General features: G+C 36.2%; 5 protein-coding genes across 5 annotated transcripts; 4 read left to right on the top strand and 1 right to left on the bottom strand.

Annotated features, from left to right (window-relative positions):
- The first annotated feature begins 11,688 nt into the window (after positions 1 to 11,688).
- On the top strand, positions 11,689 to 13,605 carry LOC115918301 (plasminogen-like). Its single transcript, XM_030972778.1, has 4 exons — positions 11,689 to 11,755; positions 12,223 to 12,321; positions 12,648 to 12,902; positions 13,284 to 13,605. Exons 2-4 carry the CDS (start codon positions 12,255 to 12,257, stop codon positions 13,544 to 13,546), a joined length of 585 nt encoding a protein of 194 aa, XP_030828638.1. The 5' UTR covers positions 11,689 to 11,755; positions 12,223 to 12,254; the 3' UTR covers positions 13,547 to 13,605.
- A 10,629-nt stretch (positions 13,606 to 24,234) lies between these two features.
- LOC115919304 (plasminogen-like) lies at positions 24,235 to 26,881 on the top strand. Its single transcript, XM_030972760.1, has 4 exons — positions 24,235 to 24,326; positions 24,795 to 24,893; positions 25,231 to 25,485; positions 25,868 to 26,881. Exons 2-4 carry the CDS (start codon positions 24,827 to 24,829, stop codon positions 26,128 to 26,130), a joined length of 585 nt encoding a protein of 194 aa, XP_030828620.1. The 5' UTR covers positions 24,235 to 24,326; positions 24,795 to 24,826; the 3' UTR covers positions 26,131 to 26,881.
- Positions 26,882 to 36,852: 9,971 nt separating this feature from the next.
- Positions 36,853 to 40,077, top strand: LOC105443550 (plasminogen-like). The gene is made up of 4 exons (XM_030972766.1): positions 36,853 to 36,950; positions 37,745 to 37,843; positions 38,535 to 38,789; positions 39,185 to 40,077. Exons 2-4 carry the CDS (start codon positions 37,777 to 37,779, stop codon positions 39,445 to 39,447), a joined length of 585 nt encoding a protein of 194 aa, XP_030828626.1. The 5' UTR covers positions 36,853 to 36,950; positions 37,745 to 37,776; the 3' UTR covers positions 39,448 to 40,077.
- Positions 40,078 to 41,496: 1,419 nt separating this feature from the next.
- Positions 41,497 to 50,675, bottom strand: LOC590278 (organic cation transporter protein-like). The gene is made up of 11 exons (XM_030972546.1): positions 50,523 to 50,675; positions 49,700 to 49,966; positions 49,146 to 49,249; positions 47,970 to 48,124; positions 47,285 to 47,453; positions 45,873 to 46,011; positions 45,160 to 45,251; positions 44,677 to 44,885; positions 43,298 to 43,406; positions 42,552 to 42,761; positions 41,497 to 41,631 (listed from the first exon to the last, which is right to left on the bottom strand). The coding sequence occupies exons 1-11, from the start codon at positions 50,673 to 50,675 to the stop codon at positions 41,538 to 41,540; spliced, it is 1,701 nt and encodes a 566-aa protein (XP_030828406.1). The 3' UTR covers positions 41,497 to 41,537.
- A 4,992-nt stretch (positions 50,676 to 55,667) lies between these two features.
- Positions 55,668 to 70,272, top strand: LOC590315 (organic cation transporter protein). Its single transcript, XM_789924.5, has 11 exons — positions 55,668 to 56,065; positions 58,729 to 58,986; positions 62,316 to 62,419; positions 63,293 to 63,447; positions 65,385 to 65,550; positions 66,077 to 66,215; positions 66,618 to 66,709; positions 67,612 to 67,820; positions 68,336 to 68,444; positions 69,031 to 69,240; positions 69,816 to 70,272. Exons 1-11 carry the CDS (start codon positions 55,916 to 55,918, stop codon positions 70,270 to 70,272), a joined length of 2,049 nt encoding a protein of 682 aa, XP_795017.3. The 5' UTR covers positions 55,668 to 55,915.
- The last annotated feature ends 1,817 nt before the right edge of the window (positions 70,273 to 72,089 follow it).

Raw genomic sequence — 72,089 nt, 5'->3', positions numbered from 1 at the left:
GGGGGGGGCATGTCCTCCCCCCCCCCCCCCCCCCACCAGGGGCGGATCCAGCCGGGGGGATAAGGAGCACAATTTTTTGTTGTTTTTGCTCTCGATAATTTGAAAATCGCGCCGGCCAATAATACGGCACGGGCCCCCGCCCTCCCCCCCCCCTCCCCACTGGATCCGCCACTGACCCCCACCCCCCCCCCCCCCCGTCCCCCGGAATCGCCGCCCCTGCTTCGACTCTACTTTTCGAAGGTAACACGTTCATGCAAACATAGTACGCACGTGCAACCCGGAAGTCTATACTTATCCAGGTTAGCTAACTTGGTTGTGATCTATATCGCTTTGGCCAGGTATGTACGTGCATCCACAGTAAATGTATAAAGGCCTTTACTATACAGACCATGGACCTACCTAAATCGAAAACACTTAAAATCAGGATCCTCCACTCTACCTTCGTTTTTTTTTATTACGTTTTCATAGAATGCAATACGATGCAATATTTTTCTACATTTTCCCGTTATATTTATCGAGTTCCTACTCTTTTTTTTGGGGGGGGGGGGGGGTTTATGTGGCTAAGTTAATATCACAGTCTTTTAGCTAGGCTTGATGTACGTGACTGGGCCGAACCGGCAAGTTACAGTTAATATATCAAGACAAAGCATGCACATCTCGACTCTATTATAATTTTTTATGTGCCCAATATACCTATTTCAAGTCTTTAAATATTGATGAATTGCCTAACAATTAGTGATAGTTTGCAACATTGAAACATTGAAACTGGAAAGTTGACATGTGTGTATCTGCCAAATCTGCCCTTATGCCAACCCCTCTCTCTCTCTCTCGCTCTCTTTCCCTGTCTCTCTCTGTCTCTCTCTGTCTTTCACTCCCTCTCTCTCTGTCTTTCGCTCCCTCTGTCTCTGTCTCTCCCTCTGTCTCTCTCGTCCCCTCTGTCTCTCTCTCTCTGTCACTCCCTCTCTCTGTCTCTTTCGCTCCCTCTCTCTCTATCAGATAGAGAGAGAGAGGGAGCGAAAGAGAATCTATCTGTCTATATATCTCTCTATGTCTCTCTCCTCCCCCTCTCTCTCTGTCTCTCTTCCCCTCTCTCTTTCCCCTCCTATATTTCAGGCGTGTTTCTCTTGTTTCATTGTTTTGGTATGGGGTCATGAATTTGGTTCAAATGAACATATTGGATGCATATGCGATCCTACAATATTCAGTTATCGTTGTCGAGGTCTAAATGGACTCTAAATTTATGAAATTGTAAATAATAAACACATCATGTTGTATAGCTCCCTCTCGAGGTCAAGATATTAATTAAGCTATAAAACAATGTTTCTTGACTAAAATCGACCGATTATATATTCCCGTTCGGAAATTATAAAGCACAACTACATATTCTGAGATTTTCATGGTCGCAGCTACCATTGTACGGCCGTAGGAGCTATTTGAAATTTATCAAAATTTACCGGGAGCACCTGTAAATCTTTATATTCAATATTTCTCGAAAGCAGAAGTGTTTTAGGGGCTCACATTTCTAGTGCTTTTAATACATCCACAGGGGCATCCAAATATATCAAAATTGTAAAGATTCACTATCCACCCGTTTTTCGAAATTTACCAAAACTTTGTAATACCTTTAAGATTAACTAGAAACTTCTAAGCTCACCACTATCAGCCTGTTAGAAGACGTGTGTATCAGCACCAGATCTCACTGAATAAACTATAATAACAATATTATTAATAATATTAATTATATTGAAATAGTGATACAAATAATAATAGTAATAATAATGATAACAATAACGAGAATAGGCTTATTATAATAATGAAGATTCTGATAATACTAACAATCATAATGATAGTAACGATAATAGTTATAATAGTGATATTAATAATGATGATTAAACAAAAAAATGATGATGCTGATAGTAATAAAAAACCCAGAAATCTCGAAATTTCTCTGGAAAATCATTAGAAAACGTTACTTTGTGTTGATTTCAGTATCATCAATCCTATCCTTGAAAACAAGTTCTTTACCAGCAAATACTAAAAAAATAGAAAGTACAATGTCCTCCAACGTGTCAATTAATGAGCAAAGAAGATCTCGAGGTTATTTTACCAGCCTTCAAAATATAAGAGGGATTCGCATTTCTCTTGAGAGAGGGAACCACTAATATCTCGAATCTACTCCTACGGTATAAAGTACTATTACGGTCATGGCCAAGTTCATTTGCCAAAACGCAAAAGAAGAATGGAAACGAAATGGCGAAAAATTTGAAATAATTCGAATTGAGTTGTGAATGTTTGAAATAAGAGATAACTAAATCTATGCGAATCTCAAATTATCAGTTTGGTCAGTCGACTGTGACGTAGTCATGATCACCCGTTTGTATAGACAAACAAATATTTAATTTATGTTTTTCTCTTTATTGCCTTCTCATTAGGGGCACTAGTGTAGGCATATTATGGATAAGCCTACCTTATTTCAATATGTCCTCTAAAAGGAAAAGACCATCCTGAGGCAAAAATGTTAAGATAATTTTACATTTTAATAATTTTGTGTAATGAAACATATGGGAAAGTTGCCCGGCAATACGTCACAGTGACATTAATGATTCAGCCAATTTGAAGTGCCTAAACGTACAGGGATTACATCTGTCAAAAATTCATTACTTTCTTATTCTTTGTCCGTTATCATTCAAAATTGAACCAGTCTGCTTCTCTGATTTTGTATTGGTTCGATTTTGACAAATATTCAGGCAACTGTCAACCCGTGTCCTAGCATTGACGTCGATATTTATACAATGTTGTTGTTCTTGCTCAGTGTTTTGTTTTGTTTTTGCTTTTTGATTCATAAAACGTCTTATCAAAATGTTTAATATTTCATCGAATTATGGAATTAAGTGGTCATATTCTCTATCATGATTTAAGTCGCTTGATCTCAATTACACAGGCACGCCAGTTTTACACTGTAAAGGTGTCAAAGTCGAATGGTTATAATCCTGGACTGGAGATGAGAAGGTCGAGGGTTCGAGCCCATGTTCAGCATAAGTGTCCTTTGCCATAATATTAATCAACAGTTGCCACTCTTCACCCATGTATTAAATAAACACCGGTAGGTGAATGCTGCGAGCACCGATATCGGTAGCCTAACAGAGCCGGAGCAGTTTGAGCACCTTTCATGGTGAATATGCGCTCTGTAAAATTATCCATTATTATCAATATTATCATCATTATTATTATTATCATCATCATTATTATTATTGTTATAATTACCATTAACATTATTGATAGTAATGTAAATGTCATCTACACTTTTAGCCTTCATTCATATTAGGGCAGACGAGCTGAAAATAAGCTTGTTACCTCTTCAAATTGTTTTTATAGAGGGCCGATTGCGAAACTCTTTTGACGCAGCCTTTGAGATGAATCATGCTAATTTTATGACGAAATAAATGAAGAAAAAAAAATCCTATTTATCATATCAATCAAAAAATATAAAAAATTAAATAAATAGTTTCAAGTCGGCATCCTAAAGGGCGAGTCACCCTTATTCACAAAATACATTTGCAAAGGTTAGCTGACCTGGATATGAACTACAAAATAATAATCTTCATGATCTTCACTAGTTTAAAACTGCATGCGTGTCACTTATAGAACTTCACCCTGAAAAGGAAGTCAAGAGATATGAGTGAAGAGGAGTTTAAAACAGTTTTTGATGTGTGTAACCTTGTCAGATCATCTCGAGACCATCTTAGTACGATATGCTGGCAGACAAAATTAATTCTAGAAGGGGGGGGGGGGGGAGTGTTAACTTAGAAATCAGATCACAAAAATTGTTCGCTATCCTAATCCATGATTTTCAGAGAGATGTGAGAAATATGATTTGCACTTGGACATTGATGATAACTACACCGTGGAAATCATTATTCTTTTTTAAAATAAATTACCTGAAGATAGATAAGTCGTTTACTTGACGTCGTGTGCAAAATATATAGCTTTTTCTTTTTTCTCCTAAGCGCCTTCACCCTTCTGGCAATTCTTTAAAAAACATTATGAATAACATATTCTTATCGTACTTATAGGTATTATAAAAAGAAAAGATCCCCCTGAGTCCTACGTTTTGAAAAAAAATTACACTTTAGTTATATTTGTGTTACGACAAAAAAAGGGGAACGCTGTCCGGCACTACATGATGATTATTTTACCGATTTTGTAAATTTAAAGTGCCATAGTGATGACCACTTTTAACTATTTAACTTTCTGATTTTAGTCCAATTTCGTTTAAGCTTTCACCAGTCTGTTTATCTGATTTTCTTGTTTTCTTTTAGTCTACTCTAAGAGTAGTTGTCTATCAAAGACCCTATCCGATGAAAAAAACAATTTTATATCAATGGAGACCTGATTGAAAGTAGAATACAAATATAAACGAATAACTATGACTGCCTCCCCATATTGCCAACAAACCTCATTTTCCGCACCCCTCCAAAAGAAGGATCAACAGGGGTCGGAATTGCCGTCATAACATGTGGACCCAATCGACAAGTCTATATAGCTAAGGTGATGAGCCGTGGTTAATTAGTGCACAGTCATTGTGAATATGCATACTCCAGGTGAGATGGTGTCATGAAGTCGATAGTTGTTTTTTTAGGTCGACAACTTCCGTTTTTCAAAAAAAATTATTTTGAGTTTTTGGAGGGCTGTTTCTCCCCTGACAGATGTCAACATAGTATGTAATTGACATTATTGTAATATATGGCTTATACGCTTTTAGTTGATATATAATTCATCTATTTCAACTTTTAATCCCGACATGGTCTTTAATGTTGGATTTTCCTCTAAGCGCGACTGATTGCCCTTTTTTCCGCCCCAAGAATTAAAAAAGTGCATGTTTCTGACCCTGTATAATGTCTGGTTGTTTGCACGAAACACTCCTTTACTTTTAAATTGACTTCGACCTTTGTCATCAAACTTGTCATATTAATGACTGCTTCAACAAATATGGTGGTTGATTTGTCACGAAAATCCTCTGTAACTGAAATCCAAATAAAACTTCAAACGTTGCCATCGGATCTCAGATTACAGATCTCCCCAAGACATGAAGAAATGAGAGAGTGAGAGAAAGTGAAGTGAGAGTGTGTGCGTGTGTATGTGTGTGTGTTTGTGTGAGAGAGAGAGGAAGCGAGAGAGATAGAGAGAGACACAGAGAGAGCGGGTGAGAGAGAGAGAGCGGGAGAGAGAGAGATAGAGTAGAATGTGTATGTGTGTGTGTGGGGTGTGTGTGTGTGTGTGGGGGGGGGGGGGGTGGGAGCATGGGACGACAAAACAAATTTACCAAAAAATAGATAATGCCATTTTTGCGCGACGGGACCAGAATACGAAAGGTTTACTAATATTATTTAGATTTTTGTTTTCCTTAATTTTTGATAATGATCCAGAACTTTATATTTTCGTGAAAATTATCTCGGGTAATACATTCGATTAAAATTCAATGCAAGAATAACATGATGTCAACGCTATATGTAATTGGATAAAGGAATTAGCTAAATTCTTGTGGACAATATTGTAATACCTTATCCACTACAGTATGTATACATTCTGGTACTTAATTTTGTTAAAGATATAGACCGGTAGTGGTAAAATTGCGGGCCACGGGTTTTGGGTGCAAAGTATACACTCAATATTATTTAGATATTACCTTCAGAGGTTTAGATGGCAGTACTTCAACCTAAATTCGCAAAAGAGCAGAAATATATGCCCAAATGTTTAATGTTGCATTGCATTCGCGATATCTATCCAGGCCGGATCGATATGATAATTTACCAAATATATCAATTAGTAGGCGGTTTCCCGGCAAAATTCGTATCATCACGTATTAGTCAAAACATATTCTTTCACATGATTGGTAATAAGAGCTTAAATTTCATTGTTTGAGAGGGGCGTTTCCAAAACTGGTCTATACTTTCAAATATATCAACTTTAAATATCTTTCAAAAATTTATTTTGAGTAGATTTTAATGACGGTCATGGAAAATTGATAAATAAGAATTGTTAAAATGTAATCCTTGAATAAGAGTTGATATCGGATAGGTGAAAAATCGTGGGATTTACCCAGCATAATACAATAACGTACAGGTGCCGTGGCCTAGTGGGTATGTCGCAGGACCATGGATGATGATGATGATGATGTCATGAAGTCGATAGCTGGTTTTTAGGTCGACAACATTCGATTTTAAAAGCTTTTGATTTCGATTTTCAGACAGCTGTGACTCCTCTAACAGATACTAAAATAGTATATAATTGATTTAATGTAATCAATGACTCATAAACTTTCAGTTGACATATGCACACCGTACTTCATTTATGCCTATTTCAATTTTTACTCCCGACAAGGTCTTTACTGTTGGATTTTTCTTTAATCGCAAGACAGCGCCCTTTTGCCGGCCAATAGAATTACAAAAGTGCATGTAAGTGACCTTGCACTGCTCATGTTGTTTGCACGAAATTCCCATTCACTTTTAAATTGACTTCGACCTTCTTCATCAAACTTGTCATTATAAGTGACTCCTTTAAAAAATATGATGGTTGATTTGTCACGAAAATCCTCTCTTACCGAAATCCAGACAAAATCAAACTTCAGACGTCGCCATTGGATCTCAGATTTCAGATGTCTCCAAGACATGAAGAGATACGAGAGTGAGAGAAGGAAGTGAAGTGAGTGTGTGCGTGTGTGCGTTTGCGTGAGAGAGAGAGAGAGAGAGAGAGAGTAGAATGTGTATGTGTGTAGGGAGGGGGGGGGGGGGAGGTGGGAGCATGGGAAGATGAATTTACAAAAAAAAGATAACGTCACATTGGCGCCACGGGACCACAATACGAAGGGTTTACTAATATAATTTATAATTTATGTTTTTTCTTCTTAATTTTTAATAATAATCCAGAATTGATTATATTTTCATGAAAATTTACTCGGGTAAGGCATTCGATTAAAATTCAATACCGGAATAAGATGATATCAGCGCTATACGTTTCAGTCCAGTTTCAGTTTCAGTTTCAGTTTATTTTCATATTTCTCACATGTTGTATAGTACATCATTACATATAGCATGTTACATTTTGAACTCATTTTAGGATGCGTTTATACAAAAAAAAAAAAAAGAATGATACATAAGACTAAGTTGAATAAGGGAAGAAATATGATGGAGCCTAAAGAGAAAGCAATGCTTGTAGGTCATAGGCTCCGGAAGTTACAACAATGACATAGTCTTGTGTATATTAAAAAAACGTAATTTAATTAAATTGAAACTTATTATGAAAAAAAAATAAACAATATTCATACACTTAGCAATATTTGTATAACATTTTCACTACCCGTACGCAATGGCAATTCTCATAGGAGCATACCAAGATGTCTGCATCAATTGACAGGGAGTGTCGCTGGCTATGTGCCGGTAAAGTACGATGTTGTAGAAAATTTAAGTGTAGCCGCGCTGGCGAACGGACTGGTTGTCAATGACGCCAGCATCTTGGTATGATGGAACAAAAATGAATAGAACATTTTTTTATATGTTTTTTTTTTTTTTTTAATACACATATACGTAATTGGAAAAAGGAACTACAGGAAAGCTAAATTCTTGTGGACAATATTTTTTAATATCTTATCCACTGTGTATGCATTGTGATACTTAATTTTGTTAAAGATATAGACCGGTAGTGGTAAAATGGCGGTTGAAAGGTTTTGGGTTGCAGAATATCCATTCAATATTGTTAAGATATTGCCTTCAGATGTTTAGATGACAGTACTACAACATAAATTTTTGGGTTAGATGAAATTAAAGATTTAGAATGGATACATTTCTTGGATTGGCAGGAAGTTCATAAAGAATAAAAATGTGTAATACTATCATTTTCATGGTGGAGTATGTTACATTTATGTCAAGATCGGGGGGGGGGGGGGCGAGTACCAACTTTAGAAAAGATGATTTTTAATTTTTTTTTTTAAAGTATAGGGATTAGGAGAAAGAAAATAGCAATTAGAATGGGAAAGCTGGGATCACATTTCTTAAAGTGGGAGCAGCTTAAGATTAATTAAGATTTGTTTTCTTCCCCACCGTGAGCCTGTTAAAAGTGTAACTCTATTTTGCGGCCCGTATAACTGACTTATTTACTATATTTTTCTTGAGTTGAGAATGTTAGCAGACATTCACTGAGTGAGTAGTGTGTGTGTGTGTGGGGGGGGGGGTTGGGGTGTGGGTGGGTGAGTATGTGTGTTGGTGGGTGGGGGTGTTTGTGTGAGGGAGGGGGGGCAGGGAGGAGCAGGCATTGTTCCAGTTAAAATTACCTCCAGATTTGTTTAAGTTTTGTTTTTATATACACTGTTGGTCATAATGGTAGAATAATTATTTTTACCCTAATTTATTGAATGATTTATTCCTAATAGATCTACATAACAGTATGAATTCTCAGATTTTATTGAATGACAATTGGGAAGTGTTTGTTTTGCGTGACTGCTAAAGCATATGTGTGCTAATATGCCAATCAACTAGGGGACCTACGTCCTTAATTCATAACTGACAGTAATGGGGATTAATGCCTCATAGAAGGGCACTTATATAGCACATCGACACGGTTTTGATCCTGGGGGCTCACATTAACGAGGCCATTGCTTAGCCAATAAACCATGACTCTACGCAGCGGGCGCTAGGGTACGTCGACGCCCCCACAAAAAAACAACAAAAAAACAAAGAAAATGCAATAAATTTCCAATAATTCATTTCATTTCCCCCAGTCCCCAACAGGAAAATTGCTCTGTAGGGCCATGCATTATGGTTCAAGGCATGCCTACAAAGAAGATTTCTTTAATGTTGGGGGTCGGGTCAAAATGCAATGAATTATTGAAAAATTATTGCATTTTCTTTGTTTTTTTTTTGGTTTTTGCGGGGGCGTCGACGTACCCTAGCGCCCGCTGCGTACAGTCATGATTCGTTGGCTAAGCAATAGCCTCGTTACTGTGAGCCCCCAGGATCAAAACCGTGTCGATGTACTATAATAGTGCCCTTTTATGAGGTATTAATCCCCATCACTTTCAGTTATGACTTAAGGACGTAGGTACCCTAGTTGATAAGCATTGTAGCACACACATGCTTTAGCAGTCCTGCAAAATAAACACTCCCCAATTGTCATTCAATAAAATCTGAGAATGTACACTGTTATTTAGAACTATTAATAATAATAATAATAATATTTGATTCTTATATAGCGCACGTATCGACCTTGCAAGGTCCTCAAGGCGCTCCAACATTACCCGGCTATGCTAGGCTGCCGATTTCGACGCTCACAGCATTTTAAGGAATTCCTTCCTACCGGTACCCATTTAACACCTGGGTGGAGAGTGGCAAATGTAGATCAATGTCTTGCCAAGGACATTAGTGCCGCGGCGGGACTCGAACCGCGGACCTTGTGATCGACAGTCCGGCGACGTATCCACTCATCCACGACACCTATTAGGAATGAATCATTGTCAAAATCATTCAATAAATTGGGGTAAAAATAATTATTCCACCATTATGACCAACAGTGTAGGTGAATAACATTTACAATTGGCATATATATTATGTTTAGGTACTTATACGTTTACTTTGTTGCTAAGTTATATATGCTGCAAATAAGTTTTTGTTTAATTATGTTTATTTAAAAGCAATCAATATTAAACACGTTTATTTTATTCAATTGTATGTTATGGTTTCTATTATACATCTGGAGAAATAAAACAAATTTGCTTTAAAAAAAAGGTTAAACTATATTCGCCACTCATCACCCAGGAGTTAAATGAGTACCCGATAGGATGTGAAAGTAAATGTGAATGGATTGGCATGTGTGCGCTTGTTAAATAAAGCCTGGCCGGAATGCTCCCCAGGGAGTGGAGCGTGTGCACGCTCATAGGCAGATTGGCAATTGAATCCAATGACCGAAGTTATAATAATTACAATGTAAAGCGTATAGAAACAAAGTATTAAGCGCTTTACAAATGTGACTGTTATTATTATCATTATTATTATTATTCTTATCATTCATATTATCACTATTATCATTATTATTAGTAGTAGTAGTATAGAAATATGAATTGTACATGTATATAAAAGGAGCCGAGGTCAACTTAAGGATTTGAGAATAAATTAGATTACAAACAATAGACCTATATTCATCCATTGACACCTTGCCAAATGTTGAGGATTAATTCAATTCATTTTTGTTTATAAATAAATGTAATGCTTCCTGGGAGCATTAAATTAAATGATTCAATTCAATAGTCCATTTTTCGAAATGTAATAACATTTAATGCACAAATCTGTGTTACGTGCCTCGTTGAATGTTAAATTATATTTATATTGTCATTATGTTATAGATGAGTAATGACTTCTAACTGTATATGATTCTGTTAAGTCTCTGTGGTAGTTAGTAACATAACGTATATATATGCTTTATGCATTTGTAATAGTTTGATAACGAGATGTTATTGTGAAAAGGTGCGATTTGTTATCATATTTAAAGGGATAGTTGAGTTCTGTTTTCAGACCGCAAATGCCTTCAAAGTGCATAGCTATTGTTCTTATTCTTATCTATGACATTTCTAGTGCTCTTTTAGAACCTAAAATTGCTATGAAGGTATTTTTAGACCCCAAAATGTGTGAAATGTAGCCAATACGAGCATACCAATTCAGCTCCACTTAAAAAAAACACGGTGACCGTTAATTTATTATTAAAATAACAATACTTGATCGGGCTAATTGTGGGTAATATAAGCAACACGAAAATGCCAAGAAAAAACCCAACATTGGCACTGGCTGAAATACGACGTAAAAGGCGTTATTTCATTTTTTTTCCTTCAAATTTGTCAAAATATCTAATATTTGTATTAGAGATCGTTATATTTCAGCCGTCTCTGAACCGATTTTGATCAAACAAAGATGATTTTGTCATTTTAATATTTAGTTCTTTCAAACTTAGTTTTTCATTATCTCACACAAAATATTTTGTGTAGCGCCCTCTGCAACAGAACTCAACTATCCCTTTAATTTATGTTGAAGTAATTTAGCTTCAATATCTTATCTTATAATATTATGACAAATTATATATATATATTATCATTCTGTTGTTATTTGTTGTTCATTGAATGAACAATAAAATATCTTTCAAAACAAAAAACAGTAACAGTGCATTCACAAAGTCATATCATTAGCTTGTAAACTTTTTTCCTGTCTTGGTTTGACCAATTTCTCTTAATCAGCATGGCGTCATGGGCGGGGCTTAAAAAAAACAGCTTTAAAAGCAACTTCAGAGCTCGCCTTCGTGTATTCAAGGACGAATATGCCTATTTCATTTCCCCCAGAAAAGCAGCGATGGGCGGGGTTCCATTCTTTCCTTCGACCAAACATAACTTACCAGTCACGCATTTTAGATGATCGTTTTATGTCCTTCGAAATTTGGGTGGGGCCTCGTAATATTTTGGACAAATCAGAGTGGCCTACGACACGTACTTTCATTTGATTGGTTTATTTTCCTTTTGATCATTACTGATGGGATGGGTGAAAATTGTCCTTTCCACCAATCAAAACCCAAGTTTGATATACTGTGGGGATGTCTTCTACTTGTAATACTATAAATGTGGGCATCCAATCCTTCCAGCTTCATATCGAGGATCCAGCAGGCAGTTGCACAACTAGATTTGAAGGACAGCACATCTTCGAAAGCTTTTCATATTGTGAGCAGGGTGAGTATATTTCCCCTCTTCCTCAAAGTATCTCCATCAAATAACATTCATAGTATTTTGGCCGCATTATGTTTCTATACCAGAAACAGTTGGTCTGTAAGGAATAAGTTGCTTAGCTATTCATTCCTGTTGCATCATGGAAGGGTGAAACAGAAGTAGTATTATTTGACACCTTTGAGTGATATTTTGAGAGATTACAATAGAAATGATGGTGATGATTTTGAGTTAAAGGATAATTGGACGGTTTTAATAATACGCCAACATTACAACTATTTGAATATCATGGCTCATCATTATTTCTGATCTTGTTACCACCGACCTACCAGTTCTAAATAGCTTTCTCTATAAACCATTGCCGTATTTTGTATTTTGTCAGTAAGCAGTAACCATAGTCATTTCGTTTATCCTCCTCATTATTCCAACAGCAAGCTGAATATTCCCTTTCATATTTTTGTTTGTATTTTTAGTTCTTCTTTGAGTCCGACAAAACGTCTTGAACATGGCCCAACTTTTCTTGTACATGGCACTCGCTGCTACCTTCGTGCTTGTTTCAAGCCAATCGGATTGTAAGTATAATGTACCAATATATAAATAATAATATTACAAATATGTAAGAGTAATTTTTACACAGTCTCACAACTTAAAGTTAAGATAATTGCATTGCTTTGAAAAACATGAATGTTAAGCATGTTAAGTGAATTATTCAAAGCCTTCCACGCCCTCTATTAACCAGACAGGAAAAATACATGATATATATATATATGTATATATATGAGTGAGATCTAGATTTAAAATCAAATATGCCAACAGTTTTGCAGACCATGACACGTTAAAATTTATTCTCTCTTAAATGTATAAAAGAATGCGTAAGCCCACATTAATCATTGTTTAGGCACGGACGATCCAAACGGGACCATCTACAGAGGAGAGTTGGCTCAGACCTTTTCCGGTAAAACATGCCAATCCTGGAACTCCCAGAACCCACAGAGGCACTCCCGGACACCCGGCAACTACCCTGATGCGGGCCTTGGGGATCACAACTACTGCAGAAACCCCGACAGTGCATTCACCGCCTGGTGTTACACCACCGATCCTGATACCCGATGGGAGTATTGTACCATTGGTGATTTCAGCCAGGAATGCACGAGTAAGTATTGTATATGTATGCGAATACATTCAGAACAAAAAATATAGTGGACGCTATTTGTATTAAAGATATTTAAATAGAATATTGAATTCGAGTTATTTTTCAAGTATCATAATACCATAAAATAACCCTCTCTAAGATGATATGAAATTTGATTCGTACCACTCATGCATGAGTTAGCATAGTCCTTAAACAATTAATTAGTCTCTGAAAGAAAATAATTAAAATCGCATCCTACCGGGTACCTATGGGTGGAGAGAGCCAATTTAGCTTGATTGAGGACATGGGTGACTTGCCGGGGATCGAACCCACGACCTTCTTCTATATCCAGTCAAGTGTTGCAATGACTACGAAACTTCTACTTATTCCACATTGAATTAGATCCCGAATGCTACCACCAATCCCCTGGCGCTGACTACCGAGGAGAAGTCTCGACTACCCGGAACGGTCGTGAGTGCCAAAACTGGACCTCCCAGTCGCCCCATGGTCACAGCCGCACCCCAGAGAACTACCCTACCTCTGGTCTCGGGGACCACAACCTCTGCCGCAACCCCGACGGCGAGGATTTCGCCTGGTGCTACACAACCGACCCCAGTGTCCGTTGGGAGTTCTGCAACATCGGATTGCCCGAAAAAAATTGCTAAATGGCGTTCAATGTCTTCTTAAAATGAGCGGAGGAGGAAGGGGTATTTCTTGAATCTTATCATGTTCGTTATCGTAATATTGCTTTTTAATATTTATCATCTTTGGAAACAGGGTGACTTTGTAGGCCATATGGTGGCTGCTTACTGCTATGATACAACCTCCTATATTGATTTCACTGTCTGTCATTTCTTTGATGGAATATTATTGTTCAAACCTCTCTACGAGAAAGTATGGATCTAATTTCCTGTTCATATTTTAACAATTGCTAACATTCTTTAGGTGTTGTTCTGCTAGTACTTTCTTTTGATGGGGTGGTTGGGAGGGAAGGGGTCAACTATTTATATCAAGTGGTGTGTTTCAGAAAGAAATAACAAACGAAAACTAGACAAGAAATAGAGGGAAATAGAAGAATAAATGTTTCATTACTTCACCGTTACAAATTTATCTCATTGATATATTGATAATGATATAGCAGTGTAACTCAGATTGAATAAACAGTAGTTACACTATTTATTCGCAATAATATTAAGCAATGGAAACATTGCTGTTTTTACTCTTTGAATTTGTATTAGTCTTAGAATTAAATCTTAGCATTGTGTTGTATTGGCTATAAGGTGTAGTACTGGATTAAATACTTCATATATTGTTTGATGTATCAATATTGCATTCCTTGATAATGAGTCACACCACCCCCTGTGCAATCATTTGTTGAACAATAAAAGACGATTGAAACATCTCTAGCACAATCACAATGTTGTGTTTGCTTTGTTGTATTTCCGTTTAATGGACAAGGAACAAACAGAGAGAGAGAGAGAGAGAGAGCGAGAGAGATATCGAAAGAGAGGGAGAGAGAAAGAAAGAGAGATTGAAAGAGCGAGAGAGAGAGAGAGAGAGAGAGAGATTGAAAGAGCGAGAGAGAGAGAGTTTTCTTTCCATTTTAATTTTGAATATTCATTGTAATGTGTGCGCGTGCGTGTGTCTGTGTATGCGTGCGTGTGTGTGTGCATGCTTGTGTGTGTGAAGGTGAGAGAGAAGGATATATATATGGAGAGTATGAGAGACAGAGTGAGTGAGTGAGAGAGAGAGAGAGAGAGATAGAGAGATAGAGAGATAGAGATGGGGAGGGGTTGGGGTTGAGAGAAAATATTTAAACACACGAAGGCGCGAATCTTTTCCCTTTCGTTTTCTTTCCCTTTTAAAGGCGTCGTTTAAAAATGTTAAATCTGAGATGCACGACCCTATATGTGTTATCAGGGTCTGTGAAATAGTGTAATATTGAAGCACTAAAGGAATTGCGCTTCAAAATGATCAAGAAGTGCCTCAATTTTTTTTGAGTGACCGGTTTTACCATACTGTTTTCCCCAATAGACTGTAGTGAATCAGACAGGTGATCGGCTTGTAAAAGTCATTGGGTTCCTGACTGACCTAAAGGTTTGTAATTACCATTGCAGCATGAGCTAAATCCAGGATTTTGTTTCAGAATCTGGGACAAAGTTACCGGATCCCTTTAATTTTGAATATTCATTGTAATGTTTAAAAGGTTTAATATCACATTTTCATTACCTTTGGAAAATAAAAATATAATGAACTAGCCCCAAACATCTTACACATTCTTGTAACTTGCATCTTGGTAAATCTAAACTGCAATTCCTTTTTTTCTCCTCGGAACAGTTGATTTGAACAGACATTGTCTTCGATGTTACATCCCTCTTCTTCTCCTCTATAGGCTTTTCCTGAATTTGCGAAACATGTGCGATTCACAACGACAATAGTGAGGATAACGATGATGATGATAATACTACTACTACTACTACTACTAATGATAATATAGTAATAATACAAATAATCAAGTACACTGTGAAAAATGTGGGCAATATTATTTCCACACTTTGCCCAACGTTGTGCCATAGTCAACCCAACCATCTATTGGGCAATAATTTTCCCAGTGGTATTGGTAAAAGTACCCGACTTCACACGTGCATAATTGTTTCGTATTTTGACCAACATTTGGGCTAACATATCACCCTTCAACTGCCTACGGCAGCCCACTTGTTGTGAAAATCTTGACCAGCTTTTGGGCAAAATACTAACAAATTATGCAAATATTGCCCCATAGATGGTTGGGTTGACTATGGCACACCGTTGGGTTACGTGTTGAAATAATATTGCCCAATTTTTTCACAGTGTATAATCACAGAGATTACCAGAAACAATGTACTATACAATCGAAATAGAATATCATACCCATACCTTGCGTACCCTTTTCAATTTTGTTTCAATCTTAATTCCGAGAGTCAGAAAGTGCGAGAAATGTCAGACAACTTTGCGAGGGGTGGAGACTTTATGAAACTACATTGTCATTGTGACTGATTGGGGACAAAAATAAGAATCTGACTTTCTGACTTAATGCACAGTGAATTGTGAATATGCGTACTCCACATAACATGATGTCATGAAGTCGATAGCTGGTTTTAAAGTAGACAATTCCGATTTACAAAGCTATTGATTTCGAGTTTCCAGAGAGCTGCTAGTCTTCTGACAGATACTAAATTAGTATATAATTGATATTATTGTAATTCATGACTCATAACCGTTCAGTTGATATATAATTCATTTATTTCAACATGGTCTTTAAAGGACAAGTCCACTCGAAAATAACTTACTTTTAATAAAAGCAGAAAAATCTGACAAACCAATCAAAAAAGTTTGAGCAAAATCGGATAATTAATAAGAAAGTTATGAAGTTTTGAAAAAAAGTATGTAAACTATGGAACAATGAGAATGACAATACAAATTGCCAAGGTGGTTATTAGTTTGCGACGACATGTCCTCACTATTTATTAAATGCTCTTTATGGTTTAATCCCATTAATGTCCCTTTTTATTACCCAAAACTTGATTTCCCCATGCCTTTGCCCAGGATATATGATTTGTATCATATTGCGGGCATGACATTTCACAAAATCTTTTATGAACTTTGAAGAATTTCTACTATTTCTGAATATTGTATATTCATAATTTATTGATTTTTATATTAATAGTTTATCAAAATTCACATATTTCAACTACCCCATATTAGTGCATCCACACAAAACATATTACTATTAATGTAACTTGGATGCTGGTGTGAAGAAATAAGATTCTTGAGGAGAAAATAGGAAATTTATATCATCCATATAAAGAAAATAATTAGGGGATAGTGAGGACAACACGTCACAGACTCATGAGTGAGTTGCCAATTTGTCTAGTGATTTTCAAAGTTTTTAATGTCATTAAATTCATAACTTTCTTATTAGTTATCTGGTTTTGCTCAGACTTTTTTTGATTGGTTAGTCTGATCTTTCTGCTTCTATTGAAATTAAGTTTTTTTTTCGAGTGGACTTGGGCTTTAATGTTGGATTTTCCTTCAAGTGCAACTCAGCGCACTAAACTGACCTTGTACAATGTCTGGTTGTTTGCACGAAACACTCTCTCACTTTAAAATTGACTTCGACCCTCTTCATCAAACTTGTCATATAAGAGTGACTGATTTAAAAATATGCTGGTCTACTCGTTACGAAAATCCTCTTTAACTGAAATCCAGATATAACTTCGGACGTCACGGTTGCCATCGCATCTCAGTTTTCAGATCTCTCCGAGACATGAAGAGATATAGTGAGAGAACGGGAAGTGTGGGTGTGTATTTGTGAGAGACAGAGATAAACATATTTACACTTGTTCTGGGAGTGTGTACATGTTCAAAGATTATGGCAAAATGTAATAGCTAAGTTTGAGCTAAATGATTATTATCTGTGTCAAGCCATTATGTATGGAAATCATTTCTTTAATTATTTGTATATAATATATGGATAAACTGTATATGATGGAATTTGTTTTGAAATAAAGAACCCTGTGGAAGGGGGAAAAAGTTTGAGCTAAGGGAATTAAGGTCTATCGACTGGATAGATATTCATTTAGGGTTGTCCGGTAACTCCCCACGAATAAAGATTTGTAATACAATTATTTTTGCAATGAAGTATTGGATATATATTGAAAGAAGAAAAGAATATTGCAGGGAGGGCAGGTAAATTGGCCTTAAATTTACAGAAATGAGAACAAGTAAAGTTTTCATGAAATTTTAACACTGGGCTATTGTGGCTATTGTAGCCTCGTTTAAATGATTAACAAAACATGTTTTAAATAGATTGTTTCTGTTTGTCTGTCGCTCCAATTTAGGGTATTCTGAGGAGGCTAGGAACAGTGTGTGGTGGAAGTGTGGTCGGTGGTGTGTGTGTCGTATGGTGGGGAGGGGGGGGGGGGGTAGTAGTGTGTTTGGTTGAATGGGGTTGTTTGTTTTATGTTACAACTGATTTCATTTTCGTTATAATGTAATGAAAATGTTTTGAATTCTTGTCAAGGAAAAACAACTGTATTTTATTTCTAAAATTAATTTGTATTGTTTGGAATCAATAAAAAAAAAAGTATGTGAGGAGGGGGATGGTAAATAGGCAGCACCGGACGACAATATATTAATATTATTTATAATTCATGGTTTTTTTTTAATAACCAAGACATGATTATATATATTTTCATAAAAAATATCTTGGGTAATGCAATCGATTATAATTGATATCATTTATAATTCATGTTTAAAAAAGAATTTTTTTAAAATAATAATCCAGACATGAATATATATATTTTCATGAATAGTTGAGTTCTGTTGCAGAAAGCGCTACACAAAATATTTTTATTTTAGTGAGATAATGAAAATCTGAGTGTCAAATTTGAAAGAACATACAATTTAAATGACAAAATCATCTTTGTTTGATCAAAATCGGTTCAAAGACGGCTGAAATATCCATAAATATAATGGTTTCTAATACTTTTGTACCACCACAAATATTAGATAATTTGAAAAAGCCGTTGGAAAAACGAAATAGCGCCTTTTACGTCGTATTTCAGCCAATGCCGATGTTGGTGTTTTTTCGTGTTGGTTATATTACGCACAACCAGCCGGCTCATGTATTTTTTTTAAAAATCAATTAATTAATTAAAGGTCACCTTAATTTCTAAAAAGTGGAGCGGAATTGGTATGACCGTATTGGCTAAATTTCACACATTATGGGGGTCTAAAATTACCTTCATAGCAATTTTAGGTCCTTAAAGAGCACTAGAAAGGTCATAAATAAGAATAAGAGCAATAACCATGCACTTTGAAGGCATTTGTGGTCTGAAAATAGAACTTAATTTTCTCTTTAATATCATTTATAATTCTTCTTTTTATTTTTTTTTTCTTCTAATAATCCAGATATGATTACATATATTTTCATGAAAATTATCTGGGGTAATGCAATCGATTAAAATTATCTACCTGAATAAAATGATTTCAACGCGATACGTAATTGGAAAATGGAATTAGCTTAACTCTTGTGAACAATTTGTTTAATATCTTATCTACTGTGTATACATTCTGATATTTAAATGTATCCTTTCTGACATATCAGCTTTTAATATCTTTCAACAAAATATTTTGAGTAGATTTCAATGATGGTTTAATATGGAACATTGTTGAATACGAATTAAAAAAATATAATACTTGAATAAAAGTTGATATAAGTAACAATTTCTTGGGAATTTAACCAGCATAACATAGCGTCGAGGTGTCGTGGCCTAGTGCATATGTCACCGGACCATGGATGATGATGATGATGTCATGAAATCGATAGTCTTTTTTTTTTTAGGGCGACAACATCCGATTTTCAAAGCTTTTGATTTCGAGTTTTCATAGAGCTGTTACTCCTTTGACAGATACTGAAATAGTATATTATTTAAATATATGGCCTGTAAGCCCTCATCTGATTTATAATTCATCTTTTAATTTGTTTACTCCGGACAAGTAAACCATGGATATGAATTTTTTTTTCCATTTTCGTGGGTCACCTCCTGCAACCACACAAGAACCAAATATTTCAAGGGTGAGTGTGTTTTTGTCCAATCTCGGTACTGTCAAAAAGTAGTGGTGGGTTAAGAATTTTCTAGCCGGGGTGAGGAGGGGGGGGGGGGGGGGGGGTTAGGAGAGGGCATGTTTTTAAATGAAAATCCCTGAAATGGATGAAAAACAATTCTCACTTCTTCTAACATTATCCTTGTGGCTTTTCCTTGAGATTAAGTCAAATTTCCTTTCATATACTTCATTGAGATATTGTGTTGTAAACAAACTAACTGTACAAATATAAAAGAAATATAAGGAATAATGAGGGTCCTAGCTATAAAAAAAAAAAAAGGAGAAATGCTTCATTGCAACCATCATAGTTTGGTGAGTTATTGTTATTTATGTTCAAACATTGTCAGATTTTGTGTATGTTCTCTTACGCTCTTGGTATTTAAAAATAAAATAAAAAGGTGTCAATCAGCAATATCATTTTGTATTATTTTCCCTTAGCATTTCAATTAAATGCAAGTGCATCGCAACCAGATACATAGCTTATTTCCTTATGTCCTATCATATCTTTGTTGTCCCTCTGATTTATTTAAAATTTTGCTTATCAAGAGGGGAGAGGAACCCCTCCCCCCCCCCCCCCCCTCAGCACCTCTGCCACGGGTTACAAAGGAAAAAAGGAAAATTATCCTCCAAATGATCCTGCAACATAAACACAATGGATGAGCATATTCATTCGCAGAACAGCAACAACCATAACAGAAATTACACAGTACATACATTCCAATACATATGCAACTACAGTTTAATAATCAATCAGCAACGGCGTACCTACCATCAAAAATGGACGAGCTCAGGTAAATACACACTTTCTCTCCCTTACCCACATTGAAAATCAAAAACTTGAGAGAAAATTTAGAATGAAAGATAGTAGAAGATAGAAAACATAAAAGGGCCAGGCAACATAGAACGAACACAATATGACATCCTTCCTTCACTTCATAACCTTGTTCTCTAACAGTTTATCTACATTATAAGACTGATTACCATCAACAGCTGGACCCAAGCTACGCCCCTTCACATGCACACTCATATGAATACAAAAATAAACAAAGTTTGTTATCATTCATCGATATCAAAGCCACAGACATACATTTCACCAATGCCATTCAGGTATTTCTTCCAAGGTTCATTGAAGAATGAAATCAAAATGTTGACACATGATTTTGGTTCGTTCACCTTGAAATCTAACGACGTACATAATTGTCAAGAGAATCCATCAAATGTAAACAGGTACATTGCATTGTTTTAATCATGGGTTTTTATGACACCAATTTGAAAATTCTTTACTTAATCAAACTGAGCATTCTATGTAGCAGAGAAAAAACAAAACAAAACAAAGTGCAGGTTTTATTATAGATAATATAATTTTAGAAAAATATCTCTATTTCAATACATAGACTTAATTTTGTATGATGGTTATAAATGAGATGATACACCCACAAATTGAGACCTTTGTAACAACAACTTCTCACGTTATCCTTAGTCATTTGAATGATAAGCATCTTATATTTAAATCAGTAGGTTCCGAAATGCATCAATTCACTTCTTTGTAGAGAGGAAGTATAAGAGCATGACTGTGTCAATGTTTGCATGGTATACCCAAGCTTGTCGAATTTTAGCGATAATAAACAAGCATGGCATCATAATGACACAGGATAAAGTGTTCAAATGGTTTTCAAAATGCTTTATGAAACATATATGTAATCAGAACTGTTAACAAATGAAAGTTCATATGCTCATGAAAAACTACGTGTAGCAGCAGATATCATATTAAGCAACTTCTCTTTAAGTTTGGCATATTCCAATCAGTTTTTTGAAGGTTGATAAACAACCAGTGTATAGTCCATTATAGAGTTACACTACATAAGATCAAAATGATACATTTAAATTATATCATTCAAACAAATAATCTTTAATAATCAAAGTGCCAATTAAAGGAAAATAATAATGTCGCTTTTTTGTCGGAACCCGTTGATGACGACGCCTAATCCATGCTTGCCATGAAAGGGCCCATGACATCGAAATACAAGTGTATTCCTGTTGGTGTGTAGTCCTGCATACATCTCATATTTTGATATATAAACTTTTGAATTTGTTTCACAGATTTTTAAATATATTTTAAAATATTTGTTTTTCAAACTTGCTAAGCTCCAGGCTGAAAGGCAGACTTGTCGGTGAAATCGATAGAACAGTTTCGGGTGATATTTCTTACAATTTTGAGTTCGAGAGCAAGTGTGAAGGTGGGCAACATGGCAAATTTGCTTCTGTATAATATTTTACATATTATTATGCCAAAGAAACGTGGTCGCATTTGACGAAACACGAACATGCACAATTTCAGTGGTGATTTCATAGTTTAATGGTATCAAATTTTAGATGTTCCTTTAAGCGCAACTCTGCTCCTATTATCCGCTTCAAGAATTAAGACAGTGTATGTCACTGACCTTGTACAATGTCTGGTTGTTTTCACGAAACACTCGTCAATTTTTAAATTCGACCCTCTTCATCAAACTTGTCATATTACGTACTGCTTTGAAAATATGCTGGTTTACTTGTCAAGAAAATCCACTTTACTGAAATCCAGATAAAACTTCGGACGTTGCCATTGGACCTCATATTTCAGACCTCTTCAAGACATGAAGGGATATAGAAAGTGAAATGAGTGTGTGTGTGTGTTGTTTGAGTGTGTGTGTGAGAGAGAGAGAGAGAGAAAGAGAGAGGAGAGAGAGGGAGAGATAGAGGGAGTGGGATGGTGTATTTCGGGAGGGGGGGGGGCGGTGGTGGGCATTACGGTACGACAGAACGATTTTTTTATATTAAAAAGAAAATAATTTCATATGTACGCCACGGGACCAGTACGACAGTCCTCCTTATAATGTTCATAATTTATGGTGGTTTTTGTTGTCAATAAGTTTTAAAGAATGATTTTGTTTTTTAAATCATAAAGCGCTTAGAAACAGCATTATGCGGTATACAGATGTGATTATTATTTATATTATTATTATTATTATTATTATTATTATTATTATTATTATTATTATTATTATTATTATTATTATTATTTTTGTTATTATTATCATTATTACTATTAGAAGAGCCAAGGTAAATTTAAGGATCATGCGAATGAATTACAGTACATTGCAAACAATAGACGTATATCCATCCATTGACACCTTGCCAAATGTTAAGGAATAGTTTAGTTCAATGGGCCATTTGTGTAATGTAATCAAATTTAATGCGCAAATCTTTCTAATGTACCTCCTCACAAATTATTTCATCCACCTGTTACAAATAATTGTTTTTCAAAAGTCAGAATGCGAATTGCATACATTCCATATTGATAGGTAGGACAGGCGATACTGTTTGTCCTACCTAGCAACAATAAATGTGCACTGTCGCTCATATAGTTGGAATATAATGAGAATTAATGCCTCACAAAAGGGCACTAATATACCACATCGACACGGTTTTGATCCTGGGACCTCACAGTTACGAGGCCATTGCTTTACCACTGAACCATGATTGTACGCAGCGGGGGCTAGGGTACGGGGCAGTTCCCACAAATAAAATAAAGACAAAGAAAATGCAATAAATTATCAATAATTCATAGAATCCCCCCCCCCCCCCACGATCCCCAACAGAAAAAAATCTTCTGTGTGCCCATGCCTTGAGCCATAATCCATGGATTTTTGTTTATGTTGGGGACCGGGGTAGAATGCAATAAATTATTGATTATTTAGTGCATTTTCTTTGGTTTTTTTTAATTTTTGGGCACTGCCCCGTACCCTAGCCCCCGAAATGTTATCATATATTTCATTTGTGTTGAAGAAATGTAGCTTCAATATCTTGTAATATTATATTAAATGATATATATTATCATTCTGTTGTTGAACAATAAAATATATTTCAAAACAGAACTAATCAGGCGCGGATCCAGGATTTTTCTAGGGGGAAGGGGCATTTTTTAAATTGTTTTTGCTCCCGAAAATTTGAAAATCGCACCGGCCGAAAATTCGCTGTGTGTGTGTGTGTGTGTGTGTGTGGGGGGGGGGGGGGGAGCCATCTCCGAAAAAAAGGTAAAATTAGCGTGTTTTTACACGTTATATTTCCTAGGGAGGGGGCCGGTCCCCCGGGCGCCCTGGATCCGCCACTGGTTAAATAGTAACAGTGCATTCAGTCAAAGTCTTAAAATTAACTTGTTTTCAAGGGTTGGCATAAACATTTCCCCATTGTCGGTATCGATGGAAGGGGCTTAGTGGTAACGGAACTTCTCAGTCAAAGTCAAAAAACTGTATTCCTGTCTTGGCGTTATCACTTTCTCTTGATCAGCATGGCGCCATGGGCGGGGCTTTAGAAAAAAGCTTTAGAAAAACTTCAGTGCTCGCCTTCGTGTATTCAAGGAAGAATAGCCCTATATCATTTTCCAAAGAAAAGCAGCGATGGGCGGGGTTCCATTCTTTCCTTCGACCAAACATAACCTGACAGTCACGCATTTTTAGAAGATTGTTTTATGTCCTTCGAAATTCGGTTGTGGCCTGATGATATTTTGGACCAATCAGATTGGCCTACGACACGTATTTAAATTATTTCCTTTTGATCATTACTGATGGGATGGGTGAAAATTGTCCTTTCCACCAATCAAAACCCAAGTTTGATATACTGTGGGGATGTATTCTACTTGTAATACTATAAATATGGGCATCCATTCCTTCCAGCTTCATATCGAGGATCCAGCAGGCAGTTGCACAACTAGATTTGAAGGACAGCAAATCTTCGAAAGCTTTTCATATTGTGAGCAGGGTGAGTATATTTCCTCTCTTCCTCAAAGTATCTCTATCTAATAACATTCATAAAATGTTGGCCGCATATATGTTTCTATACCAGAAACAGTTGGCCTGTAAGGAATAAGTTGCTTAGCTATTCATTCCTGTTGCATCATGGAAGGGTGAAACAGAAGTAGTATTATTTGACACCTTTGAGTGATATTTTGAGAGATTACAATAGAAATGATGGTGATGATTTTGAGTTAAAGGATAATTGGACCGTTTTAATAATACGCCAACATTACAACTATTTGAATATCATGGCTCATCATTATTTCTGATCTTGTTACCACCGACCTACCAGTTCTAAATAGCTTTCTCTATAAACCATTGCCGTATTTTGTATTTTGTCAGTAAGCAGTAACCATAGTCATTTCGTTTATCCTCCTCATTATTCCAACAGCAAGCTGAATATTCCCTTTCATATTTTTGTTTGTATTTTTAGTTCTTCTTTGAGTCCGACAAAACGTCTTGAACATGGCCCAACTTTTCTTGTACATGGCACTCGCTGCTACCTTCGTGCTTGTTTCAAGCCAACCGGATTGTAAGTATAATGTACCAATATATAAATAATAATATTACAAATATGTAAGAGTAATTTTTACACAGTCTCACAACTTAAAGTTAAGATAATTGCATTGCTTTGAAAAACATGACTGTTAAGCATGTTAAGTGAATTATTCAAAGCCTTCCACGCCCTCTATTAACCAGACAGGAAAAATACATGATATATATATATATATATATATATGTATATATATAAGTGAGATCTAGATTTAAAAACAAATATGCCAACAGTTTTGCAGACCATGACACGTTAAAATTTATTCTCTCTTAAATATATAAAAGAATGCGTAAGCCCACATTAATCATTTTTTTAGGCACGGACGATCCAAACGGGACCATCTACAGAGGAGAGTTGGCTCAGACCTTTTCCGGTAAAACATGCCAATCCTGGAACTCCCAGAACCCACAGAGGCACTCCCGGACACCCGGCAACTACCCTGATGCGGGCCTTGGGGATCACAACTACTGCAGGAACCCCGACAGTGCATTCACCGCCTGGTGTTACACCACCGATCCTGATACCCGATGGGAGTATTGTACCATTGGTGATTTCAGCCCCGAATGCACGAGTAAGTATTGTATATGTATGCGAATACATTCAGAACAAAAAATACAGTGGACGCTATTTGTATTAAAGATATTTAAATAGAATATTGAATTCGAGTTATTTTTCAAGTATCATAATACCATAAAATAACCCTCTCTAAGATGATATGAAATTTGATTCATACCACTCATGCATGAGTGAGCATAGTCCTTAAACAATTAATTAGTCTCTGAAAGAAAATAATTAAAATCACATACTACCGGGTACCTATGGGTGGAGAGAGCCAATTTAGCTTGATTGAGGACATGGGTGACTTGCCGGGGATCGAACCCACGACCTTCTTCTATATCCAGTCAAGTGTTGCAATCGACTACGAAACTTCTACTTATTCCACATTGAATTAGATCCCGAATGCTACCACCAATCCCCTGGCGCTGACTACCGAGGAGAAGTCTCGACTACCAGGAACGGTCGTGAGTGCCAAAACTGGACCTCCCAGTCGCCCCATGGTCACAGCCGCACCCCAGAGAACTACCCTACCTCTGGTCTCGGGGACCACAACCTCTGCCGCAACCCCGACGGCGAGGATTTTGCCTGGTGCTACACAACCGACCCCAGTGTCCGTTGGGAGTTCTGCAACATCGGATTGCCCGAAGAAGCTTGCTAAATGGCGTTCAATGTCTTCTTAAAATGAGCGGAGGAGGAAGGGGTATTTCTTGAATCTTATCATGTTTCGTTATCGTAATTTTGCTTTTTAATATTTATCATCTTTGGAAACAGGGTGACTTTGTAGGCCATATGGTGGCTGCTTACTGCTATGATACAACCTCCTATATTGATTTCACTGTCTGTCATTTCTTTGATGGAATATTATTGTTCAAACCTCTCTACGAGAAAGTATGGATCTAATTTCCTGTTCATATTTTAACAATTGCTAACATTCTTTAGGTGTTGTTCTGCTAGTACTTTCTTTTGATGGGGTGGTTGGGAGGGAAGGGGTCAACTATTTATATCAAGTGGTGTGTTTCAGAAAGAAATAACAAACAAAAACTAGACAAGAAATAGAGGGAAATAGAAGAATAAATGTTTCATTACTTCACCGTTACAAATTTATCTCATTGATATATTGATAATGATATAGCAGTGTAACTCAGATTGAATAAACAGTAGTTACTCTATTTATTCGCAATAATATTAAGCAATGGAAACATTGCTGTTTTTACTCTTTGAATTTGTATTAGTCTTAGAATTAAATCTTAGCATTGTGTTGTATTGGCTATAAGGTGTAGTACTGGATTAAATACTTCATATATTGTTTGATGTATCAATATTGCATTCCTTGATAATGAGTCACACCACCCCCTGTGCAATCATTTGTTGAACAATAAAAGACGATTGAAACATCTCTAGCACAATCACAATGTTGTGTTTGCTTTGTTGTATTTCCGTTTAATGGACAAGGAACAAAGAGAGAGAGAGAGAGAGAGAGAGAGAGAGCGAGAGAGATAGCGAAAGAGAGGGAGAGAGAAAGAGAGAAAGATTGAAAGAGCGAGAGAGAGAGAGAGAGAGATTGAAAGAGCGAGAGAGAGAGAGAGTTTTCTTTCCATTTTAATTTTGAATATTCATTGTAATGTGTGCGCGTGCGTGTGTCTGTGTATGTGTGCATGTGTGTGTGCATGCTTGTGAGTGTGAAGGTGAGAGAGAAGGATATATATATGGAGAGTATGAGAGACAGAGTGAGTGAGTGAGAGAGAGAGAGAGATAGAGAGATAGAGAGATAGAGATGGGGAGGGGTTGGGGTTGAGAGAAAATATTTAAACACACGAAGGCGCGAATCTTTTCCCTTTCGTTTTCTTTCCCTTTTAAAGGCGTCGTTTAAAAATGTTAAATCTGAGATGCACGACCCTATATGTGTTATCAGTGTCTGTGAAATAGTGTAATATTGAAGCACTAAAGGAATTGCGCTTCAAAATGATCAAGAAGTGCCTCAAAATTTTTTTGAGTGACCGGTTTTACCATACTCGTTTTCCCCAATAGACTGTAGTGAATCAGACAGGTGATCGGCTTGTAAAAGTCATTGGGTTCCTGACTGACCTAAAGGTTTGTAATTACCATTGCAGCATGAGCTAAATCCAGGATTTTGTTTCAGAATCTGGGACAAAGTTACCGGATCCCTTTAATTTTGAATATTCATTGTAATGTTTAAAAGGTTTAATATCACATTTTCATTACCTTTGGAAAATAAAAATATAATGAACTAGCCCCAAACATCTTACACATTCTTGTAACTTGCATCTTGGTAAATCTAAACTGCAATTCCTTTTTTTCTCCTCGGAACAGTTGATTTGAACAGACATTGTCTTCGATGTTACATCCCTCTTCTTCTCCTCTATAGGCTTTTCCTGAATTTGCGAAACATGTGCGATTCACAACGACAATAGTGAGGATAACGATGATGATGATAATACTACTACTACTACTACTACTACTAATGATAATATAGTAATAATACAAATAATCAAGTACACTGTGAAAAATGTGGGCAATATTATTTCCACACTTTGCCCAACGTTGTGCCATAGTCAACCCAACCATCTATTGGGCAATAATTTTCCCAGTGGTATTGGTAAAAGTACCCGACTTCACACGTGCATAATTGTTTCGTATTTTGACCAACATTTGGGCTAACATATCACCCTTCAACTGCCCAACTACGGCAGCCCACTTGTTGTGAAAATCTTGACCAGCTTTTGGGCAAAATACTAACAAATTATGCAAATATTGCCCCATAGATGGTTGGGTTGACTATGGCACACCGTTGGGTTACGTGTTGAAATAATATTGCCCAATTTTTTCACAGTGTATAATCACAGAGATTACCAGAAACAATGTACTATACAATCGAAATAGAATATCATACCCATACCTTGCGTACCCTTTTCAATTTTGTTTCAATCTTAATTCCGAGAGTCAGAAAGTGCGAGAAATGTCAGACAACTTTGCGAGGGGTGGAGACTTTATGAAACTACATTGTCATTGTGACTGATTGGGGACAAAAATAAGAATCTGACTTTCTGACTTAATGCACAGTGAATTGTGAATATGCGTACTCCACATAACATGATGTCATGAAGTCGATAGCTGGTTTTAAAGTAGACAATTCCGATTTACAAAGCTATTGATTTCGAGTTTCCAGAGAGCTGCTAGTCTTCTGACAGATACTAAATTAGTATATAATTGATATTATTGTAATTCATGACTCATAACCGTTCATAAATGAATATATAATTCATTTATTTCAACATGGTCTTTAAAGGACAAGTCCACTCGAAAATAACTTACTTTTAATAAAAGCAGAAAAATCTGACAAACCAATCAAAAAAGTTTGAGCAAAATCGGATAATTAATAAGAAAGTTATGAAGTTTTGAAAAAAAGTATGTAAACTATGGAACAATGAGAATGACAATACAAATTGCCAAGGTGGTTATTAGTTTGCGACGACATGTCCTCACTATTTATTAAATGCTCTTTATGGTTTAATCCCATTAATGTCCCTTTTTATTACCCAAAACTTGATTTCCCCATGCCTTTGCCCAGGATATATGATTTGTATCATATTGCGGGCATGACATTTCACAAAATCTTTTATGAACTTTGAAGAATTTCTACTATTTCTGAATATTGTATATTCATAATTTATTGATTTTTATATTAATAGTTTATCAAAATTCACATATTTCAACTACCCCATATTAGTGCATCCACACAAAACATATTACTATTAATGTAACTTGGATGCTGGTGTGAAGAAATAAGATTCTTGAGGAGAAAATAGGAAATTTATATCATCCATATAAAGAAAATAATTAGGGGATAGTGAGGACAACACGTCACAGACTCATGAGTGAGTTGCCAATTTGTCTAGTGATTTTCAAAGTTTTTAATGTCATTAAATTCATAACTTTCTTATTAGTTATCTGGTTTTGCTCAGACTTTTTTTGATTGGTTAGTCTGATCTTTCTGCTTCTATTGAAATTAAGTTTTTTTTTCGAGTGGACTTGGGCTTTAATGTTGGATTTTCCTTCAAGTGCAACTCAGCGCACTAAACTGACCTTGTACAATGTCTGGTTGTTTGCACGAAACACTCTCTCACTTTAAAATTGACTTCGACCCTCTTCATCAAACTTGTCATATAAGAGTGACTGATTTAAAAATATGCTGGTCTACTCGTTACGAAAATCCTCTTTAACTGAAATCCAGATATAACTTCGGACGTCACGGTTGCCATCGCATCTCAGTTTTCAGATCTCTCCGAGACATGAAGAGATATAGTGAGAGAACGGGAAGTGTGGGTGTGTATTTGTGAGAGACAGAGATAAACATATTTACACTTGTTCTGGGAGTGTGTACATGTTCAAAGATTATGGCAAAATGTAATAGCTAAGTTTGAGCTAAATGATTATTATCTGTGTCAAGCCATTATGTATGGAAATTATTTCTTTAATTATTTGTATATAATATATGGATAAACTGTATATGATGGAATTTGTTTTGAAATAAAGAACCCTGTGGAAGGGGGAAAAAGTTTGAGCTAAGGGAATTAAGGTCTATCGACTGGATAGATATTCATTTAGGGTTGTCCGGTAACTCCCCACGAATAAAGATTTGTAATACAATTATTTTTGCAATGAAGTATTGGATATATATTGAAAGAAGAAAAGAATATTGCAGGGAGGGCAGGTAAATTGGCCTTAAATTTACAGAAATGAGAACAAGTAAAGTTTTCATGAAATTTTAACACTGGGCTATTGTGGCTATTGTAGCCTCGTTTAAATGATTAACAAAACATGTTTTAAATAGATTGTTTCTGTTTGTCTGTCGCTCCAATTTAGGGTATTCTGAGGAGGCTAGGAACAGTGTGTGGTGGAAGTGTGGTCGGTGGTGTGTGTGTCGTATGGTGGGGAGGGGGGGGGGGGGGGTAGTAGTGTGTTTGGTTGAATGGGGTTGTTTGTTTTATGTTACAACTGATTTCATTTTCGTTATAATGTAATGAAAATGTTTTGAATTCTTGTCAAGGAAAAACAACTGTATTTTATTTCTAAAATTAATTTGTATTATTTGGAATCAATAAAAAAAAAAGTATGTGAGGAGGGGGATGGTAAATAGGCAGCACCGGACGACAATATATTAATATCATTTATAATTCATGTTTTTTTTTTAATAACCAAGACATGATTATATATATTTTCATTAAAAATATCTTGGGTAATGCAATCGATTATAATTGATATCATTTATAATTCATGTTTAAAAAAGAATTTTTTTAAAATAATAATCCAGACATGAATATATATATTTTCATGAATAGTTGAGTTCTGTTGCAGAAAGCGCTACACAAAATATTTTTATTTTAGTGAGATAATGAAAATCTGAGTGTCAAATTTGAAAGAACATACAATTTAAATGACAAAATCATCTTTGTTTGATCAAAATCGGTTCAAAGACGGCTGAAATATCCATAAATATAATGGTTTCTAATACTTTTGTACCACCACAAATATTAGATAATTTGAAAAAGCCGTTGGAAAAACGAAATAGCGCCTTTTACGTCGTATTTCAGCCAATGCCGATGTTGGTGTTTTTTCGTGTTGGTTATATTACGCACAACCAGCCGGCTCATGTATTTTTTTAAAAAATCAATTAATTAATTAAAGGTCACCTTAATTTCTAAAAAGTGGAGCTGAATTGGTATGACCGTATTGGCTAAATTTCACACATTATGGGGGTCTAAAATTACCTTCATAGCAATTTTAGGTCCTTAAAGAGCACTAGAAAGGTCATAAATAAGAATACGAGCAATAACCATGCACTTTGAAGGCATTTGTGGTCTGAAAATAGAACTTAATTTTCTCTTTAATATCATTTATAATTCTTCTTTTTATTTTATTTTTTTCTTCTAATAATCCAGATATGATTACATATATTTTCATGAAAATTATCTGGGGTAATGCAATCGATTAAAATTATCTACCTGAATAAAATGATTTCAACGCGATACGTAATTGGAAAATGGAATTAGCTTAACTCTTGTGAACAATTTGTTTAATATCTTATCCACTGTGTAGACATTCTGATATTTAAATGTATCCTTTCTGACATATCAGCTTTTAATATCTTTCAACAAAATATTTTGAGTAGATTTCAGTGATGGTTTAATATGGAACATTGTTGAATACGAATTAAAAAAATATAATACTTGAATAAAAGTTGATATAAGTAACAATTTCTTGGGAATTTAACCAGCATAACATAGCGTCGAGGTGTCGTGGCCTAGTGCATATGTCACCGGACCATGGATGATGATGATGTCATGAAATCGATAGCCTTTTTTTTTTTAGGGCGACAACATCCGATTTTCAAAGCTTTTGATTTCGAGTTTTCATAGAGCTGTTACTCCTTTGACAGATACTGAAATAGTATATTATTTAAATATATGGCCTGTAAGCCCTCATCTGATTTATAATTCATCTTTTAATTTGTTTAATCCGGACAAGTAAACCATGGATATGAATTTTTTTTCCCATTTTCGTGGGTCACCTCCTGCAACCACACAAGAACCAAATATTTCAAGGGTGAGTGTGTTTTTGTCCAATCTCGCTACTGTCAAGAAGTAGTGGTGGGTTAAGAATTTTGTAGCCGGGGTGAGGAGGGGGGGGGGGGGGGGGTTAGGAGAGGGCATGTTTTTTAATGAAAATCCCTGAAATGGATAAACAACAATTCTCACTTCTTCTAACATTATCCTTGTGGCTTTTCCTTGAGATTAAGTCAAATTTCCTTTCATATACTTAAAGTTCATTGTGATATTGTGATGTAAACAAACTAACTGTACAAATATAAAAGAAATATAAGGAATAATGAGGGTCCTAGCTATAAAAAAAAAGGGGAAAAAAGGAGAAATGCTTCATTGCAACCATCATAGTTTGGTGAGTTATTGTTATTTATGTTCAAACATTGTCAGATTTTGTGTATGTTCTCTTACGCTCTTGGTATTTAAAAATAAAATAAAAAGGTGTCAATCAGCAATATCATTTTGTATTGTTTTCCCTTAGCATTTCAATTAAATGCAAGTGCATCGCAACCAGATACATAGCTTATTTCCTTATGTCCTATCATATCTTTGTTGTCCCTCTGATTTATTCAAAATTTTGCTTATCAAGAGGGGAGAGGAACCCCCCCCCCCCCCAGCACCTCTGCCACGGGTTACAAAGGAAAAAAAGAAAATTATCCTTCAAATGATCCTGCAACATAAACACAATGGATGAGCATATTCATTCGCAGAACAGCAACAACCATAACAGAAATTACACAGTACATACATTCCAATACATATGCAACTACAGTTTAATAATCAATCAGCAACGGCGTACCTACCATCAAAAATGGACGAGCTCAGGTAAATACACCCTTTCTCTCCCTTACCCACATTGAAAAGCAAAACTTGAGAGAAAATTAAGAGTGAAAGATAGTAAAAGATAGAAAACATAAAAGGGCCAGGCAACATAGAACGAACCTAATATGTCATCCTTCTTTTACTTCATAGCCTTGTTCTCTAACAGTTTATCTACATTATAAGACTGATTACCATCAATAGCTGGATCCAAGCTACGCCACTTCACATGCACACTCATATGAATACAAAAATAAACAAAGTTTGTTACCATTCATCGATATCAAAGCCACAGACATACATTTCACCAATGCCATTCAGATATTTCTTCCAAGGTTCATTGAAGAATGAAATCAAAATGTTGACACATGATTTTGGTTCGTTCACCTTGAAATCTAACGACGTACATAATTGTCAAGAGAATCCATCAAATGTAAACAGGTACATTGCATTGTTTTAATCATGGGTTTTTATGACACCAATTTGAAAATTCTTTACTTAATCAAACTGAGCATTCTATGTAGCAGGGAAAAACAAAACAAAACAGAGTGCTGGTTTTATTATAGATTGATCCTAATTTTATAAAAATATCTCCATTTCAAAACATGGACTTTAATTTCTGAAATATCAAACCTACTATCATCGTATGATGGTTAAAAATGATACACAAACTTATTGAGTTCTTTGTAACAACAACTTCTCACATTATCCTTAGTTATTAGAATGATAAGCATCTTATATTTAAATCAGTAGGTTCCGAAATGCATCAATTCACTTCTTTGTAGAGAGGAAGTACAAGAGCATGACTGTGTCAATGTTTGCATGGTATACCCAAGCTTGTCGAATTTTAGCGATGATAAACAAGCATGGCATCATAATGACACAGGATAAAGTGTTCAAATGGTTTTCAAAATGCTTTATGAAACATATATGTAATCAGAACTGTTAACAAATGAAAGTTCATATGCTCATGAAAAACTACATGTAGCAGCAGATATCATATTAAGCAACTTCTCTTTAAGTTTGGCATATTCCAATCAGTTTTTTGAAGGTTGATAAACAACCAGTGTTTAGTCCATTATAGAGTTACACTACATAAGATCAAAATGATACATTTAAATTATATCATTCAAACAAATAATCTTTAATAATCAAGGTGCCAATTAAAGGAAAATAATAATGTCGCTTTTTTGTCGGAACCCGTTGATGACGACGCCTAATCCATGCTTGCCATGAAAGGGCCCATGACATCGAAATACAAGTGTATTCCTGTTGGTGTGCAGTCCTGCATACATCTCATATTTTGATATATAAACTTTTGAATTTGTTTCACAGATTTTTAAATATTTTTTAAAATATTTGTTTTTCAAACTTGCTAAGCTCCAGGCTGAAAGGCAGACTTGTCGGTGAAATCGATAGAACAGTTTCGGGTGATATTTCTTACAATTTTGAGTTCGAGAGCAAGTGTGAAGGTGGGCAACATGGCAAATTTGCTTCTGTATAATATTTTACATATTATTATGCCAAAGAAACGTGGTCGCATTTGACGAACCACGAACATGCACAATTTCAGTGGTGATTTCATAGTTTAATGGTATCAAATTTTGGATGTTCCTTTAAGCGCAACTCTGCTCCCATTATCCGCTTCAAGAATTAAGACAGTGTATGTAACTGACCTTGTACAATGTCTGGTTGTTTTCACGAAACACTCGTCAATTTTTAAATTCGACCCTCTTCATCAAACTTGTCATATTACTAACTGCTTTGAAAATATGCTGGTTTACTTGTCAAGAAAATCCACTTTACTGAAATCCAGATAAAACTTCGGACGTTGCCATTGGACCTCATATTTCAGACCTCTTCAAGACATGAAGGGATATAGAAAGTGAAATGAGTGTGTGTGTGTGTGTTGTTTGAGTTTGTGTGTGAGAGAGAGAGAGAGAGAGAGAAAGAGAGAGGAGAGAGAGGGAGAGATAGAGGGAGTGGGATGGTGTATTTCGGGAGGGGGGCGGTGGTGGGCATTACGGTACGACAGAACGATTTTTTATATTAAAAAGAAAATAATTTCATATGTACGCCACGGGACCAGTACGACAGTCCTCCTTATAATGTTCATAATTTATGGTGGTTTTTGTTGTCAATAAGTTTTAAAGAATGATTTTGTTTTTTAAATCGTAAAGCGCTTAGAAACAGCATTATGCGGTATACAGATGTGATTATTATTTATATTATTATTATTATTATTATTATTATTATTATTATTATTATTATTATTATTATTATTATTATTATTATTATTATTATTATTATTATTTTTGTTATTATTATCATTATTACTATTAGAAGAGCCAAGGTAAATTTAAGGATCATGCGAATGAATTACAGTACATTGCAAACAATAGACGTATATCCATCCATTGACACCTTGCCAAATGTTAAGGAATAGTTTAGTTCAATGGGCCATTTGTGTAATGTAATCAAATTTAATGCGCAAATCTTTCTAATGTAACTCCTTACAAATTATTTCATCCACCTATTACAAATAATTGTTTTTCAAAAGTCAGAATGCGAATTGCATACATTCCATATTGATAGGTAGGACAGGCGATACTGTTTGTCCTACCTAGCAACAATAAATGTGCACTGTCGCTCATATAGTTGGAATATAATGAGAATTAATGCCTCACAAAAGGGCACTAATATAGCACATCGACACGGTTTTGATCCTGGGACCTCACAGTTACGAGGCCATTGCTTTGCCACTGAACCATGATTGTACGCAGCGGGGGCTAGGGTACGGGGCAGTTCCCACAAATAAAATAAAGACAAAGAAAATGCAATAAATTATCAATAATTCATAGAATCCCCCCCCCCCCACGATCCCCAACAGAAAAAAAAATCTTCTGTGTGCCCATGCCTTGAGCCATAATGCATGGATTTTTGTTTATGTTGGGGACCGGGGTAGAATGCAATGAATTATTGATTATTTAGTGCATTTTCTTTGTTGTTTTTTTATTTTTGGGCACTGCCCCGTACCCTAGCCCCCGAAATGTTATCATATATTTCATTTGTGTTGAAGAAATGTAGCTTCAATATCTTGTAATATTATATTAAATGATATATATTATCATTCTGTTGTTGAACAATAAAATATATTTCAAAACAGAACAAATTAGGCGCGGATCCAGGATTTTTCTAGGGGAAGGGGCATTTTTAAAATTGTTTTTGCTCCCGAAAATTTGAAAATCGCACCGGCCGAAAATTCGCTGTGTGTGTGTGTTAGGGGGGGGGGGGGAGCCATCTCCGAAAAAAAGGTAAAATTAGCGTGTTTTTACACGTTATATTTCCTAGGGAGGGGGCCGGTCCCCCGGGCGCCCTGGATCCGCCACTGGTTAAATAGTAACAGTGCATTCAGTCAAAGTCTTAAAATTAACTTGTTTTCAAGGGTTGGCATAAACATTTCCCCATTGTCGGTATCGATGGAAGGGGCTTAGTGGTAACGGAACTTCTCAGTCAAAGTCAAAAAACTGTATTCCTGTCTTGGCGTTATCACTTTCTCTTGATCAGCATGGCGCCATGGGCGGGGCTTTAGAAAAAAGCTTTAGAAAAACTTCAGTGCTCGCCTTCGTGTATTCAAGGAAGAATAGCCCTATATCATTTTCCAAAGAAAAGCAGCGATGGGCGGGGTTCCATTCTTTCCTTCGACCAAACATAACCTGACAGTCACGCATTTTTAGAAGATTGTTTTATGTCCTTCGAAATTCGGTTGTGGCCTGATGATATTTTGGACCAATCAGATTGGCCTACGACACGTATTTAAATTATTTTCCTTTTGATCATTACTGATGGGATGGGTGAAAATTGTCCTTTCCACCAATCAAAACCCAAGTTTGATATACTGTGGGGATGTCTTCTACTTGTAATACTATAAATGTGGGCATCCAATCCTTCCAGCTTCATATCGAGGATCCAGCAGGCAGTTGCACAACTAGATTGGAAGGACAGCAAATCTTCGAAAGCTTTGGATACTGTGAGCAGGGTGAGTATATTTCCTCTCTTCCTCAAAGTATCTCTATCTAATAACATTCATAAAATGTTGGCCGCATATATGTTTCTATACCAGAAACAGTTGGCCTGTTAGGAATAAGTTGCTTAGCTATTCATTCCTGTTGCATCATGGAAGGGTGAAATAGAAGTAGTAACATTTTGCCACCTTTTAGTGTTTTTTTGAGAGACGGGGAACTTGAAATGAAGAGAATATTTCTTTCCAATAAATACCATAAAGTTTTTTTTCTATCGGTATTGATGTGTTCTGAATTTATTACGATGACCTTAGGACTTTGTCATTATGTGAAATCGAATCAAACAGATCAAGCAATATTCCGAAGAATTTACAATACGAAGCATTATTAATTATTTCCAAATATTTTTGACAAAACTTCTACTTGACAATGTGCAAACTTCAGTTTGATACGAGTTCAATTCAATTTAAGTTATAAATGATATGTCAGGTGCATCTACTTACACCAAAGATTAATGAAAATGATAACAATAGAAATTATGGTGTTAATTATAGTTTTAAGGATACTCGGATGACTCTACGTATGCGCCAACATTACAACTATTTGAATATCATGGCCCGTCATTATTTCTGTTCTGGTTACCACAGACCTCCAAATTAGCAGGTAGCTTTATCCACAAACTGTTGGCTCACTTCCTTTTGTGTTGATATTCAGTAAAATACCACAGTCACTATCTTAATCCTTATCTTATTCTCCGCTTCATTCCTACAGCCATCCGATTATTTCTTTTCTTATTTTTTGGTATCCTTAGTTCTTCTTTGAGTTCGACAAAACGTCTTGAACATGGCTAAACTTTTCTTGTACATGGCACTCGCTGCTATCTTAGTGCTGGTTTCAAGCATCCCCGATTGTAAGTATACATTTTCTTTTAAATGTACCAATATATCAATAATAATATTACAAATATTTAAGAGTGATTTTTATACAGTCTCACTATTTCAAGTTAGGATATATTGCATGCTTTGAAAAACATGACTCTTAAGCATGTTAAGTGGATTATTCAAAGTCTTTAACCTCCCCCCAATCAGACAGACAAAATACATTTTATATGTGTGTGTATATATATATATATATATATATATATATAAGTGAAATCTCGATTAAAGAAAATAAGCCGACAGATTTGCAGACCAAAACATGTAAGTGGATTAATAAACGCCTTGGCACTTTCACTTAGTTGCTTTGAAGATATTTTTTTTAAAGGAAGAAAGTTGAACCATACATGTATGTATTAATTGAAGGACCATGCAGAACAGGAAAGTAGTCTAGGAGGGCATTTCAAAAGCACTCATATTTATCAGATGCCTTTATTAATACCATGCTCTTTCGGCATCCTCATCGTAAGGAACTTATTTCTTTTAACTTACCCAACTAAAGCTGTTATGAATCTAGTTTACCATTACTGTATCATTATGATCATTTTATTTTTAGCAGTTAAAAACAAATTTCCGAATGGACAATAAATACTTAATTTCAATTTTAATTTCATTCTCTCTTAAATGAATAAAATAATGCGTAAGCCTACATTAATCATTTTTTAGGCACGGACGATCCAAACGGGACCATCTACAGGGGAGAGTTGGCCCAGACATTTTCCGGTAAAACATGCCAATCCTGGAACTCCCAGACCCCACAGGGGCATTCCCGGACACCCGCCAACTACCCTAATGCGGGCCTTGGAGATCACAACTACTGCAGAAACCCCGACGGTGCATTCACCGCTTGGTGTTACACCACCGATCCTGATACCCGATGGGAGTATTGTGCCATTGGTGATTTCAGCTATGAATGCACGAGTAAGTATTGTATATTTATGCGAATACATTCAGAACAAAACAAACAGTGGACGCTATTCATATTAAAGATATTTAAATAGAATATTGAATTCGAGTTATTTTTCATATATCATAATAACATAAAATAACCCTCTCTTAGATGATATGGAATTTGATTTATACCACTCATGCATGAGTTAGCATAGTCATTAAACAATTAATTAGTCTCTGAAGGAAAATAATTAAAATCGCATCATACCGGGTACCTATGGGTGGAGAGAGCCAATTTAGCTAAGGTGCCTTGATTGAGGACATGAGTGACTTGCCGGGGATCGAACCCACGACCTTCTTCTATATCCAGTCAAGTGTTTAAACCAATCGACTACGAAACTTCTACTTATTCCACATTGCATTAGATCCCGAATGCTACCACCAATCCCCTGGCGCTGACTACCGAGGAGAAGTCTCGACTACACGGAACGGTCGCGAGTGCCAAAACTGGACCTCCCAGTCGCCCCACGGTCACAGCCGCACCCCAGAGAACTACCCTACCTCTGGTCTCGGGGACCACAACCTCTGCCGCAACCCCGATGGCGAGGAATTCGCCTGGTGCTACACAACCGACCCCAGTGTCCGTTGGGAGTTCTGCAACATCGGATTGCCCGAAGAGGGTTGCTAAATGGCGTTTCAAAGAGTCTTCCTAAAATGAGCGGAGGGGAGGGGGTGTCTCTGGTATCTTGTCATGTTTGGTCATCGTAATTTTGCTCATTATATCATCTTTTGATTCAAGGGTGACTTTGTAGGCCGTATGGTGGCTGACTTACTGCTCTGATTATAACTTCCTAATAGATTTCACTGTCTGTCATTTCTTAATGGAATACATACAAATGTTAAGGGGCAAAGTCATTATTGTTCAAACCTCTCTACGAGAAAGTATGGACCTAATTTCCTGTTCATATTTTAACAATTGCTAACAGCCTTTATTATCAAGGTGTAGGTCTTTGTAATTATATAGGTGTTAACTTGTTGATCTATTCCTTTCTTTTGATCGGAGTGGTTGGGAAAGAAGGGTTTAAGTATCTCTATCAAGTGGTATGTTGCAGACAAAAATAACAAACAAACAAATAAACAAGAAATAGAGGGAATTGGCAGAATAAATGTTTCATCACTTCACCATCACAAATTTATTTCATTGATATATTAATAATGATATAGCAGTTTAACTCAGATTGAATAAACAATAGTAACACTATTTCTTCGCAATAATATTAAGCAATGGATACGTTGCTGTTTTTACTCTTTGAATTTGTATTAGAATTAAATCTTATTATTGTTGGTATTAGCTATGGTGTAGTACTGGACTAAGTATTTCAAAATAATGTTAAAAGTAACGCTTTTTAATATTGCATTCCTTGGTAATGAGTCACACCACCCCCTCTGAAATCATTTGTTGAACAATAAAAGACGATTGAAACATCTCTAGCACAATCATAATGTTGTGTTTACTTTGTTGTCTTCCTGTTAATTAATGGACAAGTTTGACACAAAATAGTCATTTTTTTGTCGTTGTCCGTTCTCCAGTACGTTTATTTACTAGACAATGGTTGGTTGGAGGTGGGAAAGGGAGGGGATTCAAAAGCAAACGAAACTGAGCTCAAGAGGAAACAAAGATTGTAAATATGAAAATGTAAAGAAAAGGAGGACGAATGAATAATGAGAGAGGAAGGTATAAAGCATATAAGAAAGAGAGGGATAAAAGAAAATGTAAGAAAAAACTAATAAAGAAAATGGAAAACGGAAAAGGAGACATAACGAGAGAGATAAAGACAAATATGATACAGCACTAATAGAAGAAAAATGGAAAAGCGACAAGGAAGAAAGAGAGAGAGAGAGAGAGAGAGAGAGGGTGGGGGTTGTGTGCGCGTGCGTGTGTTGTGCGTGAATGCGTGTGTGTGAAGGTGAGAGAGAAGGATATATAAGAGGAGAGAGAGATGGGGAGTGGTTGGGGCTGAGAGAAAATTTAAGAATGTAACGAAGGCGCTAATCTCTTTCCTTTCGTTTTCTTTCCCTTTTTAATTTTGAATATTCATTGTGATGTTTTAAAGATTAAAAGATTTAAAGATTATCATATTTTCATTATCTTTGGAAACTTGAAATATAATAAATTATATACCTCATACATAGATTGTCATTCACTGATTGGTCAAGACTATATCACATGTCAAGGAGCATTTCGATCTATCAAGTATCATTACGTCAGAGGGGTTGATAGCTTCTATCAAACCCTGGGATAGGACGCCCCTAACCCCCCTCCCGCGACTTAGTTGCGCACACAAATTTTTTGAGTTGCTAGGCTACCGCAATCGCGCGGTTACGCGCAGCGCGTAGGAATTCAATACTCTTGCCTTGGACTTGATGTTGGATTTTTCTTATTTGGGTTTGTAAATTCCTCTTGATCTCGTTTCCTGTTTTTAGAGCTAGATCTAGACCTACAGCTAGACCTAATCATGAATCAATAAAAAGGATGAGGTATATAAAACAAATATGGACTGCTCTGTAATCGGATGATGGTGGGAACTACCACTCCCTCGGTGGTGTTCACACCGGCCCTTCTATCACCCCCTCGGCTTCGCCTCGGGGGTGATAGAAGGGCCGGTGTAAACACCACCTTGGGAGTGATAGTTCCCACCATCATCCTCATGAGCAGTCAATATTTGTATACTAGCCCCGATCATCTTACAATCTCTTTTAAATTGCATATTGGTAAATTTAAACTGCAACTCCTTTTTCCTCCTCGGAACAGTTTATTTGAACAGACCTCGTCTTCGATGTTACATTCACCTTCTCCTCTTTTAGGCTTTTCCTGTATTGGCGAAACATGTATAATAATAATGATAATGATAATGATAATAATAACAATAAGTAGAATGATAATGATTTTAAAAAAATTAAAAAATTATGTATAAGCACAAAGATTACCAAAAAATATACCTATACGTCGTGTGTCCAGACAGGCTTTTGCATCCGGATGGCTGCTTTAAAACAGCAATTTGAAGAAGTTTACAAGCAAATTTTCTTAACTCTTTTAAGAATTATGTTCGACAATATTATACAGGACAAATATTGATGATGGTCAGTGCTTGTTCATGAATATTGTTCATTAAATACGAAGGCAAAAGAGAAGGCTATATGTTTGTTAAATGTCCGGACACACAACCCCATCTTACGCTAGTACTGAATGGATTTCGGTCTCTTATCAGACTTGGATTTTATCATGATTACTTCAGATAATAAAGTACATTTTCTGTTAGATCAACTAAATGCCTGTGGAGCGCCAGGACTCCAGGAGTGTCATGTTTTGAAAGACATGAGCGCTATGCAAGAACCCACATTTTGGATGACTTCAAAAAGATGACCTTACCCCCCCCCCCCCCGCTTATTCAGCGGCTAGTTGAGTCGTTGCGAAATTTTTGGCCCGATTTCAAAATGTTTACCCCCCTCCCCCCCCCCCCCCCCTTGAAAAAAATCCTGCGTACGCCACTGGATATACCGTATAATAAAATGGAGTAAAAAGATAAATTAATTGGTACATCACAATCGCAAAGGCTTTCATAAAAACCGGCCATATTACACTTTCGATATATATGCGGTATCCTTATGCACACGTCGCTATGAATCTATGATTTCTAAAGCGTTAAATTTGATACATTAAACAGGGTACTGAAATTGCCCTTGCAAGTTGCGCTGATTTCTTAAAAGTCATTGCGATCAAATTCCACTTACATTCCAAAGTTCTCGCCCTCTTCCAGCGTGTCAGGGAGTTTCCTCCCTCGGGTTTCGGGGAGGAGGAGGGTGGAGAACCCGACGGCTACCCCTGCTGCACCATAGATCACCATGGGGAGGGGGCGCCAGTACTTGGATAGTGTGAGAATGAGGGGAGAGATGATACCTGCCACGCGGGAGAAGGTCGAGAATAGGCCCATCGCGGAGCTCCTGTGTCATCGGGAAAAGTGTCGCACAAAAAAGTAAAGGTAGAATTATAAAGAAAAATACCAACATAAAACTACGGTTGCACAGTATACAGAATGATCCGGATACGATTTCGACTTTTAGGTGTCGAGGTAGGGTGATTCATTGGGAAATACAGGACATATAAACTCAGTACAATGACACATCAATGATAACAACAACATGCTAATAGTGAATGGGGACAGCTTGGAAGGCATTTCTATATAAAAACCTGACCCGAGCAGAAAAATAGAATGTAATGCAATGTCATTACATTTGAATGTCCCAAATTTCCAATTTTGTAAGACATTGTCTGCCACATGCCACCCGACCTTTAATATGTGTTGATGGGAACATTGGTTTGCATGTATGTATGTACCAATATTTCATTAGTGCTTTAATTTTAAGTAGGCTAATTGTAATTTTTTGAAACATATACAATATATTTTAATAAATATACGCAATTATGATTTTGAATGCATTTAAGAGTATCGTGTACATATATTGCCTAATTAAATTACCTGATTGACGTTGGGTAGAGTTCAACAGTATACAGGAAGAGGACTGCATAGGCAGCAGATATACCAAACTTGCCTATCATAGCAAAGACTGTAAGTGCCGTTCCAGGGGCTTCATGTATAAAGGTCAAAAGTTATAGGATTAATATTCTGCGCCTTTGATTTGTTTTGTTTTGTCAACAGAACTATGGCGCAATATAAAAACTGAAGATCATCATCATCATCACCATTATAATCATCATCATCATCATCATCATCGCCATCATCATCACCATCATTATCACCATCATTATCATAATTATCATTATCATCATCATCACCATCATCATCATCATCATCATTATCATCATCATCATCATCATCATCGCCATCATCATCACCATCATCACCATCATTATCATAATCATCATTATCATCATCACCATCATCATCACCATCATTATCTTCATCTTCACCATCATCATCATCATTATCATCATCATCACCATTATCATCATCATCATCATCATCACCATCATTATCATCATCACCATCATTATCATCATCGTCACCATCATCATCATCATTATCATCACCATCATTATCATCATCATCATCATCACCATCATCATCATCATCATTATCATCATCATCACCATCATCATTATCATCATTATCATTATCATCATCATCGTCATCATCATTATCATCATCATCATCATCATTATCATTATTCCTAACAACAGGATAGGTAAATAATGAAAAGTGATGTCCTTCCCGGTGCTGTTGAACAAAAGGTAATTTTAAAGTAGAAACTAAAGCATGGATTCAAGAAGCAGTTATGAAGCAACATGGATTCTATGAATACAACATAGTAAATGTCTCATGATCAAAAAGTTTGTAAAATGGGGCTAAGACTATTAAACCGCAATTTTGAAATAATACGTTATATGCCGTGAACTGCTTGACCAGGGGCGATAGAAGTTGTACAGACCAGTTAAACATGTCAAATATAGTAGCCGGTGACTCTGTGTTATTGTCATTGATTAATTGGACAGTCAAATAGGAATCAATGACTAATGTTTATTCGGATTTTAAATCTTTACAACCAAGGGTAAAGTAAATTGAACACATACTGGCCTGCTGCAGTCGATGTTTGTCGCACATGATGTGTATGTTGTATGTTTTTTAAATAATTATTCTAAACAGTGTGGCAATCTACGTTGTTTAACCGTAACAGTCGCATTGGAAGACTCGAAAAACACAATTCCTTGGGTCCTACAATATTGTCGCTACATAGAAAATTGGGCGTTAACTGCCTGCAAGAAGGACCTTCCTGCCATTGACAATACATAGAACTCAGGGCCTTCTTGCCGGGAGCCAGCTTACGGTGTTCGACTTACGAAATATGGCTGAAGAGAGTAGCGAGGCTCCGCTGAGGAGGAGCAGACCGCAGAGACATCGAGGTCTCCCGATAACTTCGACGAGTACAGATGAGAAGAGGTAGGCTGGGATCTCGACGGCTCCTGCGATTGCAAAGGCAAGGTAATCGTTGACCCCGAGGTTGGATGTGTTCAAAGACAATCCATGGTAAACGACTGCGTTAACCATCCTGATGCAAGAGGGCAAAACATAATGTATGAATGTATAAAGATGTAAAGTGTTAATATCAATCTCATTGGGGGAAGTAGTGAATTTCAAAATATAAAACATAGTTATTGTGTCATTGTTATGCTATGAATCATCATCACCATCGTCATTGGTGGAAGAATACAGATTAATGTGAAGATGATTACTATATTCTCAAATTATCGTTGTTTAAATTACTTTTAATTACCAAACTGTCACTAACTATTCAAATAAAACCACTTTGAGGAGATACCAACCAGTTAAAGGTGAGATTAATGCTTCGCATTCGCATCTTAGGAGTTCGGAAGAGGTCCAAGGCAGATGCTTGATGTCCCGCTCCTTCTGATTTCTAGACAAAAGTAGATTGATTCATGTTATCAATAAATAATTGGTCAATCCAACTCTGAAGAGAAACAATAAGATTGTTTATCTAGATATTGGACGCAGTGTTATCATTTGCAGTGAGTATACATTTGAAATGACAATGAGGCTTCTAAACAAATGATACAGTGATATAGAGATGATCGGATTTGTTATATATAATCTTCTTTCTTCTTCTATTTTCCACGCACCGCCCACCCCGGCGGGGTTATCTGAATAGACAGACAGCCCACGATACCGACAAAAAGGGACGATTATAGAAATCTAGTCCCTTTTGGGCCCTCTTTCTAAAAGTGGTGAGGCTCATGGGACCAGTTGCCCGTGGTCTTATGGGCTATTGATCTAGAATGTTGTCGGTTTTGTGGACTGTCGGCCTCGTTGGTTGTCGGTCTGGTGGAATGTCGATCTCTAGGGCTTTAGCCCTACCAGACACTCGACCAAGCCACGCACACGCACTCATACACAATCATCCCACACACACTCCATCAGGTGTCCGTATTCCAAGAAGGCCGTCACAGTTATGTACTGCCAATTGCAGTAACGGTCTTCCTCTGATCCTGAGGGCAACCCGAACTGTTTCCAATCTTACCCTTTGCTCTTTGAATTGCTCAGTAAAGAGCGGTGATGGAAGTGTCTTCTTGTTGGATTTAGCCATTGTTGCAAGTGTCTTCTCCGCTTTGTCGTATCTACCGCTAGATATTTGCCACCTTACCGACTCGGGTAGGAACCTAGCAAAGATGGACGTTAAGGGGTATAATGAGGAAAGAACTGAGTTTGTAACTTCTTCCTTAGGTTTGTATTTAGTTCTCTTCGTCGAGATAGGCCCAATGATATGGGTTTCCTTTGAAACTTATTTATTAACATTTGCTTGACATTGTTACTTGTTGGTTCCCACCAGTAGCGTACGCAGGTTTTTCCAAGGGGGGGGGGGGGGGAGGTAAGAGGACACAGATACGACAAAGCGGAGGGGGTAAGAGGACACCCCCCCCCCGAAAAAAAGGGGGGGGTTTAACCTGAAAATACACACATAATAAAACTGAAGGGGGGGTTCAAACCCAACTCCCCCCCCCCCTGCGTACGCGCCTGGTTCCCACTACTATGTTAGGCGTATAGTCGTTATTCCCTTTATAGGACCATCCACCAAGAAGCTTTGCAGTTGGGTTCCTTTTTTTTTTTTTTTTTACATATCCTCATTTTCGTTTTCCTTAATTCCAAAATTAAGTAACTACAAGGAAACCATTTGTTAAATTTACGTTTTGGTTATGAAATTCAAAATATGTTTGTATTATCATTTTCTTTGGCCTGTATATCTGCATTGTTCTTTTTTTTAATCCTATATTTTTTCCCTTTTCATATCAATTGCATTTTGAACTGGTGTATCTATCATAGACATACCTAGCTGATCTACGTCTGATGTTTCACACAGTTATATGCAATATTGCATGTACTCATATGCTAATACCGTCTCATATATTATCGTGTAATAACTTTATTATAGAAACCACATAGATATTCATGTATTTATATATCAGGCCCTACATTTTCATCGTGCCAATTATTTATACCATTGTTCCGTATCTCTTTGCATATATATTCGTATTTGAAATCAAATCTTTAGGTTGCAATGAAAGAATAGTAGATACATAAATCTTTTGTATTATCCTTTTTTTCTTCTTGTAAACAAAACTAAAAAAAGGGTAATGTTAAATGTGAACAAGAAAATAAATCGAATATTACCTCAACTTAATGTGATTTATAACCCTTATTCATGTTACTTGGACCATTTTGGAACAGCTTGAACTTGCGTTTATAACCATTTCTACCGAATGATGTTTAACGTCAGGTAGGGAAATTACAACTACAAACAAATCTCAGAAACATCGGCAACATTTTCGACAAGAGATGTCCAAAAAAAAGGCATCCCTTGTCACTTTTCGAAATTCGGAATACTGAAGCAAATAAAACATTGAGAAAATAAAGTTGATCTGATTTGTTTCTTACATCATAATTGCCATCAGGACGAGAGTAGGAACAGTAGCAACGATCTCTAGAGTCTTCCAGTAGCGAATGAAGTAGGCAACCAGAGCAAGGCATACGTACCCCGTGGCAAAGGGGACAGCGAAAAGTATCCCGGTGATGTTTCGTTTTGAAGTGCCCGCAAACTCATTTGCTGAAATTGATATTTTATTTAAAAACTAAGATGAAAAGTAATCATAGCCGAACTAGGGTGGAATAAGTATTGAGGACGTATGCATGTTTTGCAAACAGTAGGAGTTCTCTCAAGGCTCGAGAGTGGTAAATTGAAAATTAACATTATTCTGGTCTTGTTAATTATTATACATGACGTTAGAGACGTGACTTAATTAGATTTGTGCACACCATGATGATACGAAATCTGATGTAGATATATACCAGGCCACCACATTTTTTTTTACCCATGTTGAATAAACCTTTACCTGAAGACACGTTACCTTTTTTGTAAATTCGATAGGTGGGGAAATATTTTATCCCATTCTTACTACAGTGTATGCCTTAAGTAATATGCAAACAATAATCATCTCGGTTTTTGCATGCATCTTAATTTGAAAAATAAACAACAACAAAACAAGGAAAAAGACGCACCCCCCCAAGAAAACCCAGACACAAATAAGCATTTGCCAAGTTTGTGCTAGTGTATTTGACTTACCTAATACGAAGGAAATGATGTAAATTGGGATGGCGACGAATCCTTGAATAAATCGAATGGTAGAGAACACCCACCATGACGGGGAGAAGGCAAGGGCGAACCCGGCAATGAGACGGATGATCATGCAGATCATCAAAGACCACCATCGTCCGATTCTACAGTTTTAGGTTTAAAGAGATCGTTCAACAATGTTAAATCTGAGATGCACGGCCCTATATTGAAGCCCTAAAAAAATCGCGCTTCAAAATTATCAAGAAGTGCCTCCAAAAAGTAAAAATGTTTGAGTGACCGGTTTTACCATACTCTTTTCCCCCAATAGACTGTAGTGTTATGAAAATCGTTTGGCAAACGGTTTTCAAAATTTGTAATTCCAATCATAAATATCTTGATAATCAGACATGCGATCGGCTTGTAAAAGTCATGGGGTTCCTGACTGACCTATCATTGCAGCATGAGCTAAATCCAGGATTTTGTTTCAGAATCTGAGACAAAGTTACCGGATCCCTTTAAACAAAATGTACACTTAAAGTGACTCGGGAACATTGTTGAAGGTTGATGAAAAAACTGCTCTTTTCAAACCACACAGATATTTATGGTTTTCTTTGAAGGCATCACTGTGCTACACCCTCTTACAGTAAATTCTCCCAACCCTTTTGAATTTTCCCAAGCGTTTTTCCATGAAAATAAAATATAAAACAGGCCTCACTTAAATATCTGAATGGTATATAAAGCAAATTCTTTGCTTTTTGTAGATTTTCATTCACCTAAAATGTAATTAAATTGTAATAATATAGTTGGGAGGATTAAGAAATTCATCAGATCAGTTTTTCCCAATTTGTATCATTAATAATGGTCTGTTTTCACTCAAAATTTCAGATTATATTTAATCGTATATCTAGCATTGAAGTAACTACCTTAGCACCATTTCCTCTCATCTGAACAGTGTTACCAAGTCCCTGTAATGATGTGCGTATATATGGCAAGCAGTTTTAACATTAATTCCTATTTCTTGATATCACGATTTACTTACTGGTTATACAAATTCTAAATCTGCAAACATAAAATTGGAAGGAGGAGGGGGGGGGGGGGGGGGGGGGGGCTTGTCACCCCTCCATACCTCTCGTGCACGAGGAGAACTCATATATTCTAATATATGTACTAGGGAAGATAACTTACACGTCAGCAAGAGATCCGAACACGACGGATCCGAGCAGATAGCCTCCGAAGTATAGCGATTGGGACACCTGTGTGAGATCTTCCTTTCCACACACCAGGTCGAACTAACGGAGACAAAAAATACATTAATAATGAAATCTAAAACTTAATCTACAGAGCGATTTGTGGGGTGGGGTGGTTTATTAATGAAACATATTCCAAGACACATGGGCTAGATCTTGCTTTCGATAGACCAGGTCAAACTAGTAGCGTTAAGATATAAATTGACGATGAATTTCAATTGATCCGAAAGAGAGACAGGGACAGAGAGATGGGGAGAGACATAGATGGATAAAGAGAGAGAGAGAGAGAGAGAGAGAGAGAGAGAAGGAAGGACAGAAAGAATTCAGTATTGAAAGAGAGACACAAATATAGGGGAGGGAGCGAGGAGTTGGAAAGTGAAGACTGGGTGTTTGCGTGACTGTGTGAGAAATTTGTTTATATTTCTTTTTTACTTTGATGTTTATATATATATATATATATATATATATACAAACAAAAATATAAATACTCACGTCTGTAACTATAGAAGATTTGTACTGACTGGTATCGTAGGCCCATCCCTGGTCACACTCAATGACTGGTAGTGATCCGCTGCTGTAGTTGGATGGATCGATCCCAGGCCAGAATTCCTCTCCTGACACGTTGTATTTCTCACATTGTGCGTACTCAAGCTCACCATCTGACGTGTAGTTGGAAGGGATACTTCCTTCCTTCTGGGCTAGTGCGCAAGCTTCCTCTGAAAGTCCATACTGCTCACATCCGGGAGTCCATTCGGGGGTCTGTAGAAGGGGGATAGAGATGAAGGTATGATATGATATATCTAAAGCCTTCCGCTCACCAAAGATCTTCATGCGATCCAATTTTCGAAGTAATTACAATTATATTAGATATAGAAATCTGAACAAACATCATCTTCCTGATTTAGGTTCCCAATAATGATCAGAATGCTAACAACCGGAATATAAGTGCATTTAAACGTTATAGACATAATACATGCCGAATGGGCTTCGATTTGTAGACAATCCCGCGTGTGGCATGGCAGTTTGTTCCAAGCTTATTAGTTGTTTCTTTTCAGGAAATATTTTTCTATAGTATTCTTTCAAACTGACATAAAACTACCAAGATAGCTCACGATTACGATACCAACGGCCAAATAAAGATGATACCTCGAATCATATACCGCGTTTCAAAAACACCAAAACTATAGATATAACTTTTACAAGACAGATATTCTTTATTTATGCATTTTAAATAAATAGTGACCTCTTCGATAATGAGCTTGGCATTTTACGGAAGATGTGCCAGATTTGTAAGGGACAAAGAATCCAAACTTACCTCGCACCAGTGATCGACTGTAGCCGCCAGGAAGACTGGAATCATTGACAGCCATGAGGAGAAGAAGACGATGGTACAGGTGATGGCGAACACCCTGCGCTGGTAGGGACCAAACTCACCTAGCTCCTTGAGGAGATCGTCAAGTTTAAACATAACTGCAATAATGAGACCGGAGCTGAAACACGGGGTGCGCCTACACAGAAGTCGCCAATGATCCACTTCTGATATTTATGTTCCCTTGAGTGAAGATATTGAAGATAACTCTAATTAGTAACGTGTACGCATTATGGTTATTAGCCAATAGGCCAGTTCAGACATGTATATTTTTTCATGAATCCTTTTTCCGCTCTAGTGTCGTTGCCGTTGGTGTGACTACGGTAGGAGTGAACAAGATCACAAGTTATGCCCAAGTCACACTGAAATTATACATGGGGACTGACTGTTGGCCACAGGAGTAACGTTATTCTGTTCGATCTGGTGTCGGCCTGGTGGCGGTCTTGTCGGTGTGACTAGTCGGGTATTACTCACAAGTTAGTATTGTTATAACTGCATGTTACATTGAGATTGCTTTAGGATTTGCTTTCTGCGGTAAACCTCTGCCTGATTCTTGGGTCGCCCATTCTTCCAGAAATGTATGGCATGTGTGAATTGGTCTATCATGTAATACACTCAACCCTTGGACTTTACTCTGTGAACCAAGTCAACACATACAATTATGATTAAGATTAACCGATACTGTATCAATAAAAGCAAATTACTTTTCTTATAATTAATAATAGAGATTGATAAGAATGCAACCGTCAAAAATGCATAATGGTGAAGATATCATGATATCGTTATACGGAAATGCAATCACGTGGAGGCGAGAGGGAAGGAAAGATCCGAACACCCTATTGTTTGCTTATCCAAAGGCTTGGGAAATTAACAAAAACCATGTTCACGAATGGGGAGGGAGGGGTGCAAAATGATGTTCATTAAAAAAGTAGGATTCCTCGGAATGTTTCTTATTAGGAAAGATATATGGTGAAATATAGCGGTAAACCCTCTAGTGATTGTTTGTTTCTTACGATGTTTTTGAGCTGGGAAGAAAAAGAAACAGTGTAATATGGTAAAGTGGTTCATTCACTTAACTCTCGATCCAAGGGTTGAGGGTGCGAATCCCAGCCTGGCACTGACAACCTTTGGTAAAGCATCAATCCTCGTTTTTCACTCTCCGTCCAGGTCTAAATGGGTACCCGATATGCCAGAGCGCTACTTGGTCGCCTGTACTGACCGGGGTAATGTGAGGGGGGTGACCAACTGGCCCTTGTTCAACCTTTTAACTACAAATATGGCATACCATTCATATACAAAAACGAGTCGTATTCTCGTGCCCAACTTTCATTTGTCTTTTGTAACAATTTTTTGGTCTTTCTTATTGTGTCTTTCTCCTACAGATTCCTTGAATCGCCACTAACGGTGTGAAAAGGTGGTACGTATCTCGGTTTGTCGTTTACTTGTGAAATGCAGGAATAATCTGGAAGAAAAAAAAATCATAAATATCGACCACTTTACCGCTGAATTTACTTGTGGAATACAAAACGTCTCAATTATCTTAGAGAATGATGACAAATACAACCCCTTGATATCGGTGTCGTCGGCAACCATGATAGGGGATATAAACATATACACCCCTCTATGGTAAAACAGAATGGCATTAATTAAAATTAAAATACTTGCTTACTTCTCCAACATGTTCTCAGCCTGACTTTCATTGGTCCGGTAATTTTTGTGTTCTCTCATGTCGTCTTTAGTTCCGGGAACACAACTACTGACTGTTGCCACTACTAAAGATGTCGCATATGATTATGTATGATGTCGTATTACATTTATTTGACTCTCATTCCAAGGGTTTAGGGTTCGAATACCAACCTGGCGCATTCATCATTGGGTAAGATGTTAATTCGCATTTGCCACTCACTCTCCACCCAGGTGTAAATGGGTACCCGATATACCAGAGCACTACATATTCGGCCACTGGCTATGATCAGGGCCATGGACCAGGATAATAATGTTGAATGTAAGAGCGCCAGGAGCGTCAGGGCAGAGAGAGATACAGGGAAAGACAGGTAGACAATATAGGGAGAGAGACAGAGAAAGAGAGAGAGAGAGAGAGAGGCGAGAAGAAAAAAAACGGAGAGAGAGAGAGAGAGAGAAAGATGCTAGAAGAGGATAGAGAGAGAGATTATTATTATTTTGTATATATATATATATTTTTTTTTGGGGGGGGGGAGGGGGGGGGGGGGACGACGACGAAAAGAAAAAGAAAAAGGTAGGACTTGATTAAATATTTCCTCTATCGGTGTCCTTGTAAATTCACATTTCATCAAACTTGTTGGTCCAGCTTCTGTCCGTTTTTTTAATTTTTATTCATCTATCACATGCATCGATCCACACAAAGCGTGGTGTCTTTATTCATCTCCCGTCGCCAAAAGTACCGTCTGGACAGGAAGATGTAATATTTCTGGTCTGGGTACACATCAACATGGCAAGGTCTACTGTCAACGTTGAGGGTGTGTTATTTGATCAGTTGAGAGGGCGCGCGACACGGAAACGGTACAGCATGAGAGGAATGGCAAGGTCTACTGTCAACATATCAGCTGATTGGGTGCGCGACAGAAAAACGGTCCACACAAATAAAATTTAAAAAAAAAACGGTCCAGAGGCTTGACTACAAACTTGCAGTTATACTTAAAGCCCCCAAACCTCTCCCCCCCCCCCGCTTCCCCCGAGATGGAAGTGACTCCTTTATAGCTGAGCCCACACTCTCTTACGGTGCAGTTGTCCTGCCTGGAAATCTGGACGGAGGATGACTTTGCACGAATCCCATCACTTTTTCCATTTTGGAAAATTCTATTTCAACAAACACAAAGGAGTATACCTATAACAAGGAATAAAAGACAAAATACAATAAAAATTAAAACAAAAACCATAAGCAAATGCATGGGATCACCAAAAGAAACAACTTTCTGTGTGACGCTATTCCCATTAACTGATAATAGTATACATTAATAATTCAGTTTATATCAAGCAAACGAGATATAAGAAAGAACACGTAAATAATGCATGCATGCTTTAAGGTCATTGAGCATTAAAAAGGATAAAAAAAAGACATTTTACATTGGAATTATAGCATATAACTCCTTCATAAAACAATATATATTTTTCAAGCTTTGATTTCTAACATAAACAATTCAGAATACGAATCTTCAAACGTATTAATAATAATAATAATAGGCATTTCTATAACGCTGTCTAACTAGATAATTCTATTCCGAGGCGTATTATTTTTTAACACAAAGATTTCGTAAGCTATTAAAATATTTAATTTAGCAATTGCATACACCAATAGTGAAAGAGAAGGGAGACGGGGTCATCCTAATTCTTTCTCAGAATATGATGCAAACATCATGAGAGCTATCGCAAGAACATTTATAAACAAGGATGTGGAGTAATGTCAATACAAACAGGGTAAGGGATTTCATAACCAGTAGCGTAGTAATGGGGGCACATGCAGGCAGGACACGGCCCTTAACAAATATTAAAGGGCGAAAAAAGAAAGAAAACGAGAAGATAAGAGAGAGAGAGAGAGAGAGAGAGATAATCCCCTTATTTAATGATCTTGATTGTTTTTTCCCCCACGGGCAAACATTCTTGGGAATTGGGATCTTCACCCCCCCTCCCCCACATTTATTTTAGCGCGTAGGAATGGTTTGAACAAAATATATCCCACAGCCCCGAAGGACGATAATTATTTGTAAAATCGATTATATATATTGTGATAAAATTCATATAAGTGTCTCTTACAGTAGTGAAAATGTTTCTTTCAGATGATATAAATAATAATAATAATAATAACAATAATAATAGGCATTTCTATAGCGCCGTCTCTCTAGAAATTCTATTCCGATGCGCATTTTTTAAAAATTATTACCCCGGATTTAGCCCACCTGCCATTACAGCGCTCAAGCATTTCAAGGAATTAATTCCTGCCAGGTACCAATTTACACCTGGGTTGAGTGTGGCAAATGTAGATCAATGTCTTGCCAAAGGACATTAGTGCCACGGCGGGACTCGAACCGCGGACCTTGTTTAGAATATCCTGTAATGAGTCAATTTCGTTGGCATGTGTGCGTGTGATTTTGTATCTGTGCCCGTGTGTGTGTTAATTAGCGCAAATAAAATAACAACAACGACAAACAACAACAGCAGCAGCAAAAACGAACGAAAGTCATTTTGCATTGGATTTATAGCATATAAATCCTTCATTAAACAATATTTGATTTTTCAAGCTTTGATTTCTAACATAAAAAACGCAGAATACGAATCTTCAAACGTATTCTCTCACATGAAGATTTCGCAAGCTATTAAAATATTTACTTTAGCAATTGCAGACACCAAAAGGGAAAGAGAAGGGAGACGGGGTCATCCTAATCCTATTACAGAACATGATGCAAACATCATGAGAAATATCGCAAGAAGTTATGTAAACAAGGATGTGGAGTCATGTCAATACAAAGGGAAATGGAAACCAGTAGGTAAGAAAGGGGGCACATGCAGGCAGGGCATGGCCCTTAACCAATATTAACGAGCGAAAACAGAAAGAAAACGAGAAGATAAAGAGAGACAGAGAGAGAGATTGATTATCCCTCTATTTAAAGATCTAGATTTAAGGCGAGGGGACGGCCTGTACAAATATACCCCCACAGTCTCTAGGACGAAAATTATTTATAAAATCAATCATATATTTTTACAAAATGTATATAAGTGTCTCTTACAGTAGTGAAACTGTTTTTTCAGACACTATTAGTATACTAAAAATAAATTTAGAATATTCTGTAATGAGTCGATTTCGTTAGCATGTGCGCGTGTGATTTTGTGCCTGTGTCCATGTGTGTGTTCACGCGCAATGAAAACAAAAACAACGACAAACAACAACAGCAGCACAAACAAACGGAAGTAATACAAAAAGGAAACTCGGCACCAGATTACGATCAACACCCTTCTCCTCGGAAACCATTAAGACCAACCCCCCCCCCCTACCACCACCACCTCTCATCCATGAAACCAGGGCGCGCGCCTAATGTCTGGACCTACGCCACTCTGTATAAATAAAACCACGCGACAACATAGCATCCTACTTCTAGGTGGTTTCATTCGGGGATGCGGGAAATTAGCACCATTGATTAATTCATTGAAGAATCCGATCGCCATTCAAAAGCAGATAAGCATGAAACAACAATTGAGCGAAGATCCACTGAGAATGTGTTGATAAACTAATCTGACGTTTGCCACTAGCAGTTGACTTCGAGTTCCTTTATGTTTATGGTTTTTTTTTCCTTTTTAATATCGCAATGAAGTTCGACGACATTTTGACGACTGTTGGCGAGTTTGGAAAATATCAACACCGTCTTTACTTTATTCTTGATGTTTTCAAGTTTACGATTTCGTGGGCTGAGTTGATATATATCTTTATCGAGGCTCCCGTCAACCACTGGTGCGCGGTAAGTATCAAAACAACTTCAATTTATCAACTCTTGATGTGCAACGGGGATCTTTTTGTTTGTTTCGAGAGTTTACGAAAATATGAACGATCCTTACTTTCCAAATGTCTCTACTTCTTTAACCATTTTGGATATTTCAGAATGTTGCGTACCAAAGTCTTACGAAATCTGTCATCCTCTGTAATAATACAAAACATTGCATGTTTAATATAATTACTGCATGAAAATCATTGCCCAAAAAAGAAAAGAAACCCGACTCATATAGTTATTTACTCTTCTGTTTCCCATTTGACTAATGTAAAGTAGAAACAAGACATGGATTTCGAAACCGACACGAATTAGGTGATCTGTAAAAGAAATCTGTAAAAGTATAATTATTTTTTTTCAAATTTCAATGAACCTTCTCTTTAACATAGTGCCACTTTAAGGTACTATGTCCCATATTATGCAGACGAAAAAACTGAAAAGGTTCAATTCCAATGGCATTTGAATGTTAATATTAATTAGAAATTCCCTCAAAACGAAAGGTCTTGAAAATGTCTTTAAGTGGGAAATTTTTAATTACCATTAGTTGTCGAATTGACTTTAGCGATTGCCATTGCTAAAGTAATAGTCGGATTTTCAAAACCTTGTACCGAATAGTCGTACGTTTTGTGCTGCACAAAGATTCTATCAGTTTAGTTTTTGCCATTAGGTAGTGGGTTATTGATGTAGACAAATGCTCATGTTCCTGTTACAGCTCATTTTATGATGTTATTGCCAAAGAAAAAAAGATGTCAGTGAGTCACTCGATAGTGTCTGACAGCTAGCGAAGTTAAGAAGGTAAACGGATTTCCTTGCATAATTTGATATTAGGACACTGCTAAAGTTCACAGATAGGACATATAAGACAAATTCATAGTTCCTGCAAAGTTCTACACAACTTGATTTTGGCTGCAAAAGGGACATACATATAGTTTCAAATAAGGTAATATTTGCTGTTGTTCTTTTGTATATATCTCGTCTATCGCTAATATGATGTCTCCCATATTTTGTTATATTGCAACTGAGACCTAATTCTACAAATATATAATGAATTAATTTTTGATCAGAAGACTGTTTCGTGGTCGAAATTCATATTTATGGTGAAGACTGCAAACCCGCCATTATTGTTTTTACATGTACGTGCTATCTTCTATTGAGTTTGTGTTATATTTTCGCCATGGATGGTCTACTCTACACGTTTCAGACCTTACTTGTACGTGTTATACGAATGGAGGATGGGATTATTTTGCAAAGTCTGAATTTCTCTCTGTCTCTGTGTTTTTAGGTGATAAGCTGCGGAGTGTAGCAAATCACCTAATGAGTGTAGTCTTTCAACATTCTCTCTCTCTCTCTTTCTGTCTATATCTCGATCTATCGATATCTCACAACCACATAACTTTTCGTTGCCCTCTTCTCGTTTTGCTTTCGCCGACCACAACAAAAATTCTGGTTAGGATTAACGCTCCTTCTACTCGGTATCGTTTACACCGACCCACCAAAGCCACTGTCAAAACTCAAAACATAATATCTGGCTGGGTCATAAATCTAAACATCAAGTCCAGCCTTTTGGACTCATGGTTCTTAGTTTTCTCCATTGATACTTTATATCTCATACAATGCTCACCTGCACATGTTGTCCTCGCGATTCTCGACCGCCAACATCGTTTTTCTTGCTGCTCTGTACGATTCTACATATTTGTATAATAAATAATTGTTACTTGTGCTTTATGAACGACGTGTTATTTGGTTGTTTCTTCTTCAGCTCCTCTTATTACTATTGTTTCTATATCCTTGATTACTAAATGAGCTTGAGCATAGGCGTGTTATACCGTGTGAGTCAAAAAAGTTTACACCTGGAAAATTGCTAATTATTTTTTAAATCATATATGAACAGTACATTATTATACATCTTATGAAAGAGTGTTTTATCCCAAATCATTTGGTACCATTTTTGTGTGGTATGTGTTCACGCTTGGATAAACAGGTGACATTGTTTGCGAGAGTGCAAAATCGACTTGCGCCAAAGTGATGCCTATAGTATGTATCATGTTGGGATTAACAGAGTGAGAGAATGAATTGAATGTATCAAATGAAATGCATTGCATATGTTTTTTGCTAAGGGCAAAGTCACACACACACCCACACACACGCGCACAAATGTTTGTTGATATTTGATATTTGATATTTGATATGTGTGGCATGATCAATTTTGTTAGGGATGTTATTTGGATATTTAATACCCAAATCCCAATTGTTTTATTCAAACATCACATAAGCAACTTTGGCGCAAGTCGATTTTTGCAGTCTTGCAAACAATGTCTCCTGTTCATCCAAGCGTGAACACATACCACACAGATATGGTACCAAATGATTTGGGATAAAACACTCTTTCATAAGACAAATAACAATTTAATGTTCATCGATGATTTCTTTAAATAATTAGCAATTTTCTAGGTGTAAACTTTTTTTTGACTCACACTGTATAAGTGGAGGGTGGAATTTGTTTTAAAGACCAAATCTTCCATTGAGTTTCTACATGAGTCATGTCTCGATCAAGTGCCTAATTCGTCGCCGTGACGAATTCAATGTCTACTTTTATTTGTATTTTTGGTATTTTTGTATTTACTATTTTTGTTTAGACCCCCGAGTTGGACTCTTTCTGTGACCAACATGAAATGTCCAAGGAAGCTTGTGCACTAGCCCAGAAGGAAGGTAGCATCCCATCTAACTACACGTCAGATGGTGAGCTGGAGTACGCACAATGTAAGAAATACAACGTGTCAGGAGTGGGATTCTGGCCTGGGATTGTTCCATCCAATTACAGCAGCGAAATGATGTCATGTGACAGTGGATGGGTCTATGATGACAGCCAATACAAGACGACGACAGTGACAGATGTAAGGAATTGAATGATATCATTGTAATCGTGAATTTGCAACTTAACTCTTTATATTATACAAAAAGTTGATCCTACACTAATATGTATTAAAGTGTACGATTTGAATTGCGTCTTGCAAAATCTTGCATCTTTAAACAAAATCTTTGATCTCTTTTAAATGTGGAAATATTCCTGACCTAAATCTTTTTGAATGTTGGGATATTTACAAAGAAAAACAGGTAATCATAAGAAGTCATTGCTCTTTTGTGATATAACTTCATGGAAAATGAATAGAATCAGCAGCATCTAGTTGAAATGTATGACAATTATCAAATGTTCTTTCGGAGCACGAGTATCATGAATGTTCACAAGTCCCATTTTATTTGTTTGGTTCCATTGACCGCTCGCCTTTGCGCTACGAAGTTCACCAAGTTAATTAATGTTTTTATTTTAGATGAATACAAAATGGTATAATTATGAAATATAAATGAATACATATTAACGAGAAAATCGAGCATTGTTAGAGACTTATTTGTCGCTGAAAGAGGAAAGGGTGATTTTTGTTTTACTTCCAAAATCTTATTTCGCTCCTTTGAGATGCCTCCCTGGACAGTGTGAAGACAGACTAGAGCCTCTTATTATGATATTATTCGTAGAAGCACTGCAAAAGCTGCAGTATTTCGCAAAATGATATACAAACGAATATTTTCACCCATAACAGAAAAAAACACAATTTTCTAGTGTCCCCTCCTCCATAGCAAAGCGGTAACCCCCCTCCCTAGCTCGTCCTGATCTGATCTATTTACGCTACTACTATCCTATCCCTAAACCAGCTGACTCATCCTCTCAATGACAGTAGTGAAAATAGCCCTTAGTCATGTCATATTTTGAATCTGCCTGTATGTCCATGGTGACCGTCATTCTAAATAATCCTTCGAATCGTTCATTGTGTACTAATGTGCCAAAAATGTAAACACAGTTACGTAAGAGGCTCTGATTCCTTTTAAAGCCGCAAATATCATATTTGCCTCGTCTGTCTATATAGTATCTGCAAACGTTTGGGACTGAAAAACACAGCAAGGTCGAAATTTCACCTGAAAGTGTGCTTAAAATCCTTCAAGTGGTGATCAATTGTGGGCGATCAAACCCTTTTCAATTTAAACCGCCATTAATGTTGTGGTTTATGAGTTCCTTTTTTTCTTCTTTTCATTTTATTTATCTCCACTTCTCATAAAATAACATGTACAAATTTACATACAATATCTGATAAACACAACAAAACAAGAAAATAGTACAACAATATTTAATGAATTGATAGCCCCTAGAATAAATACTTGAGACTGTGGTGAAGCCAGCAGAGCCCATTGACCTATCAAGTGCTGGTCTTCAGGAATAAATTATATATATATAGTTAGGTACATAACATAGTTAAGCCAAGTATGTTTAGACGCCCTATTTATTTTTCTTTTTTCTCTTTCTTTCTTCGTCAATTGTTTTAGCAAAGACCAACACTTGAATCCATCATTTGGTAACTTTTGAAAACAATACACGAAAGCAGGATTAGCTTGGCGCATGAGTATTTGTATTAGAAATTATTGTACAATAATGATAAAACCAAGGAAATATTGATATTTATACCAGTGGTTCTGGAAACTGCTTCACAAGAATATTTCCTATGTAGGCTCAGCCATATGAAACATATCGTAGATGAGGATTTCTACCTTTATTATTCAAGCTAATTTGGACAATATTATCCTTTGTTGTTGTTATACCTCCTAAAGCGAACCTTTCGGAGATAAATATATATTTTTAGCATCAAAGGTATTTTTACCAATTTTCCCTTATTATCGCTAACTGCTGGCAAAGTGACAACTCATTTGTACTTTGTTCAACGGATTAAGAGTCAGATATTTGCATCTAATGTCTTTTCCGTAGACTTGAACTTTTAAAACAAACAGGTCCGCCTATATGCAAGGGTTCCTGCTAGTTTTGAGCATGTAAATATATTCGTCGGTTGCTATTTGTTGTACCTGAAAAGATTAGACCGATGTCATTGCATGTGTGGTTCATTAGATAAAGCAAGGTCCTTGTTTATTTATTTATCTATTTATTTATTTAAAATCCAGGAGAATGCAATGAAAAACAGACATCAGTATAAACAAGACAAAGAAAAGATAATGGGTATCAGCCAGTGCCTGTGGATTGCCTAGAAGGAATGAGAATCCTGTCGAGGGCTCTACTTACTGGCTAGTAAGCAAATAATTACCGTTGGTGAAAACAATTTAACTACAAAAAGAAAAGGACGTGTATGCATTAACATACAAGACACCTAGGCCCAAATTCACACCAAAAAAGTTTAAGTTTAACCCAACCCCTTGAGGGTACGGTGCGCGCATGTGTTTTATTTAATTGCGCTCAATGGTAATGCGCGCTTAATTACGCCTGTTTTAGTGCGCTTTTGGATAATCTTCAGTGACAGTGCGTTGCCCTGTGTAGATAGTACCTCTATCTTCAGTGAAAGTGCGTTGCACTTTGTAGATAGTAGTACTATCTACACAGTGTAACGAACTTTTTACTTCTCCCATCAATAATGGGCGAACTATCTTTCATCACGTGATTTACTTTTGATCAATCGTAGAGCAAGATTCTTAGTATGTGGAATATAATGCCGAACATAAACATAAGACATATAACACTGACACAAAATTAGAATTTGATTAACGATCATTAACACATTATATAATATAAGTAATAATTTGTCATTAATCAGATTATTCTAACCGAGCAAATGAAAACATATTCCAAATATAAATTTCAAATATAAATTTCAAATTCATTCACATTCTTATATTGCCAATGAAAGCATAATTTAATAATACCAAAAGTGAATGTTTATAAATAAAATTAATCAATTATAATAGAAGATTACTTGAATGATCTTAAAACTAATTTTGTTATCAAAGATATATGGCGAATTATATTAAGAAGGGGAAATTTGTTAGGTAACGAATTAGAGTACGAAAGAACACATTAAAGGAAATATACAAATTTGCGTAGTTATTCCAGGAATGTTAGAGAAGAACTATTACACAGTATCGTTTAGAAATCTTAAAATTATATCCGTATAATTCAAATCAATTTGTGCTAATTAAAAAGATAAAAAAAGAAAACAATTGCAAATAAATCAATTAAAAAAAAGAAATGCAATAGTATAAAACAACAATAGTGGTTCCAATCATCATTATCATTATTCAAACAATGGGAACAATAATAATTTGTATTGAAAAATGAAAATAACTAATCAACTTTCTCTCTTCGTTTCTCTCTCTCTCTCTTTCTTTATTCCAGTTTGATCTCGTTTGTGGCGATCATGATATGACTGAACTGTCCCAATCCATCTTCTATATAGGAATCGTAGCAGGATCCATTTTCTTTGGCATAATGTCAGACAGGTGAGTTGGTAAACAAAATAATTTCATTGCCTCAAAACCTCTCTTAATGAATGGAATTATCCAAAGCAATGGCACTACAGTTAGAGTTCTAAATGCTTTCGTCCGTTCAAGATGAAATTTACTCTTGTTATGCTTTATGAAATTGAAATATATTGGGGATTTCGTAATTAATTCGATTTTGCTTTGATGTTCAATATTTGTTTACAGTTTGAAATATTTGTTTAAATATAAATTAAAATAGCTGTTGTTTGGTATAAGTGCATAATAATATTGTTATAAGTTGTGCTAAAATACAAAGATCTATAAGGTTAAACGATTTTGATTGCGGAGGAATCTAATCCTCCCCCCCCCCCAAAAAAAAGAAGAAACCCCCCCCCCCCAAAAAAAAACAACAACAAGAAAACAAGAAAAAAAAATATATATATACACATTCGAATACTTTACGCAACATTTATATTGGTGGTTAGAAATTTGTTTTTGTTGTTTTACTTGGTCTCAATGTTCAGGTTTAGGTTAATAATGATCGGACCTTTTTCTCATTATTTTGGTGTAAAATAGCAATTTACTACTCTGTTCTATGTTCATTATTGAAGAAACAGGTATCATGTTGATACTTACAAAAATAAATTAAAAAAATCATGTTCAATATTCTTTAAAAAAATAAAAAAATACAAGTTTAATGAAACTTAGACCATGGCATATATAAACGCGGGAAGTTGTCGAGAATTATGTATGAAAAGCAAATGCCGATAACCGTTTCGCTTGATAGATAAGTTGCTTTGCTCTAGCAAAGTAAAATATGCATGGCCATACAGAGAGTGACATTTTCATCTTAACTCACCACTATAATCACCATTGTTATAATTTCCACAGAGTTGGGCGCTGGTGGGCGCTTTTTGTGAGCAACATCATCTCGCTTGTTTCGGGGCTTGCTCTTGCCTTTTCGCCAAATTGGTGCTTCTTTGCCATCATGCGTTTCTTCATGGGATTCGGCAACATCGCTCTCAACACCGTATTGTATATTATAGGTGAGAGCACTCATTCATCTAAGATAAAAACATCTTTTGCACTTTACTTTTATTAGGTGGTCTGTCGTTTTCGACAGATCACCTATTGTTTTTGTTCAAATTTTCTTTCTCATTATTTCTTTATTTTTATTTATTGTACCCTCTTTTTTGTTTACAGGATAACTCAAGATCGGTTGAGTCAATTTCGTTCAATTTTGGCGCAGTCATTGGTCCTTGTCATAAGACGTGACAGTAACATTTTCAAGGTCATGAGGTCTTCATGACGTCATCCAGGCGCCATTTTGTGTTATTTTTGGTACTTTTTACTCATGATCATATCTTCATAACGGAAAGGCATTTCTCATTCATATTTATCATGATTAAGGTCAATATCCGTCCGGTCAATTATAGGTCAGAAATCGCGCGCGCATGCGTACTTCCGCGCGTCAGCGCGCGCGCAAAAAATAAAAATGCTCAAAATCGTCTCAAATTCATTTTGCATACGTTTCAGGCCATTTTAAGCATTTTGCAAAAAAACGCGCGCACGCACATGCGCGCGCGTTTTCGCGCGTACTGGTATTTTTCAACATAGAATCGCTAAATTTTCTCTGTCATCATATTTGGCACATTTTCCCAAGCATTTTGATACCTTGTTCACCTTTTTCTGCCCATTAATAACGGAATGAGCGTCCGTTTAAGATAATGTCCGTGCGTGCGAGCTCTTGTAATACATAGCATACATGGGCAAAAATATGCCTATACAAAATCCATTGTAGCGCTTTAGGATGCAAGAAAAACCCAATTTTGTTTTCATATTTTGATAGAGTATGAATCGGAGATATGATTTCATGTCTCATTTGACCCTCAATTAACTCACGACGTCATCATAATGGCCTCCGAACTCAAAATTTCAATTTGCATATTATGACGTCAGCATATTTTTTGAAAATTTATTGTATCTCTGTAAATATTGATCAATTTTCATCCAAATTTTGATATGTTTTAACTGAGACAATTCTCTACAGATAAGTTACCACGAATTTTCGATTTGACGAAAGCATCATGGCGTATTTTTGCGATTAAAGGAGGCATGTCAATTTTTTACATTTTGCGTGTATTCTCTATGGGACATGACTTTTTCTCAAAACTGGATTCTACATTCCCGTCTTTCACGAGCAATATCTCCGTCGTCTTAACTTTGTTTTGGCTGAGCATCGAGTATGTTGTAGCTGAGACAATAAGCTATCACAAATGTGCCATTTATTTCTCGATCAGATGCCGGGATCATGCTCATATTTCACTTGCAAAGTGGGATTTGAGAATTTCATTTTCCGTTTACGTGTAATCGCTATGGGAAATGTTTTGGTATATCGGTAACGCACAATTCGACTTCGGACCTCGAGATCCCTGGTTCGAGTCCGGGAGTCTCCAACAATTTGTTTTCTTCATTTTTTTTCTTTTTTGACTTTTCAATGATCATAAAATTGAAAACAGACCACCTAATTCGTCCCCATGACGAATTAAATTTCTAGTTTGATCTGATTTTTCTTCTTGTTGTGCTATATTTATGTATTTTCATGTTTTGCACTGGTGCGCCTTGAGCATTTATTTCTAAAGTGCATTTGGCGCCTTATAAATCCTATATATTATTATCATTAGTACTATTGATATTTGTTATCGTACACATTTATTACCATGACTATTGTGACAGATATTTCACAAAAGAACTTGCTATTCCCGGATTAGGCTCTTCCCCCACCTTTCTCTCTCATATCATAATATCGCCATTTCCCTCTCAAATGGCCTGGTCTTTTCACTCTCATCCCAAGTTCCCTATTTCCTATTCCAATACCATTCCCGTAATTTCTCTGTCCTTCTTCTCCCCTTTTCCCACTCTCGCCCTTTCTGACTAATCAAATCAATTAATCATCCACTCTTTTCAACATTTGCACTCCTAGGTATTGAGTACATTGGACCATCGAAGAGGAACGTCATAATACTAGCATCGATTAGCTATGCACTCGGATACATGTTACTCACCCTACCGGCATACTACATTCGCTCCTGGCGTACCTTACAGCTAGTTATGACTGCACCTCTCTCCATCCTCTTCATCTTCTTCATGTAAGAAACTCATCAACTGTTGGATTTTTAATTTTTTTTTAATAATTTTTATTAGAGCTTAATATTAACCTTTCAATTGCCAGAAGTGCCAATTTGCACAAGCGCTTATTCGTCACGTTTGCCATGCGAACCGATATGCACAAAACAATATGCATCAATCGAAAGAAGATTTGCTTTGTGCATGGTATAAGCTTTGCACGACTGCCCAGTTCTGCTCTTAATGGTAGCTGATTGGAAACCATTTTTACATCGGCACAGAAAAATGATCAGTCACGGTTTGCGATTCTAAACCGTAGAATTTTAAAGAATAAATAGAGCCACCGGAAATTTGAAATCGGAGAATTATTGTGCTTTAACAATAAAATTACAGGATAACAAATCTAATCGTTCACGCCCTGTGCTCTGGGATTGCGTACGGTTGTGTCAGTTAATCTACTCACGCGTCGCCTTTATTTATTTATTTAGAATGTATTTAGATAAATATTTGTGATAAGTATCCTAGTATCTCTCTTTATTGAAATCCAAGATGGCTCCCAGAATCACCAAGATGGCTGATATCAATGGGGAAATACGACAAGGCGGAGAAGGTGATTGAAAAGTTTGCTGACGTCAATGAAGTGACATTGCCAAACCCTCTCTTCACTAAAGAATTTATGGAAGAACAGGTGAGAATAGACTTTTATTGAACTGCAAGTGTAAATTTTACTTTGCCTACATTATTATTTAAGTCCTTTTTAGACATCACCGTCGTATGCATTTATTTTCTTAATCTATGACCAAGACTTCAATCCTAAGTTCCTGATTCCTCTTTTTCAAGTTATTGTCATGAATTTTTTTTTAAACAAAGAGTAGCTGAAAGCTTTAAAAAATTAATACAAATGTTGATATTCTACAAAATACGTTGAATACATTATCCTTAGTGTCATTTGAGACAGAGGGATTTTTTAAAAACTGCAAGCTCGATTACAATTTCCTGAAACGTCACTTTCCCCTTTAAAACTCGCAAACTCCAGCCTAGTCTGTTATTTACATTTCTCTTTTGTTTTCCTTTGTAATTACTTTTCCAGGACCAAATACGCAGGGCACGCAAACCTACGGGCCTTGATTTAATTCGGACGCCTAGGATGAGACTACGGACTATCAACCTTGTCTGTATATGGTAAGCCACTTGGGCAGCTCATCATTCATCACTCATTAATCAATAGACCAGTTTACTAACATTTTCAAATGTTATGGATACCGTTTAAAGAAAGGTTGTTCTTGACGCCCTAATATTTTTGGAGGCTTGTCCGACAACAAGTAAAGTGTTCAGACTGGATTCCAAGTATTGTAGATCATTCATTAATAATAGGTTTAACTTTAATGGAATACCTCTTCACGAATTACTTTAAGGAAAGAAACATCTATGCATTTGAATATGTCAGAAAACCCAATTGATTGCAGTAAGCCTATATTTACATGACAGTAGAGACATCATAATTCTTTCTATTTTTTTTTTATAAATGCACTTTTAGATAGAAGACTGTTTAGTCTCGGTCAATAAATCTAAACACAGCCTATAGTACAATATGTCATAGAAAGGGAAGGTTTGACATTGGTAAATTCCGTTGTATTATCTAGAATATGCAACACTATACTTTGTCAACAATTTTATGTAAAACCAGTAGGCCTACAATACTCAAAAGGTTATAGACATTGAAATATTTCTTATTCCCTGAAATTCATCGTCTATTACAGACTTTAAGTACTATGGCACAAATTAATTTTAGTTTAAATGTTATGCGTACCATGCCATGATTTAGAAGAAAAAAAAAATTCCTTTCTTTAAAAAAAAATCAACATTCATATAACTATTACCTAAAGATCATCATTTGTTTTGTCGTTTCAAGGATCCTTTTATCACAATTAAAGAGAGGCTACTGAAGAAAATATAAAATATAGTATTCTTACATAATTATAATTATAACACCTTCTCTCTCTCTCTCTTTTTTTTTCTCTTTCCCTCTCTCATGCTATTTGTATACTTTTTCTTTCTCCTAATAAAACATTTGTATATCATAGGATGGTGAACTCACTGGTATACCACGGCCTTTCGCTCAATAGTTCAAATCTGGGTGTCGACGTCTATCTCGCTTTTGCTCTCTCGGCCGCTGTCGAAATTCCTGCCTACCTTCTGGCATTCGTCATCGTCGAGTTCTTCGGTCGCAAGCTTAGTGTCTTCGGCTGTATGATGTTGGGCGGGCTGGCTTGCGTGTCGACTGCTTTTATAGGTATGATCACGGCGGCCATGGTGCTCGTATTAATTGTGTCGAATTTTCGAAAAACAGTCAGGATGATAGTGATATTAATGATAATGATGAAAGGAATTAATAGTATAATAAATTTGACTGTTTAAATTGATTAAGGTTGATATTTTTCTTCAAAACTGTTTGTGTGATTGATTTATTATAAGCTATACATTAGTCATATGGAAACTGTTATAATGGATGGAGGGTTATTTTGGAAAGATAATTGATTTTAAAAAATCTGATAGATAAATGCGAAGCTGTCTTTTCTTCCTTATCATAATACGAAATAGTTATTCCTTTTTTCATCTACTGAGATATTCACCATAGATATGTTGTCGTTGATAACTTTGAAATTATTTAAGGTGAGTCATATGTACACAATTTTCAGTTCTCTGTATATACTTCATGTTTGAAATCTTTCTAGGTCTTGTATGTTTCAATTTTTTCTGAGTGAATACAATGTCTCCAACATTTCTCTGATAAAATCTAACCTACAGAACACGGCATTGCTTTGACGAGTGTCGCCATGATTGGAAAGTTTGGGATTTCAGCCTCATCTAACATCATCTATCTCTACACTGTCGAGCTTTACCCTACGAATATAAGGTAGATCACAATCCATCTTGAACACAAAGTATTTCTCACTAAACTTATTACTTTCTGTTTAATTTTTCATCTTTTTCATTTGTTTGTTTATCTATTTATTCATTTACTTATTAATTATTTGTGTGTAATATATCTATTTGGTTGGAGTATGGATCCACAGCAAAAACTTCATGGTCGGGCATCGAAAAAACTGTATTAAATAATTTATAACAGTTTATTGAGTTCACTTTGTACATTTCACATTTTTTTTATTTCTTGTGTTTTTATATTTTCCTTATGAATTGAAAGTTTCATCCAAATCGTAACAATAGGTCGTATGATAGCGTTTCAATTATCTGAATTTATCTATACTTCTTGAAAGAGATATATATTTCCGAATATATTTTCAAAATGATATTAAAATTTGCTACGATATGAGGGCGTCTAAAATTCGTGTACACCATTGTTTACAGGGCAGTGATATTTGTCATAAGTTGATTAAGATAGGCGAGAACCTTGATTTTATTACATATTCTAAATATCATCACAATACAATTCGTTGCGATGAACTATGTTTATGGTATTTTCTTAATCTTCTCTTTGACAGGGGGATTGCCGTTGGCAACTGTTCAATGTTCTCAAACATAGCAGGTATATTGGCCCCTCTCATCCTCATACTCAGCAAGTATTGGGATTCTCTTCCCCTCGTCATTTATGGGTCTTTTTCCGTCATCGCTGCACTGTCTGCCCTAGCCTTGCCCGAGACAAGAGGCGAGAAACTCCCCGAGACGGTTGAAGAAGTAGAACAATTTGGCTCGTAAGAATATTTTCTAAACGCTTCGTGATGTTTTTTGGTGAAGACGATCGATTAAATTCGTTACGAAGATAATTATGACAAAGTAGATATAACGTGATTTGGGAAAAACATATCGAATTTTTAGCCATATTTGAAATTAACTTGTGTCTTTATAACGATTTGTACTTGAATTTTTACGAAATTGATTCAGACTGATTGATTATAATTGGAGCACAACTGGAACATAGACCCACATGAGAACCACATTTCGGTATCGTGGGTTGTCGGACTCAGAGGCCGTCGGTTTTGCAATGGTTCTGACTAACATTATTTTGAGAAGGTTAGCTAGAGCGAAATCGTAGGTCTCGGGGGCTGAACCCAATCGGATTATAACGATAAAAATAGTAATATCGGTAATCATTTTGCTCTGCTAGAGAAAAAAATACGATTGGCCTAATTATGTAGAGATTTTTTTTAGAGAAGTATAATGGAATACGTTTTCATAATATGATAGATGCGTTGTGGTTCTCTATAAGGCTACGATAATAACCCTCGCTTTTTCCACTTCTCCTTCTCTCTCTCTCTCTCTCTTACAGAAGCTCCAAGGAAGCCAAGGAGCTCAAAGTCATGACGTCACAGCATGGACCTAACACAGTTGAGGAGAAGGACAAAGTAACAAATATATTGAACGACACATCAACTGATACCACCCATGTAAACCCTACATTTACCATAGAGGACGAACATGTAAATAATGTGAAATTTGTAAATGGAACGACTCTGGAAAATCATGTATTTACTGAGGAGGATGAGAAAAGTCAGAGGGACGGCATTGCAAATGGAGCTACCCCTAGCAATCGAGAATTCACAATACCCAGGATACTGGACGAAGATGACGAAAATGGAAACATTAAATACATCTCGGGGGAAATAGTTTATGATAACTCAACATTTACAATGGAGGATAAAAAGCAGAGTGGCATACCCTTGTGCTCAAACGGGAGTGTACCAGAAAGGGAGGAAAAGGAAACATCGCACACAGATGAAGGATAGAACATGAGAGAGATGAAAGACATGGAAAGAAAGGAATGGGGAGAGAGAGGTGTGAGAGAGAGAGAGAGAGAGAGAGAGAGGGAGAGAGAGAGAGAGTGATAGAGAAAGAGGGGGAGAAGTTGAACAAGAGCAATTACCATCAATGTCCTCTTGTCCCATAATATATTCGATTCATTATGTTCTTAAACTTTAACTTAGTATATAAAAAGGAATTATAAATTGTAGATCTTCACAATTAGACCGTCCTAGAAAACATAATTAAATGTTATGATATGGATTGATAGTGTCGAAGAAGAACGAAATATATTATTGATTTTTGTCTGATTCATATCATAAATTTGTAGTTATTTTTTATTTATTTCTTTTACAGAATATGCTACTAAGTAGTCAATTACAAAAAGATTAAAACTAATTTGGAAAAACAAATAATTCTCGGAACATAAAATCGTTAATGTAATGTCAGATCATTAGAAGCTTAATCAGAAATGGCATATTTCTTGCTTTGAATACGGTCATTGTCATTATTGAATGCTACTTTTTATCGTGCTCAGTTTAGTTCATGCATTTTTGTTCATTATTAAACTTTGACCACAATCCAAATTGTTCACATGTAAAGCGTTTTAACTGACGACCCAATCCGAAAAAAATGTTTAATTGATATGTAATGCTTTGATATCTTTCAGATGATTCACAGCAAATCTTGGACATGTGCAACTGAAATAGCTCATATGCCCATATACCATGTTTTGTATTTGACATATTCATCCTTGTTCTGCCATGAAAAATTGCAACATGTGATTTAAATGCTGACTCAGAAGAAAAAATATGTTGTCACTTGATTTCTTTTTGTCTTATCTCTGTTATGTTTTTGGGTCGTCATGCTAGCAGTTATATACATGGCACTGTTTTTTTGACTTATACCAAATGTGTCCACAAATGGGTCCAAAATGAAATTGTGTTTACTCACTTCAAACTTGTATTTTTAGGATCAGGACTAATCATATTTTTGAGAAATGCAAATTCTGGACCTTAATCTATCTCCTTATTTATTCACCAGATATGAATACTTTGAGTTTTTACAATTTTATTGTGAACTATAGCATATCTAATAACTGTGATATAAAACTCATTTGCTATTAACTACACCTTTAAATATGTTGGGTCTATAAGAATATGTTTCAGAGATTATTCATGCAAATTGTTGAGTTTCTATCTTGAAAAATACAGATTTTGTATCCCTTGAAAGTGACAAATAGCTCTAAATTAGGGTTTTGACAATAACAAGTTTTTATTTCAATAGGTAAAATGCTTTTTTCTTAAGTCAAACTTATTTTATTATAACAACTGATGATATAAGGTAAATACAGGCAAAAAAAAATGGGAACCAGTGCATTGCCTAATAATGTTCATATGGCACACCACTGATGTTTCGGACGTTACACACCGTTAACATTATAACTTTATTCAAGTTAATTGCTTTTCTTTAGGTATTATTGACCTCAGTTACATTAATTGTTTGCAGAAAAATACTTCTGTAACATTTTGGAAAAAAATTATGCAGTTTGTATTAGTTTAGCACATACATGTATACCAAGTTTGTCTTCATCGACCACTTAATTTATGTAAGGTATATTATTCATTTCAAGAACGTGTACTGGTAGTTAAATATGCTTATGTGATCTAACAGAGTGAAATATGAAGCTAATAGCAATTGTAGTCATCAAAACTCCTTAGAAAATTCACTTAGAAACATACTCTTTATTGCATGTTATGAACAACAGTGTGAAATGTATACTATGGTTTGTTTCGGATGTTAC

This window comes from Strongylocentrotus purpuratus, unplaced genomic scaffold (genome assembly GCF_000002235.5).
Source record: "Strongylocentrotus purpuratus isolate Spur 01 unplaced genomic scaffold, Spur_5.0 spur5_contig_863, whole genome shotgun sequence".
Classification (NCBI taxonomy): Eukaryota; Metazoa; Echinodermata; class Echinoidea; order Camarodonta; family Strongylocentrotidae; genus Strongylocentrotus; species Strongylocentrotus purpuratus.
This window is presented reverse-complemented; position numbering and strand designations above follow the sequence as displayed.

Coding starts and splice junctions, on each gene's coding strand:
- LOC590278 (XM_030972546.1), bottom strand. CDS start 50,675: ATGTTTAAACTTGACGATCTCCTCAAGGAGCTAGGTGAGTTTGGTCCC. Junction 49,250..49,699: donor AATCTTCTATAGTTACAGAC/GTGAGTATTTAT, acceptor TGTCTCCGTTAG/TTCGACCTGGTGTGTGGAAA. Junction 43,407..44,676: donor ACTCTCTTCAGCCATATTTC/GTAAGTCGAACA, acceptor TTATACATGAAG/CCCCTGGAACGGCACTTACA.
- LOC105443550 (XM_030972766.1), top strand. CDS start 37,777: ATGGCTAAACTTTTCTTGTACATGGCACTCGCTGCTATCTTAGTGCTG. Junction 37,844..38,534: donor GGTTTCAAGCATCCCCGATT/GTAAGTATACAT, acceptor ATCATTTTTTAG/GCACGGACGATCCAAACGGG. Junction 38,790..39,184: donor TTTCAGCTATGAATGCACGA/GTAAGTATTGTA, acceptor ACATTGCATTAG/ATCCCGAATGCTACCACCAA.
- LOC590315 (XM_789924.5), top strand. CDS start 55,916: ATGAAGTTCGACGACATTTTGACGACTGTTGGCGAGTTTGGAAAATAT. Junction 56,066..58,728: donor CCGTCAACCACTGGTGCGCG/GTAAGTATCAAA, acceptor ATTTTTGTTTAG/ACCCCCGAGTTGGACTCTTT. Junction 65,551..66,076: donor ATCCTCTTCATCTTCTTCAT/GTAAGAAACTCA, acceptor TTGAAATCCAAG/ATGGCTCCCAGAATCACCAA.
- LOC115918301 (XM_030972778.1), top strand. CDS start 12,255: ATGGCCCAACTTTTCTTGTACATGGCACTCGCTGCTACCTTCGTGCTT. Junction 12,322..12,647: donor TGTTTCAAGCCAATCGGATT/GTAAGTATAATG, acceptor ATCATTGTTTAG/GCACGGACGATCCAAACGGG. Junction 12,903..13,283: donor TTTCAGCCAGGAATGCACGA/GTAAGTATTGTA, acceptor ACATTGAATTAG/ATCCCGAATGCTACCACCAA.
- LOC115919304 (XM_030972760.1), top strand. CDS start 24,827: ATGGCCCAACTTTTCTTGTACATGGCACTCGCTGCTACCTTCGTGCTT. Junction 24,894..25,230: donor TGTTTCAAGCCAACCGGATT/GTAAGTATAATG, acceptor TCATTTTTTTAG/GCACGGACGATCCAAACGGG. Junction 25,486..25,867: donor TTTCAGCCCCGAATGCACGA/GTAAGTATTGTA, acceptor ACATTGAATTAG/ATCCCGAATGCTACCACCAA.